The sequence below is a fragment of the Panthera uncia genome, chromosome X, assembly GCF_023721935.1.
Source record: "Panthera uncia isolate 11264 chromosome X, Puncia_PCG_1.0, whole genome shotgun sequence".
Classification (NCBI taxonomy): domain Eukaryota; kingdom Metazoa; phylum Chordata; class Mammalia; order Carnivora; family Felidae; genus Panthera; species Panthera uncia.
Window position 1 is genome coordinate 121,028,282 of NC_064817.1, and position 54,918 is coordinate 121,083,199.

At 59.9% G+C, this 54,918-nt stretch overlaps 3 protein-coding genes across 7 annotated transcripts; 1 reads left to right on the forward strand and 2 right to left on the reverse strand.

The window, feature by feature from the left end:
* Nucleotides 1-160: 160 nt before the first annotated feature.
* On the reverse strand, nucleotides 161-7,215 carry RENBP (renin binding protein). 2 transcript variants are annotated; one of them, XM_049644478.1, is made up of 11 exons: nucleotides 7,065-7,215; nucleotides 6,714-6,829; nucleotides 6,475-6,550; nucleotides 6,222-6,297; nucleotides 5,881-6,053; nucleotides 5,069-5,293; nucleotides 4,439-4,520; nucleotides 3,875-4,050; nucleotides 3,153-3,284; nucleotides 416-503; nucleotides 161-325 (listed from the first exon to the last, which is right to left on the reverse strand). In XM_049644478.1, exons 1-11 carry the CDS (start codon nucleotides 7,149-7,151, stop codon nucleotides 192-194), a joined length of 1,365 nt encoding a protein of 454 aa, XP_049500435.1. In that variant the 5' UTR covers nucleotides 7,152-7,215; the 3' UTR covers nucleotides 161-191. The 2 variants fall into 2 exon arrangements, with proteins under 2 accessions (XP_049500435.1, XP_049500436.1); XM_049644479.1 differs by having other exon boundaries at nucleotides 7,118-7,198.
* Nucleotides 7,216-10,693: 3,478 nt separating this feature from the next.
* HCFC1 (host cell factor C1) lies at nucleotides 10,694-34,367 on the reverse strand. 4 transcript variants are annotated; one of them, XM_049644483.1, is made up of 27 exons: nucleotides 32,949-34,366; nucleotides 26,698-26,846; nucleotides 26,360-26,520; nucleotides 25,544-25,752; nucleotides 24,552-24,636; nucleotides 23,941-24,047; nucleotides 22,609-22,788; nucleotides 22,446-22,504; nucleotides 22,145-22,238; nucleotides 21,704-21,864; nucleotides 20,974-21,171; nucleotides 20,439-20,663; nucleotides 20,186-20,290; nucleotides 19,473-19,692; nucleotides 19,032-19,174; nucleotides 18,746-18,884; nucleotides 18,342-18,562; nucleotides 16,208-17,693; nucleotides 15,760-15,923; nucleotides 14,684-15,128; nucleotides 13,965-14,285; nucleotides 13,731-13,849; nucleotides 13,508-13,645; nucleotides 12,941-13,126; nucleotides 11,974-12,274; nucleotides 11,353-11,416; nucleotides 10,694-11,103 (listed from the first exon to the last, which is right to left on the reverse strand). In XM_049644483.1, the coding sequence occupies exons 1-27, from the start codon at nucleotides 33,139-33,141 to the stop codon at nucleotides 11,064-11,066; spliced, it is 5,913 nt and encodes a 1,970-aa protein (XP_049500440.1). In that variant the 5' UTR covers nucleotides 33,142-34,366; the 3' UTR covers nucleotides 10,694-11,063. The 4 variants fall into 4 exon arrangements, with proteins under 4 accessions (XP_049500440.1, XP_049500438.1, XP_049500437.1 ...); XM_049644481.1 differs by having other exon boundaries at nucleotides 22,145-22,504; nucleotides 32,949-34,367; XM_049644480.1 differs by having other exon boundaries at nucleotides 14,684-15,260; nucleotides 22,145-22,504; nucleotides 32,949-34,367.
* Nucleotides 34,368-34,880: 513 nt separating this feature from the next.
* On the forward strand, nucleotides 34,881-39,880 carry TMEM187 (transmembrane protein 187). Its single transcript, XM_049644485.1, has 2 exons — nucleotides 34,881-35,159; nucleotides 38,775-39,880. The coding sequence occupies exon 2, from the start codon at nucleotides 38,916-38,918 to the stop codon at nucleotides 39,714-39,716; it is 801 nt and encodes a 266-aa protein (XP_049500442.1). The 5' UTR covers nucleotides 34,881-35,159; nucleotides 38,775-38,915; the 3' UTR covers nucleotides 39,717-39,880.
* The last annotated feature ends 15,038 nt before the right edge of the window (nucleotides 39,881-54,918 follow it).

The window sequence follows — 54,918 nt, forward strand, 5'->3', positions numbered from 1 at the left end:
GGGCGGGGCGGGGCGCGTCAAGGGCCCGGCGAGCCCCGGCGAGGGGCGGGCCGGTCGGCGGGGTGGGGCGGTCCCGCGCGCGCGGCGCCCCCGGGGCCGGGTCAGCCCGTGCCCTCCAGCAGGCTCGGAGGCCGCCCTCCTCCCGCGACCCCCACAGACGCGCGCACACGGGCACTGGAGCACGCTCGGTTTTATTTCGCGCCTTCGGGGCTGGGGGCGGCGGGAGTGCACTGCGTGCCGGGGCTCTGGGCCAGGGCGAGGCGGCTCAGCAGGGCGTCCAGCATCTCCTCGCACATGGCGAGGCACCTCGGCACGTGGAAGCAGCCTGCGGCGGAGAGGCACGACAGCGGGTCGGGAGGTGCAGGGGTGTCCGACTGCCCCGAGCCCCTGCGGCCCTGCCCTGTCCCCCACTCACCTTTGAAAGGACCCCCCTTGATGGTGAGAGCGACCTTCCCCTCTCGGTTCAGGTAGCCAAACCATTCACCGTACTCAGGATCGCGAAACTGGAATAACAAGACCGTGACAGCCAGCGCCTGCGGGGGTGTGGGGGGGTGGGGGCTCCCAGGTGCCACGGGGCCAGGGAAAGAGGGACCCACCGTCCCCACCGCACGGCAACCCGGGGGTCAGAGCCGGGGCGGGCCCCAGAATCAGTGTTTTTAAAGGTGAGATGGTGTCCAGCACACAGATGAAAACATGGGGCTTTTTCCTTTCTGCCTGGGGCTGGGAGTGGGCCGCGAGGTAACCCGCTGGGGGAAGGGGCTCCAGGCTGTGATCTGAAACGCTACAAGAAGGACTAAGAAGCACCCTGTTTGGGGACGACATAAATGTAATATATCGTGATAGTGCTGCTGGTCACAGAGTCGCGTGCGTTCTATAAATGATTGGAACACTTCAGATGGACATGTTTTACTGTGTATATATACATTGTACCTCAATACAACTGATACGAAAAAGCAAAAGTAACTTTGTAGCAAGTTACTTATTCGGAGCCTGTGTTCCAGTACATGACACTGTAGACACCCAGCACCGAGATCCCACTCTTGGCTGCCTCGCCATGGGTCCCAAATACATCTTCCCCTCCCTCAGAGCTACCTGAAGCCTGCCCCTGCCCAGCAGCTCCGTCGACCTGTTATTCTGTGTGCCTTCCTTCCCTCTGCCAGCATCACCATCAGGCACCTATCCCCTGCGGGCCTGTTAGTTCCACCCAGACTACCCAGGATGGACCTCAAAGCCCTGGCCTAGGCCCCTCTGCTTCCTACCCTCAGAGACACTTCGGCGGACCCCTTCTCGGAAGCATCATAGACGAAATCAGTGACATTGAAGTTCACTATCAAAATGTCTTTACACTGATGCCTCCGTGGGGTACGTGAGTGGCTCAGTCGGTTGAGCGACTGACTTCGGGGCAGGTTGTGATCACGAGGTTTGTGAGTTTGAGCCCCCGCATTGGGCTCTCTGCTGTCAGCTTCAGATCCCCCTCTCTCTGTCCCTCCCCCCTGCTCATGCACCTGCTCTCCCTCTAAAAAATAAATAAACACTTGGGGGGCCCTGGTTGAGCATCCAACTTTGGCTCAGGTCACGATCTCACGGTTTGTGAGTTCAAGCCCCACATCAGGCTCTGTGCTGACAGCTCAGAGCCCGGAGCCTGCTTCGGATTCTGTGTCTCCCTCTCTCTCTGCCCCTAACCCACTCATATTCTGTCTCTGTCTCTCTCAAAAATAAATAAACATTAAAAAAATTTTTTTACATAAATAAATGAGCACTAAAAAAAATAAATTCGGGCCTATGAGCTGTGTCTATTCATGTCATTTTCCTAGTGACTTTGTTTATGTCCTTCTTTATTTTTCCACTACTCGATCTGCCACAGGAAGAATGTACCTGTTTTCCTGTCCAGGTTTTCCATGGGTATCTGAATTTTTGCTTTAGGTATTCTGTTCTGTTGGATAGCGCATAATGATTTACCTGTTGGTGATAACCTTTGCAATTGCTCAATGCTATCACAAGCTCTTGAAAACGTATTCTTTAGACTTCGCTTTATGCAATTAACACTGCTGGCCTCTAACACATGTTGTTAATGAACGCATTCCGCGTTAATAGCCTCAGTTGTCCTGATGCCGTGCTTGGAAGCCGTGATGTGTGCGTGCAGTATTGGAGATGCCTCTCTACCTGCCGTGGGATGTGAACACATTGGGGATTTCTACCGGTGACAAAGTCGGGCACTGCTAATACCACTGTGGAGGCGAGTGCTGAATTCCAATCAGAGGTCAGCGCAAATGGGGATGTCATTTTCTCCCACGTTTCAAAGCCCACACACCCCAGAACGAGACCCCCTACAGTTCCTCCTGTGCTGGGGTTTACCAGTGGAGTGCATCATGGCCCGAGAAACACATCAGGAATCTTCACTCATCACCAGGCACAACAGCCAAGGTGTCCCCTGAGCGGCAGCTGGTACGTCACTCTGCTCACAGTGCTTGGCCTCTGAGGGACCCCTGGCTTCCTTCCTACCTCACAGCTGATTCATTCTTGCCACCTTGGCCGGGCCCTCATATTCCCTCTTTCCTCTCCTGTCTCAAAAGCTTACTTTGCCTCACGGCTCACAGTATCATCTATATTCTTATGACACCCAAGCGATCGTGGCCAGCCCAGACCTTGCCTGCTGGACCAGACTCTGACCCCTCTGCCCACTGCCGCTCGAACCCCAGGCCGGGCCCCTGTCCTCACCAGCCAGGATGGACAGCTACAGTCTCCCACCTCCCTGCTTTTGCACGCGGTCTGGAGTCTCCCTCCCAAAGCCCCCGGACCCAGTAATGCCTGAATCACGCAAGGTAACTCCTCCGTGCAGAACGACTCCTGCCTGTATTCTCTCCCACTCGCACTGCCCCCCCCACCAGACCGGTATTTCCTTGTTTATATTCTGCCCCTCCTCCCGTGGAAACACCAGCTCCAGAGGGGCCGCTTTGCTGACTGACTAGAGAGTCCGGACCTCTAGGAACCCAGACCAGCCGAGGGACTGTGTCCAGTGTGGGGGAGAAGAAGGGGGTGTGGGGTCAGCCTCCCCAGCCCAGCCCAGCGTCCTCCCACGGCCAGAAAGGCCCGGGGAGGAAGGGCTGCCCGCTGTTTCCTCCACAGCCATGCCGAACCGGGAGCCCACTCACCTGGCGGAAGGTGTAGTCGGCCACCCGGCAGAAGAGGTGCAGTAAGGCAGGGTCCCCGCTGTCACTGTAGCCCATGAGGAAGGCAATCATGGCTTCGCTGTGGGGCCACCAGAGCTTCATGGCCCACTCCAGCTGAAAGCACAGAGCAGTGGCGGGGTCTGAGGGCCCTGGGTCCCACGCTCTGCCACTTCTGTCAGCAGGAAAGTCACCCCCATTCTCCAGATCACGGCTCAGACCCATCCGGCCCAAGCACTTGGAGCTTCATCGTGGGATGGATGTCTCTGAGGGTCTGAACGGCCCCTCTGAATGGGACTAGCTTCCTGAATGGGATGCACCCCACGTAGCCCCTTCCGAAGGGCCAGGGTGGGGTGACCTCTCCTTTAACCCTAGAATCGAAACCCCGTCTTCTTGTCCGTCTGTCTAAAGCCTCTTGGACACTCGGCTCCTGCCGGTGGCAGGCTCAGTCACCCTCTGCAGGGGCAAGTCTGCCCCAGCTGCTGAGGCCGCAGAATCACCCAGAGCGCCTTTCAAGGACGAGGGGGACGTACGTGAGGTTGAGGGCCACCGGCCTAGAAGTCAAGAGTTTGTCACCAGGGTCACACGGGGCAAGTTCATCACTCTGAGACCCAGGTCCCCCTCTGAAATGGGTGATGACAGCACCCGCCTCCTGGCGAAGAAAGCCTTGAACAGGCTAGTACCGTTGGCCCCGGGCGCATTCCCACCTGGGTGGGGCAGAGGCCGTCTGCATCCTGGAAGTAGAAGAGGCCTCCGTGGTCAGCGTCCCACCCAGAGCGGAAAGGCAACAGCAGGAACTTGTCAATAACGTGGGCTCGAAGTTCGGGATCGCCCTTCCTGATGGCATGACGGAGCAGGAACCAGCCGGCCTCCAGCGCATGGCCTGACGAGGGTTCCAAGTGAGGCAGGCAGAAGAGCCTTCCCCAAGCAGGGGAAGGGGTGGGGGAGCTCAACCCCCCTGTGCTGCCTGCAGGCAGCTCCCTTTCTCCTTCACTAACAGCAGGAGTTGCCCTGAGCGGGCCCAACGGCCAACCCCCTTCCCCACCCCCCGCAGAAAGTTTGCCCTCACGGTCTGTCCTCGACTCCCTCTCCTGCTGCTGACACCCCAGCCTGGGAGGTCTGTCCCCGCCTCCCTGCCTGGTCCTCAGCGGCAGGTGGAGGGCACAGAGGGAGCCAGGCAGCCCCCAGGCGCTCCCCACATCTGAAGCCCAGAACCCAAGAGTGAGCGTTCCCTTCCTCCTGGGCCACCCCCAGCCCACCCTACTCCTCACCTGGGTTCTGATGTCGCCCCAGGCAACCAGAAAGTTCCTCACCATCCTCTGACACATTCTCCAGCACAGCCTGTCCATCCCTCTGTCTCGGGAGGAACAGGGAAGCTAAATGTGCCTTCAGCCCCTGCCATCCAACCAGAAAGATGCCCCCTCCCTCCCCTCTGTCACCTGCAGTCTTGGGCAGGCCGGGCTCACAGGGGAAATTTGAGAAGAGGCCCAAGGGCCTGGGTGCATTCTGACCCTTGCTTCGGGCTGGGCCCTGAGAGGTGGGAAGGGGGACACACTGAATGGGGGCCGAGACTGGGTGGCCTGGGCCTGCCCACAGAGGCCTGGAAGGACTTGGCTCTGGCCGGGTCTCCTGCTCCCTCTAACATGCCAGGGGCTCCAGCATCCTCCCTCCTGCCCTCGGCCCCTCCCTCCGGAGCTCCCCTGGGCCCTCCTCCTTCCCCAGGGTGTAGGGTCCTGCGCTTCCCCGGCCTCCGTGTCTCCCCATCCGTAAAGGGGACCATCGGCGCCCAGCTGGGGTGGCGGTGGTGGGGCGTGAGCCAAGGAGGTGCTGCAGGGGTGGGGAGCGGGGGACCCGTCCTGGCGGCCGGCGTCGGCCTCCCGTCCCCCGGACGCGTCCCCAACCTGGACATGCTGCAGGATCCTCTGGGCGCACCAGTCCCCCAGCTCCGCGTAGTTGCCCGCCAGCTCCTCGTCCGCCTCCCCCAGCTGGTCCACGAGGTTGAGCAGCATCATGGGCACCGCCACGGACTCGGAGGCCGGGGCCCCGGGGAGCCGGGGCCGGCCCAGCCCCGATGGGTCCTCCCGCACCCAGTACACGATCTGCTCCATCATCTCCACTGCTTCCCTCTGGGTGGGGAGAAGGGAGGCGAGGGGAAGGTCCGGGCTGAGGACGCATCCCGGTCCCTGAGGTCCTGCCTGGGGGTGGGGTCCTGACCGGGATGTGGGGTGGGGGGAGAGCCTCCTCCTCCCACCCACTCACGGGACGCCTTCACCGAGGGCTGACTCTGGGCCCAGCGTCGTGTCGGCTGCTGGGGGCCGGGGTGGATCTGCCCCACCCTGCCTCGGGGGTTCCCAGCGTGTGGGTGCAGGCCACTGCCAGGCATCCGGGTCAGGTCTGAAAGCACGGGGGGCTCCACGGAGGAGGGAGAGCTCCCTCCCGGCCAGGGCAGGGCAAGGATTGGTCCTTTTCTGCCTGGTGCCCAGTGTAGGGATTCAGAGGTAGAGACTTCTGGGAGGGGCCACGGTGACAATACAGCACCGCGAGGGGGGGGTGTGGCCAGCAGCCCCGGGGCCCCGGGATGGGGGGGCGAAGACAGGATTGACTTTGATAAGAGACCCGGCCTGCAGGCAGAGCCCGGGGCGGGAACGCTGGTACCCAGGACTGGAATGCATCAGGGAGACCCACGTGCTGGTGCTGCCTCCCTCCCACACACCTGGTAACGCGCTTCCCCCGTCACCCTCCACAGCTCGTTCATGGCCATGGTGTAGAAACACTCGCTGAAGATGGTTCGCTGCACCTTGACCGGGCGGCCGTCCCGAGTCAGCACAAAGGCACACTTCTTTCCAGGAGGTGCCACTCGGGCATAACGCAGCAAAAATTCGCCACCTGGTGGTTGAGAAGTCGGCCTGCTAGAACTCAGGTGAGGACACTGCCACCTTCCCCTTCCTTCCCACCCGTGAGCGTCCCCAGGCCCTTCGCTGCTTCTAGACCTCTCTAGGAACTAGAGTACACTTGGAGGTGCCTCTGGGGAGATGGCCGGAGGGGAGGGGACACCTGCTTTTGCCGCGTCCAGAAGTTGGGGGCTGCGGAAGCGCTCGAGTTTGCGGTACAGGCGACAATACATCCACACCTGTGGGGGAGCAGAGGGAATCTGGCTTCAGTGGGGAGCAGCGGGGTCCTCAGGGCTGGGACGAGCAGTGCTCAGGTGCCGCTGTCATGGGAGGAAGAACGTGGAGGGGACCGGTCTCGTGTGTGTGTGTGTGTGTGTGTGTGTGGACCGCGGACAGGCGGAGCTGATGTCCCCTACCTGCCTCCCCTGCAGCCACACATACTTGAGGTCATCATACACCTGCCCGTCTCGGCCAAGGCACGTGAAGAACCCCCTGTGGGAGGCACAGTATCAGCGAAGCGGGGGAGGGGCTGCACCCCCCCCCCCACCGCCCCACCGCCCTGCGGGGCTCGGCAGATCTGGGTCCGCGGAGAGCGAGGTGGGGGCTCAGGAGGGGCAAAGACCCCTGCTGAGGACACCACAAGGGGGAGACGCACCCATGCTCCTGGTCGTGGGAGTGCTCCACCCAGAAAGCCACCACGCGGTCCAACTCCTGCCCCACGCGCTCCTTCCAGGCCTGCAGAGCCTCCCGCTCCTGCTCCTTTTCCATGTCCTGAGGGGAACTCGGGACTTGGAGACCCAGCTGCCCAGCAGACGTCCCCAGCTTCCCAGGCCCCAACCTCCTAGACAGGTTCCTCTGTGTCCCAAGTCACCCCAGGCTCCTGTGGCCCCCAGGACCACCTGACCCACCCCCCTTAGGCCCCCAGGCCTCGGGACCCAGACCTCAGGGTCTCCCCGCACCCGTGCCGGAAGCTGCCCTCTGGCCCAGGACCGGCTCCAGGACTGACCCCACCGTCCCGGGAACCCTTCATGACAACGCCGTCCCCACTACGGGCCCCACCGCTGGGCTGCCGCACTCGGAGACCCCCGCTCATCCCTCCTTCTCCAGGAAGCCAGACGGAGCTGGTCGCCGTCCCGTGACTGTCATTCAGCTGACCCAGCGGCGCCCCACCCGACCCCTCCTCCGGGAGGTGCCGCAGAGCCTGGGGGCGGGGCTTGGCGGTCCGGTCGCACGACTCCGCCCCCCGTGCTCCGGCACCGCCCCCACGCTGGCCTGGCCCAGACCCCTCGGGCCCCGGAGTCGGAAAGGAGGCGGGCAGTGGCCGCTGCTGGGTGCCCTGGGCTCAAGATCCTCCTAGGGAGAAATGCTGGGTGAGCTGGCGGGACAGTCTGGGGCGGGGAACGCGGGGCCGAGTCCCTCACATGGGCTCCCAGCCACCTCTCACCACCCTTCGACTGAGTTGGGATGAGGGGCGAGTGGGGGAGGGGCTGGGCAGGGGCTAGGCAGCCCAGAGCGGTGGCCCCAGCTCGTGCTTAGGGGAGGTGCTGGCTTTGGGTCCAACGGGGCTTGTACCCCCCCCGCCCCGCTCACAGATGCGTGTTGTCAGTATTCATGGTATTTCCCTTCACGTCCAGCCTCTCCCCTGCCTTCCTTGCAGTCTGTCCGACCCCGTCATGCCTAGCCAAGGACAAGCCTTGGTATGTGGGAGGTTCCAAGGTTCCTGGCCTTGGGTCCAACGGACGGCGCCTTGGCCAGTCCTGAGGCAGAGAACTGGCCCCACTCCTCCCCGCACGCATGGGCCTCTCCCCAGAAGGCTGCAGAGTGCTGTGCTCAGATGTGAGCCGGCACCAAAGATGCTGTAGTGACACGGCCCCGAGTGCCTCGCCAGCCAAGGGATGGTGGAATGGCGGGTGGAAAGAACCCGGGTGGCTGTCCCCAGTGCAAGCATCCACAGAGCCGTCTGTCGCACGCCTGGCACGTCTGCACGGGCCCTCCTCCCCTTCTGGGGCCAGCCCCACGTGGACCCTTTGCACCCGCTGGTGTGCATCCTCCCACACAGGGGCATTGTTCCTGCTGCTCCAACCTGAGGGACACATGTCTGCCGTCTCCCTGGGTCCCTGCCCCCTGGAGACGCCTGGGCTCCAAACCAGATCAGAGCTGGTGCCGTGGGGAAGACGGAGCCATGGCTCCTGGTGTCAAGATGGACGGGACAGGACCCAACACAAGACACCGTGAACCCGGTGGAGGGAGCACTGGGGGGAGATTACCCTGGGAGGCTTCCCGAGAGAGGTGGCCATGAGCTGGCACCGCGTGGGTACACGCACGCGAGGGGAGAGAGGGAGTGACTAGATGAGAGGGTGACGAGGACGGCCTCTCCCACAGCCCTTGGGTCCCCGGCAAGAGCGACGGGATGCGGCACAGCCCCTCCTGGCTGGTTGGCGGGAAGTACCAACCCCGCCCGTTTAACCCCGGCACACCATCCACCCTGGCAATTGCGCCAGCAGCGGGGCTGCGAGGAGCTACTTCGAGACAGTTCCGTTCCTTCTCTTTCCGGGGCCTGGCCCACGTGCAGGACGGAGCCCGGGCAGGAGAGGATCCGCTCCGGCGGCACCTGCTGGGACTTGGACACGGGAACCACCCCGCAGGCGATACCCGTGCGTCCTGGGGAGCGGACACCGCGGGGGCCCCGAGCTCTCGGCGGAGAGAGCCCGGCTCAGTCCTCCCCAGCCATTCACGGAGGCCCGTGGCCGATGACCCGCTCTCTGGACAGGGAGTCGGGAGCGGCCGCCCAGGGCACCCCTCCCGTGTTCTAAACCCCGACTACCGTGGGACCTTCTGCGGGCAACCAGGCCCTGGCCCAGCTCAGTCCCAAGGGCCAGGGGCCTTGGCAGACCCTTGAAACTTGGGAAGCAGTCTTGGATGGAGAGGCGCCCAGGTGGGGCGGGCGGCCCTGGGGGAGGGTCACACCCCTGGCCTCGAAGTCCCATGAGCCCAGTCACAGTAAAACGGAAGGTGCTTATTTCAAAAAAAGTCTTTTAATTGTTCAAAATAGCACAAAACGACATCGCACTATGGTAATATTGAGTCACAGGGGTTACTCTACAATAGATGAACGGGTGTACTGTTCTCAGAAACAAGAGAAATCCAAGGGCGCTCAGGAGAGGGGACAGGGAAAACGACAGGACCAGGCGAGTGGGCTCCAAGGTGACGGACTAAACGTGACATTTTCCACAGCGAAATCTACTATAATACAACAAACCAGAGGCCCCAGAAGGTGCGGGCCAGCGGCAGGGCCGTGCGCAGGCCGGGCCCCTCACCGCGGCTGCGTCTCCAGGGCGGAGATGGGGAGCGGGGGTCCGGAGAGACTGGCTGCTCGCTCGAACTTGTCCCTCACAGCCTGCTCACGAGCCTGAAAAGCCTGGGTGCGGGGCAGAGAGCCGGACCGCCAGCCACACCGGGCAGAGCCCCGGGCCACCTGGGTTTGGCCCTGGGAGGACAGCCATGGCCCTGCAAATGCATACAACCGCTGGTGCCGATAGCCCGCCTCTTCCCCGGGCTCCCTCCCGGTGACGCCGCACACGTGCCCTCCCGGGCCGCCTCGGAGACCGAGCTCCCCTCCGTCCCCAGACCCCACCGCTCTGGACACCACTCTGCGTGGAGACGGCCGCTGCGGGAAGTGGCGGCCGAGGGCGGCAGACAGCCGAGCCGGTCATGCCAGGGAGGGGGCCCGGGGGGCGGAGGGCAAGGGGGGGCGGGCCAGGACCTGCTCCTCCTCTGGCAACTGTCAAGCTCAGTCCTACGAGTGTGGAGCAATCGCCCGAGGGGAGCGAGCTTCGAGCTTCGCCAGCTCCCTCCTCCTTTGTCCCAGAGGCCTGGGGACGGGCAAAGGGGCAAAGGGGCAGACGGCAGGGGCCAGCGAGAGGAAATCGGGCCAGGTGGCAAACATCACGCCTACAGGGGAGAGTCCACACCTCTCCTGCCTGGGCTGCCCCCAGCTTTTCTTCCAGAAAGATCCCTGCCAAGGCTTAGCCAAAGAGAAAAAAGTAAAAGTTAAAAAAAAAAAAAAAAAAAAGAAAGAAAAAGATACACGTTCTGTACACAACTAACAACAATGAAAAAGGGACAAAACCCCACACACTAAGGCTAAAATTACAATAAAAATGTTAACTTCATCAATTCCAACTTAAAAAAAAAAAATACAACAAATGCAGCAGTTGGTGGTGTGGCCCCTACCCCGACCCAGGGGCCAAAGCCGGGCTCGCTGGGGGCTGCCCTCCAACCCGCCGGGAGTCAGGAGATTTGCACAGAACACTGTTCAGGCCACCACCAGGGGCCGGTTCTTCCCCCTTCCTTTCGCTTTCTTCTTGCGTTCTAGCTCTCTACCCAGGAAAGAAGAGGGAAGGGGAGAGGGTCGGAGTACGAAGGCCGCTGAGAAATCGCCAGGCTGACAGGGCTGGACAAAGCTCAAGCACGGGCCGCCAGGTGGCGGAGATGCAAAGGTAACAGGTAAAACAGAAGCAGATGGGACATGTGGTGCGCGGGCGCCCGCCGGTCTTCTCGGGCCAGGGGAGGGGCCGGGGCTGGCTTCCTTCCGCTTCCTTGCCGCACCCCCTCCGCCCCGGGCCGCCCCCTCCCCCCCCAACCCCCCCCCCCCCCAACCAAGGTGAGAAGCTGCAAGAGGCACGCTCTCCGTTCTGTCTTCTTTGTCCAAAGTCTCTGTGTAGCGCCCGTCGAGGGCCCCGGCGTGGCTGGGGTCGGGGGCTCACTGCCACCGGACGTGCTCGCTGCTCTTCCAGATCTGGGTTCTGCTCCCACCCGCGGCAATGATAAAATGTGCTTTCTTGAGATTATTTTAAAAACAGAAAGGGAGAGAGAATGAGTGGCGGCCAGTGGCTCCTGAGGGTGAAGTTTGAGCGCCGGGTGGGTGGGGTGGGTGGGCCCTGGCAGGTGGCGTTCCTGAAGCAGAGGGGGTGTGGCGAAGAATCCAGGAGCAGGGAGCTGCCTCTCACTGACCATCTGCCTTAGATTTCTTTGGAGCGGATTTCCTTGGAAGAAGAAAAGAAAAGAGGAAAGACACTATCAGCAAGGGTCCCGGCAGTGCTGGGAAACCGCGGGAGGGACTTGAACCTCTGTGGTTGGGGCCTGGTAGGAGTTCATACCCAGTTAGCACTCTCCAATCCTTCTAGGGAAGAGAAGAGCCATACTATCGCCACTGCTCCTTCTTCCCAGTGGTTGAGCCCCCAGCCTTCTAACCCCCAGCCTTCGAAGGTTCCCGAAAGGGGCATCCTGCTTACATTTCCGGAGAGGACATGGGCCGCTTGCTGGCTGGCTTGGCGCCGGAGCTGTCTTTACTGGTTTCTGAAGGGAAAGACGGCACAGTAAGCAGCTCAGCGAGGCGGGCAGGCAGGACGGCCTCAGTCACACGGCAGCACACAGGCCGAGAGGGCAACCGTGGGGACAGTGTGGCCCCCACCCGCACGCTCCGGAGCCCGTCGGCCCGAGTCGGCAGCCGGCCACTCAGCCTGCGTGTGCCACCTCCCGCGGTCGCCCCCCGGGCTCAGGCTCCGAGGCCCTCCCTGTCCTCCCGTCATCAGCCTCAGGGGAACTGGCACAAAACCTGAGAGGGCATCCCGGGGCCTCCGCTCCCCCCCACCCCCCCGCCACCTGGGCTCGGGCCTCACCCTGTGCCTCCTACTTCAAGTTCTCGCCGTCCCTATCTCGCCTCAAACAACCCTGGACAGCATTCCCCGAGCCCACAGAGGCGGCAAGGTGCCCCTCCTGCCGCCCTCTGACTCCTCCCTAGCACCCGAGGCCACCTCCCTTGAGTCTGTAACAAAGCTCCAAAGTCCCGCTTGGGACCAGGTCAGCCCACCCCACCCGGGGCTCGGCCAAGGAGCCTGACGGACGACACCCACCTTGCAGCCACCTGACTTGGGTGGCAGGGCCGTAGCCCTTCTCGTTGCGGGCGGCAATGCGGAAGATGATGGCGGGCTTGGTGGTGTAGTCAATGTGGGCGTTGGAGAGGCTGGACGACTGCACCAAGCAGGAGGGGCTGGGCCCGCAGTACACCCGCATGAAGGCCAGCTGGGCTGGGGCGGAGCTCTTGGGCTCGCCACCGGCCTGTGAGCTCTGGATGGCCAGGTACACCGAGTACTCGATGATCTTGCCGGACGTCACGGACGGCGGCTCCCAGGTGAGGTGAGCACCATCTGGACTCTAGAAGCAAGGGGGCAGAGGTCAAGCCATGCCGTCTTTGGCCTTTATACCTCGATCTCCATCTGCCCGCCCAGGGACAGAGGAGTGAGAACACATCACAGCTTCCAGAACCCGCTGCTCAGACCCCGCCCCTCTTCCTGACACAACGGCCCCGTCTCACGGTAGACACAGCAGACACGAGGAGCTGGGAGAACGTGGCCTCGCCTGCCCCAACCTGGAAGGCGGCCCGGCGTAACGACAAAATAAAACGAGCGGGGACTGAAGACACAGCCTTCATCCACCTGCTCGGCCACCTAACGTGTGACTTGGCACTTAGCCTCTCGGTGCCTCAGTTTCCTCATCAGGTCCCAGACCTCCGAACGAGCCACAGGGAACGCGGCACGTAACAGACCCACACCGAACACGAGCTGCCGTGTCAGGGAGCAGGAGGACGACGGGCAGCCGGAAGGAATCTGCCCCCGTCACTCCAGCAACCGGTGACAGCCGGGACCAGAAGCTGCACTCCATGCCCGGCGGACCGTCCACGTCCTGGGGCCCCTGCTGAGTCACCCCCACGTGGCCCAGCACAGAAGGGAGCACCCCGTGTGCGGACTGAGGCTGGGCCCGCCCTGCCGCGGGCAGGTGGGGGACGAGCTGGGGATAGGCCCGCCCCGCGGCGAGACTCACTTTGCTGATTTTAATGGCACAGGGAGCCCCCGGGAAGCCGGGCAGACACGTCTTGAAAGCGGAGATCTCGCTGAAGGGCCCCCGGCCACAGGCGTTGACCCCAGCGACACGGAACTTGTAGGCCGTGCCCGGCTGCAGCTCCTGTTTCTTCAGCTGGCTGTAGTCGGGGACGGCGCCCGAGTCATCCTAGCACAAGAGGCCGGGAGAGCAGGGAGAGCAGGGAGAGAGGGAAGAGAGGCACGTAAACCCCGCTGCCGAGCCCGCAGTTCTGGGGTGGGGCTCTGGGGCCAGCAGAGCAGCGTCCTATCCCGGGGAAGATGCGGACCCGTGTGGGAGAGGGAGACGGGGAAAGGGCCGGCAGCGGCGGGAGGGGGCCAAGCCTGCGCTCCTCTGCTGCTTCGAGGGGCGCAGGAAAAGCGCGTGGAGAAGGCTCTACGCCTGGCTGTGCTCGGGGCCGGCCCCGAGACAGGCACCCCTGGGAAGCTTCCGAGGTTCCCACGAGCCTGGATACCTGCCTCACGGCCAGGATCCACCCCGCCAAGGGCATCGGCTCCCAGGAAAACTTACGTCGGACGGGACGGCATCGTCTGGTGGCAGGAAATAGTGTGTCACCATTACGTTGGTACCCTTAATGACGCCCACGTCGAACCACTGGTTCTCCTTCTTCACGGGGGCTTTGCTGGGCGGGGGCGGTAAGTCTGGCTTCTGGAAGAGGAGAAGGAGGGCTCACACCCTCAGCCTCTGGGGCGCAAAGGCAGCACCCCCCGAAGCCCCGTCGTACAAGACTCACCACGCCCAGGGACTCGATGCCATTGGCCACTTCAGTCAGGGTCGCCGCGGCCTGTAGTTTGGCGGGGCTGGCTACCACGACCGGCTGGGGGGCCACAAACGTGTTGGACGGAGCCAGGCCTGCGAGGAAAGAAGACGTCAGCGGGCACGGCCCCAGACACCCGGCTGCCACGGCGGGGGGGAGGGGGCTGCCCTCGGGCCACACCACACGCGTCGGCTGGCCGGCCCCGCTTACTCTCAGTGGCCGTGGAGGGCAGCAGGGCCACGGTGCTGGGGACGGCGGCGGCCAGCTCGTTGAGGCAGTTGCTCTCGATGGCCGGGTCGTTGAGGCTGTCGGCAGGCGCCAGGGCCTCGGTGGGCAGGTGGTGGTGCTGCTGGGCCTGTGCCTCCTGCAGCTGCTGCTGCTGCTGCACCAGAGCGGCCAGCTCCTGCTGCGTCAGCACGATGGGGATGGTGGTGGCCTGGCCCTCCTGGCCCTCGGCGGACAGGTGGCCCAGCTCGGCCTGCGTCACGGCCGCCGCCGCCTCAGACGTGTCCATGGGCTCCCCGGTGCCTGCTCCGGGGGGGCGGGGGGGGGAGAGAGACGCTACTCAAGAGGAGCGCCGGCCAGGGCAACCCATCGCCGGCCGCAGGCCTGCAGACCTTGTTTCCGGGCCCTCCCCGGCCCAAGGGACCCTGCCTAACTTTTTGGGTGCCATCCATGCCCAGCCCGGCCGAGCCGCCACGCTGGTCCCCCACCCTGCCGCCGTCACATCTGACTCAGGCTGCCTGCTGTGGACTGAGCCACCTCTCCTCAGGCCGCCCATCACTGCGGCCATCCGGCCAGAGCTGTCAGCAGGGAGGCTCCAGAACCCCGTGTCTTTGCTCCGCTCGAGGGCCCCATCTCCCCGTTGGGTCTCCCATATGGCCTCGACGAAGACAGAGTGGCGAGCTGCCCCCCCACGCAACACCTACCCATGACGGCCTGCTGCGCAGCCTGGAGCACCGCCTGGATGGCCAGGGCCTGGGCCTCCTCGGTGGCTGCAGCCTGGGCGGCTGCTTCAGCGGCAGCGGTGACCGCCAGCTCCTCGGGGGTGAGCCCCGTCACCATGAGGGTGGTGGTGCCTGCCTGGGCCTCGGCCATCAGCTCTTGAGGAAGCGACAGCTGGTCTACTTCAGACTGTGTAGGTGGGGGCGGCTGGACCACCACAGTGGCCACCACGGCGGAGCTGGCGGGCTCCTGGCCCGAAGAGGGGTCCCCTGTACCGCTCAGATCCACGGCGGCTTGGAGCTCAGGGGTCTGGGAGGCTGACAGGACCTCGGCGGACTCCCCCATCAGGGGCGTGGAGGCGGGTTGCAGGAGCTGCCGTGGCGGAAGCTGCTGGCGGGGCCCTGGTGAGGCCTGGAGTTCCTCTGGGGGCTGCAGGATGTCAACAGCAGAGAAGGGCATGTCAGAAGTTTCTGTGTTGGCTATGGTCACTGTTATCGTGGCTGGGATGGGGACTTCGGTGGTCAGAGCCCCTGGGGTAGCCTCAGTCATTGATGAGATCTTCTAGAAAGGGAGAGAAGCCCCCGTCAGCGGGGAGGAGGGAGCGGCCAGAAGCAGGCAGCCTTCATCCTTCCCTGTAGGCCTCGACTTTCACTCTCCGTGGGCCAGCAAAACCCCATTCAACGGGGAGGGGCAGCAGGTGACTGAGAGCGAGCGAGTGCAGCAAGAAGAGAGAGACCCTTGGGACCTGCTGGCTGATTTTCACCCATCCTCAGAGAGGCTTCCTGGTTTAGCCAAAGGGGCACCCAGGCTCCCGCCGTGTCCCTCTTACAGGTTACTGCCAAACGACAAGCCGTGGGAAACAGCGAAGGAAACAGAAGCGTCTGTAAGACGCTAGGCCTGGGTGCCCCAGGCAGCCCTTTTATGGTCAGCAAGAGGGCCGAGGCGCGGCAGTGTGCTCGGTGCAAGAGCGACACCTGGTGTCCAACTCGGGAACGGTACAGGCCACGGGTGCCGTGAGCAGCAGAGAGGAGGTACGAGGGGATCCTCCCGGGGCTCTTACCGGTACCGAGGGGCCCGGGACCGGGGTGGACTGTGTCACAGTGGTCACAGCCCGCGTCAGTGTGGAGGACACGGTTGTCGTAACGGCACTGGAGCTGGTGATGTTCACGCTGTCGCCCTGGGTGCTCTCCACGTCTCCCTGGTCACTGGCGGCTGGTGGGGGATCTGCAGAGGAGGGGGGCAAGCAGAGAGAAGGGTGACAAGCACTAGGCCAGTAGGGGCCTGTGGGGGTGGGGAGGCAGGTCAGCAGGAGCCCGAGGGCCTCCAGCTGGCTTTGCCCCCAGGGGACACAGTCACCTGGAGAACTCTACCCTCTGCTGGGAAACCGAGCCCCAAGAAATCTAAGTACCGGCCTGTGGCTAAGGGGACCTCTCGGTCTCCACCTCCCTCAGCCCCCAAGCCCCGGGCTCGGGGAGACGACGAACGCCGGGCTGGCGGCCTTCGCTCACCTTGGTTTGAGCTCATGTTCGAGGTGACGGTGGTGGCTGTGTGCGTGGTGCCCGTCTCGTGCGTCTCACAAGGGGGGTTGGAGCACACCCTCTGCGTCGGGAAAGGAGCCAGCAACGAAGCAGCAGCCTGGGGGGCGATGGAGGGCGGCGCCGCCACCTCCAAGCCGGACTCCACGGGGAGCAAGGCGCCCACGCCGACCGACATGGTGGTACCGGTGGACGTGGTCTGGTGTGTCTCGCAGGGGCGGCCGGCGGGGGGCTGCTGCCCGCCCTCAGGCTGGCCCGCACCCCCGTTGGACGTGGCCGTGGTGGGCGTGTGGGTGGTGCCCGTCTCGTGGGTCTCGCAGGGTGGGTTGGAGCAGACCCGCTGGGCGCTGCCGGCATTCGAGGTAGTGGCGGTGTGGGTGGTGCCCGTGTCGTGGGTCTCGCACGGCGGGTCGGAGCAGACTTGGCTCGAGGTGGCCGAGGGGCACAGCAGCGCCTCCAGGGCCGTCACAGTCACGGCGCCGCTGGCCGAGCTCTCGTACACGGGTGTGGGGGTCCCCCGTGCCTCGCCGGGCTCTCCGGCACCCATGGCGGAGCGGACCGTGGTGGGGGTGTTGGTCGTGTGGGTGTGATGAGCCTCCGGCTGGCGTCCCACGGACGCCAGCTGACTCAAGGCGGCCACGGGGCCGCTGGGTCTGACCTGGCCACTCACGGCGGCCAGCTGCACGAAGGTGGCGCCGCGGCCGCCGGCCTCCACCGCCAGGGCCGGCCCAAGGAGCGGGCCGGCCGAGCACGGGGCCCCGGTGGCCAGCACAGTCATGGCGGTACCGGTCACGCCGGTCTGGCGGGTTTGGCACGAGGACTTGACGGAGCCCTGGGCTCCCTCCGACACCCCGGCGGCCACGCCGACCCGGACCACGGCAGGAGCGGTGCCGGCCATGCAGGCACGGCGGAGGTCTCGCTGCTGGCCGGCGCCAATGCTCGACACGGCGGTGGTGGCGGTGCTGGTGGTGCCGGTCTCGTGGGTCTCGCACGGCGGGTTGGAGCAGCCGTGCTGCCCGGCCATGTTGGACGTGGCGGTGGTGGCCGTGTGGGTGGTGCCCGTCTCGTGGGTCTCGCACGGCGGGTTGGAGCAGACGCGAACCACGCTGCCGTTCTGCTGCCCCACCGTCGAGGCCACGAGAGAAGCGGCTGCCTCCTGTCTGTCACAGACGAACTGCACTTGGGTGGGCTGCGGCTGCCCCCCGAGGTTAGCCACGACGGTGGTGGTGGCTGTGTTGGTGGTACCCGTCTCGTGGGTCTCGCAGGGCGGGTTGGAGCAGACCAGCGTCACGGTGCCCGGCTGCACCTCACCCTGGCCTGAATCGGCGATGGTGACCGTGGCCGTGGGCTGTTCTGTGGTGGGCGAGGCCAGAATGGACACAGGAAGGTCATGCACGGGCTGGGCCTCGACTCCACTGGGCGCCGTGATGAGCGTCACCTGGGTAGGCTGGGAGACAGGCTGCGGGAGACGCCAGATGGGAAGTCAGCTTGGGAACTTCCCGTCTGCCCGTCCCTCCCACCATCCTGTAGCGCCACCCGTGCTGCCGGGACCACGTGGGCTCCTAAAGGAACAGCCTCCTTGGTCAATCCAGAACCCACTTGCCCTCTGACCCCCAGACGGTGGCTTGCTCAGGGACCGGGGAAGAGACACGATCCCCACCTCAAAGGCCACAGGCACTGGGGAGCGGCTGTGGGGTCAGGGAGGGAACCCCGCTAACCCAGCACCACACAAAGGCCAGCAACAGAGGCTTTGCCGCTTCTACGGACTCAGCTGGAAGACGGACGATAGGAAGAAAAGTGCCATGTTGCACGTGAAGGGGATCTGTCGCGTGCTCTAGATCGCGAGTCGAACAGCCCAGTGTTCAACCACTGGAAAGGCCTCGCGTCTGAGGTCTCAATACGACGGACGGTTAGACAGTGACTGAGAATCACGTGGCACGACAGGGACGCGGGCCCCGGGTGCCACGTGGGGGAGGAAAAGAGGACGTGGCACAGGGCCCCAAGACAAAGCCCGGAAGCCTTGAGCTGGGGCTCAGACATGCCCGCCTGGGGTCACAGACATGTGCCCCCCCACGCCCCTTAGCACCGTGCTCTCCGGCCGCCCTACCTGCATGGTGATGGTGGGGGTGGTGAGCCCGCCGGCCGCTGTCAGTGTGGTCTGCGCAGCCGACACGGTGATGGCGGTGGGGTTGATCACTTGGCTCGAGAGAGTGGCGATGGTGCCCAACGTGGTGATGGGCGTGGCCAGGGAGGCGCTGGTACTGTGGCCCCCAGCTCCGGCAAGGCTGGTGGAGACAGTGCCTGTCACTGTGCCCAGGGTCGTGACGCCTAAGAGCAGGAAGGGGGCGGTAAGGCCGGTGGACGCACCTCCTCCCTTCCGGCAGCTCTCCTCCGGCACACCCCAAGGGAACGGGGGGGGGGGGGGGGGGGGGGGGGGGGGCGGGGGGAGGGCGCCGGCGCCCCCCGCCAGCCCTCCTGTGGGGAAGCGGGCCCAGCCTACAGGCTACACACCTGTGGTGCCCTTCACAACCAACGTGGTGACTGCTGGCTTGACGGCAGAGACGGTGACGGGGGTGACCAGGCGGACACCCCCCATGGGCACGGTGCGGAGGATGGTGCCCGGCTGTCCGGGGGCCCCCTTTAGCACCACCTGGAATGCCAGAGGAAATCGCCCCTGCGTCACTCTCAGCTTGCCTAGAGCCTGGGCTGCCCCCCTCCCAGGCCCCTCAGGACACGTGTGGCCTGCTGGGGTCCTGGCCTGGACACTGGGGTGAGGGGAGGGCCCGGCACGCCTCACCTGGGTCACTCCTTGCTGCCCGTGGCCAGTGGCGATTTTAGGGACAGCTGTGATGATTTTGGCAGGCGCTCCGGTTCCTGAAGTCATCACCTTGGTGGTGATGATGGTGATGGGGGACTTGATGCCCGGACTGCTGGTCACACCTGGATGGGAGAAGGGCGGCTTGGCCTCTGGAGCTCCTCTTCTCCGGCGCCCATTCCCTACTTCCCTCGGGCCCTCTTCCAAGCAGTCCCTCCCACTGCCCCTCACTGCAAACAGAGTGCCAGGTACAGCCGCAGCCCCGCCACCTCCCTATGAACGTGCGACAAGAGGCAAGGAGAGAGAGAGGAGAGAGAAAAAGGAGAACAAAAGCAAAAGCACGCCGCAGCCCAGCCCCCGTCTGCCCATCTGGCGTCCGCCTCCTGGAGCGGCCCCTCGCCAGCGCACCGCGGAGGCCCCTACCTGTGGCGCCGGCCTGCGTGATGATGGCCGACATGGGGATGGTCTTGATGATGGTGGTCGTGCCCGGCTTGGTGGTGCTCGGGGACACGCTGCTGATGCCCAGGATGGTGGGCTTAGTCCCGGCCCCGCTGGCCTGCGTGGTAGTGATGATGGTGGTGGGCTTGCCGTCCGCGGAGGTTACCAGCTTCAGGATGGTCCCGGCCGGCAGGGGCCCTTTGGTCTGCGACAGAAAAACACGTGGAAGCCTACTCAACAACAACAACGTCGACGACAACGTCTAGATGCAAAGAGTGGCTCAGCCGACTAAGGGTCCGACTCTTGATCTCAGCTCAGGTCTTGACCTCAGGGTTGGGAGTTCAAGCCCGGCACTGGGCTCTGTGCTCGTGTGCTGGGCACAAAGCTTACTTAACTTTCAAAAAAAAAGGCCAAACAAAAAGTACGTCTCGAAAAGGAAAACAGCCGGAGGAGAACAAGGTGAACGGACACCACCGACTACCACGATGCAAACGGTGGCAGAAGGTCTGCTCCGGCTACTCTCTACCGGTGGCCCGAGCGGCTTAGGGGATGTTCTGAAGACTGAGAGCGACCGCACCAAGCAGCAGGACTTTCTGCACCACACGTGCTCGAGGGATCTTCTCCGGGAGGGGACACAACTCCTTCCTGTGGCCCGGAGCCCCCTCGTGGGTGTCAGAGTCTGGGTCCCACAAGCTCACCTGGATGATCTGAGTCACCGGGCCCGTAGATGCCTGGCCTGTGACCGCTGAAGTCTGAACCGGTTTGGTCTGAACCACTGACATCACCTTGCCCAGGTTGGAAATCTGAAACAGAAAGGACGGAGCAAGGAGTGATCCGGAAACCAATTACGAGCACGGCTTGGGTCTGGCCTCTCCTGACCCGGGCCCAGGCCCGGGGTAGCGCCACAGGCCGGTCGCGGCCCCATGCAGCAGGGTGGCACCCGTCACTCACCAGAGCACTGCCTCCTGGGACAGAGATTGGGCTCTTCACCAGGGTGATGGTCTTGGTGACTCCACCCACCACCGTGGTCACCACCTGGGCTTGCTGGGCCACTGTCACAGTTCCCGACTTATGCACTGTGATGATGGGGCGGGTGGATGTGTTGGCAGCAGAGGAGACAGACGTCCCCACCTGAGCGGCCGCAGTCTTCAGCATCCGAGTGGCCGGGTTGCTCACCTTGAAGGGGTGGTGACGAGCCATGAGTGGGGCAGGGTGGAGAGGCCCAGCTTCCGCCCAGAGGGGCCCGAAGCAGCTTGCCGGGCTTTGCCTTTCCCGCACGGACGGAGAGCAAGGCCAGCCTCAGGCTGCCACGTCCCGAAAAGTACCCACTCGTTCCAGAGCCCGTGGCAAGCGGCAATTACGGGCCGGTGGCCCCATGGGGGCAGGTCCAAAGCCCAGAGGGAATGACTGCTGTCTTAACACGGCGCTCAGAAGCCCCCGGCCCCAAGGCTCCCCCGGCTCAGAACCCGGCACAAGGAATGCTCACCATGACCGGCGAGGAGGCCACCTTTACCGTAGCCGGGAGGGTGGTGGTGCCTGGCGTCACAGCCACGGTTTTGACGATGGTCGTGCCTGCTGGGACACTCAGCACCGTGGGCGCTGACGAGGGCGGGATCTTCTGGGTGGCGGCAGCTGCAGCTGCCAGCGCGGCCATGCCGCTCATCTGCGGGCTGCTGCCAATCACCTGCGGTGGGCACAGGGGGCGTGAGTCCACACTCGGCACCAGGACCGAGGCTGCCTCGCCCCCTGCTCCAGACGCTTCAGCAGAACCCATCGAGAGGCCTGGCCCTGCCCGGAGAGCCTCCGTCCCGCCCGGCGTCCCTCCCAGCAGCACCTGTCGGCCCCACCTTGGCCCCTGCCGCTGACCGGGTGCAGTGGCCCAGCAACAGGATTTTGCCAGAAGCTCTAGATACTTTCTAAAGACCACAGAATTAGACACAGCTCTCTCCTCCTGGCCCTGGGTCAAACGCCAGGTGCCTAGGTCCTCCCTGCAGGGTTCCAAACAAGGAAGTTCACGTTTAAGATGCCCTTGTCTGAATCAGATTCAGACAGCAGGGAAGTCCTTCCGAGGCATCAACTTATTAACTCGTATTAACTGAGTGAGGACAATTTGCCTCACCGGTACATTCCTGGCCCAGAAAAGCCCAGGCTGAACGGCACTAAGGCTGGGTGCCACCAACCACCAGGAAATCCCACCCCACCCACCAGCTCCTCACCGTGCCCTGGGCACTCTGCGTCGGCACAACCATTCGCACGCCTGCAGGAAGGGAGGTCACGGTGACGGGGGCTTTCCCAGCCTGGCTGGCAGGTCGCATGGTGACCAGCGGGGTTCCTGTCGTAGCCTGAGGACCGGTGACTTTGAGAACAGCGGGGACGCCTGGCGAGGGAAGGAGGTGGCCATCAGCAGAGGCCCGGGCCTCTGTCACACCCGGTGCGAACGCGAACTGCTTCTGGGACCTGCTGGCGCTTCACACCTGGTCCTTCCAGACACCCTCAGCCACTGTCCCCGCGAGCGGGCCCGAGCTTTCTCCCGGCCCCAGCACTCGGCCACAAGCCAGTGCCACCGACGGCCGGGTGTGCTATCTTCAGCGGCCCTCTCGGGCACACGGCCTCCCGGCAAGTAGCCCCTACCCTCTGAAGTGCGAGGCCCCGCTCACCTTGAGTCCTGGCCGCCGTGGGCACGGAGATTGAGCTGCCGGGTACCGTCGGCAAGACCTGGATGGCGGTGGTGGTCGGGGGCGCGGCAGCAGCCTGGGGCAGGAGCGTGATGCCTACCTGGGTCAGCGGCTGCACGGCAGGTGCGGCTGCTGCCGGGGCGGGGCTCTTGGGAGGGTTGGCGGGCACAGACGGGACTGGATTGGGCGTGGGGGAGGCGGCAGTAGCGGCCGTGGCGGGAATGTCATATTTCTGGAGCTGCAGAAGGTAACTGTCGGCTGTCGCCACGGCCCCCCAGCTCACCTCCAGGGAATTGGTGTTGGCTCGTACCAGCTGTACCCGGGCCGGGGGTGGTGGCTTTTCTGCAAGAGGGCACGGCCGGTGAGAAGGGGTCGCGCCGGGAGGCCCCGCGCTGTGGCTCCACTGCGCCGCGGCAGGCCCGCAGGCCCCCGTGCAGCCGCCTCACCTGTCTCCAGGTACCACAGGTCCTTGCAGCAGACCTGGTTGTTCCAGGCCTTTCGGTAGCCGTCGCGCCCACTCCAAATGTACAGGCGGGTGTTGATGGCTACGGCACAGTGGCCGGCTCGGGCCCGGGGAATATTGTCCTCCAGCGTGTCCATCAGGATGGTCTCCCAGGCCATGGTATCTGGGGACGGTGGGGTTGGAGGTCAGTGAGGACGGCAAGCGAACCCACAACCCCCAGTGGCCCTCTGGCCTTTCGCTGTCAGGGATGGGGAATCCAAACCAGGAAGTCATTAAAGAGTACTAAATTAAAAACAAACAAATGAACGAACGAAAGATAACTCGGTATGGCAAAAAGACCGTAAAAGATATAATTATAAACCACAAACTGGGAAAACTATTTGAAACGCACAGCCAGAGGTCTCACTTCTCGCACATCAAACAACACAAGAGCCTAGGTAGAAAAGAGACGGGCAAAGAGGAACGCAAGTTACGGAAAAGGCGACAGGAGGATCTAGGGGAAAATACATACCCTCGCTCAAAATAAGCGAAACGCAAACTTAAACCATAAGGTGCCTGGCAATTTGATTCCCGTGCCTGTGGTAGCCGGGGTTCAAGGTGAGCCAGGGGTGCTGGGGGGCCGGCCCGTGGGGAGAGTCAATCACCTATTGAACTTGGCAAAGAGCTGTTTGACGGTCGCCACGCCGGCACTGCCGGGGGCATCTACGCGGGCACAGCCTCTGTGCAGGATGGCTTGGTGACATCCTTCGACAGTGATCCTACCTCTAGGCTTTTACCCTTCAAATACACTTGCACGGAGGTGAGGACAGTGCAAGGATACTCACGGAGTAGCGTCTGTGCAAGTTTCAACACCTCGATAGCAATTCAAAAGAATGAGGCCGCTCGCCGTGCGGGGATGGGACGGGACGGTCTCCGAGACAGAGTAAAGCGAAAAGCCAGGCGTGGCGCGGCGCCGAGAGCAGGCTGCCGTCGTGTTTGTTTATAAAGGAACCTACAGACGACGCTTGGACATGTAGAAAAGTCCCTGCAGTGGGGAGGAGAAGCCACCAGCGCGGCTGCCTCTGCAGGATAGGAGGCGGGAGGGAGGCTGCGCACGGTTAAGCGTCCGTGCTTTCGACGGCGGGCCACGTGTAGGAAAAGAGCCTACTCAAAAATGAAAGCAGGGAGCGCCCTCAGAGTGCTCGCACCAGTGGCTGCCTCTCGTGGACTCGAGGGGCACGGGCCTTAGAAGCACACCCCACACAGCTCTCGGGACCGAGGAGGGCCAGCCTCCCGCAGCCCTCCACAGGCTACTCCGAGCCCGAGGAGGCCATACCCAGGTTGAGACAAGCCAGTGTGTTGGTACACTTCCACTCCTTCTCGTGTGTGGCCACTTTGACGTCATCCATGACGAGAGGCACCCAGCCACCAAACACGTACATTCTGGGACGAAGGAGGGAAGAGTAGGAGAGGGTTGTAGAGGAGGTGCCGAGCTAGAGGCCACCTCTTCCATCCAGAAAGTTCTAAACACGCTTGGTCCTCCAGCTCTCCCCGGGAGAGGCCCCCAGGACGCATGAAAGCTCTCGATGCCACCCTGTCCTTCTCGGTGGCTCAGCCCTCACAAGACCTGCGTCACCTCCACCACGTGGAGCCGTTACTCGAGCTCATCTAAAGCTCACCTCAGTCCCCGTCATTCTCATATTCGCTTTGGGACCTTGGCACTGACAAAGACACCCGGCTGCTCGTGGAGAGTATCTAGGACAGTCTGCGCCCCTCTACCCCGAGTCTGTCTCGGTCTCCCAGGGCCGTAATGTAAAGACAGGGCTGCGGAAGGCCAGCCCAGCCGGAAAGGGGCCTCGGCAGGCCTTAGGAATTGCAGGAACAAAACCGAGAGCCCTGTGGGGGTGGGGGCGGGCCGGGAAGACAAGAGCCGTGGCCGCTACTCACTTGTTTCCTATGGTCGTGGCTGAGTGAAGACTCCGGGGAAGAGGCGCCACCCCACTGAGACTGGGCTTGTTCCACGTCAGAGTCTCTGTGCAGAGCAAGGGAGGGAGGGAGGGTCACCTACGCCATGCCAGACACGGGCCCTCCGACCCAGAGGACGCTGCCCAGAAGCAGGGAAGGCTCTGGAAGGTGGGTGCCTGCGCGCACCGTAAGAATTCCGGGCCTGCGCTCCCTCCAGCCCGCGACAGGCCCTCTGGCCGGCAGGTGCCAGCACTTCCCGAGCCGCGTTCACCATCCTGGCGGCTGCGCCCCTCCCACGCTTCCTGAGCACCTGCTAGGAGGCAGCTGCGTCCCTCGGGGCTGGGGCGCGTCCCCCACAGGCGCTGCACTCCACGCCCCCCCCTCTGCTAGCGCACCGGCCCCCACCCCACCGTCCACAGGCCAGGCGCCAGGAATCTCACTCGCGATCACCGGTTTCCTCTGAGTGCCGGCGCTGACCTACCGGACAGGTGCCGCCGGCCAGCTTCTCCCTCAGCCTGCCTTCAGGTCGAACACCCAAGCTGCCTCCTACCACTCCTCACACCCACCCTGCTTACCGGCCCAAGGAGCCCCTCGAGGTCTTATGGTCTCTCAACATCCCACCTGACCGTGACACACCAGGGCATGCCACTCCTGTTAGAGTCCACCACGGATGAACGCTACCTCATCTAGATAATTCCATCCTAGAAAGATCTTCGCTTCTCTCCCCTTATCCTCCTATAGGACGGCAGACCAACTCAGCCAACCGAGCCTCGCTCTTTCTTAAGAGCAGTGCCACAAGCTCGGGGCAAAGGTGACTGACGCACACAGGGGCCCCCCGCCCCAGAGGACGAGGGGCAGAGCAGTACACTCGCTCCCTGGGCCGTCAGCCCCGTCTCACCACCCTACGCCGGTGGCCCAGCCCAGTCTGCTAACTTTGCTCCGAGGCTCCCGGAACAGCCGTAGCCATGTCTTACCGATATCCAAGGTCCAAAGGTCCCCCAGCCTGCAGCCGCTCATCCCTCCATAGATCACCAGCTTGGACTTCTTGTTGTCTTTCTCAGTATAGACCACAGCAGTGTGGGACTCCCGGGGTGGAGGCAGAACGCCGTAAGTGATGGGGATGTCCCAGGCCACCACTCCGGAGCCCGGCCGCAATTCCAGGATGTATAAGTCATTCAGGTACCTGCAGAAGAAAGGTCAGTTCTGGCAAGCGCTGACTCCACGCACCAGAGGCCTCGGCAGCTTCTAGGGGTGAACGGCAGACTCCCTGGGAGACAGAGGGGGCCAAATCTACGTTGAACTCCAAGTTCCTCTACCCTCAGCCCGGAGGAGGGGCTGCCAGAAGCTCCCAAGGATAAGTGTGAGTCCGAGGGGAGCGGCAGGCTGCCTCGCACACAAAGCCAGGCACTGTACGTGGGCCCCCGGGGGAAGAGGGGTGCTGGCTTGGGACTACCTTCAGACTTCACGAAGGCACTCAGCCACCAGCCTTGGAAAATATCACCACTAAGTCTGCAGGTAGCAAGGGCTAGGAAGGAGAGCGCCAGCCCCAAGGTGGCCTGAGGAGCAGAGACCGGCCCAAGGCAAGGTGGGTTGCTGACCCCTGGGCCCAGCCCTCCTGCCATGCCACCTCCTCTTGGTTAGAGACCTCGGAGCCAGAAACTCCTTCGAGGGCATCTAGCGTCATCCTCTCACATCACAGAAGGAAGGAACCCCGCACGGTGCCATTGGCTGGCATGTGGCGAAGCGCACCCACCCTCATGGGCTTGCACGCGGAGAGGACGAGGCCTCACCTCGGAATGTTGTTCTTGGGGTCCTCGCTATCGTTGGCCAGGCCCCCAAACAGGTAGCACTTGTTGCCCACGAGGGAGAAGCTGTGCCCGAGCCGAGGACACGGAGGGGGTCCATTTTTGGGCGTCTTTGCTTTGAGTCTCTTCCATTCCCACCGGCTTGCCTGCAAAATCAAGACTCAGGGATTTAATCAGGAACGAGCCGGCCACCATCGGGGCCTGGGCCATTTGTTGTGGAGGGAGGACCCGGTAGGGGTGAGGGAGGCACGGGACCATGGGAGGCCTCCTGGGCAGCCTCCCCACCCCCACCCCCACACGGGGAGCACGCTGGGGGCCGTTACCTGGAGCTCATAGAGGTCATTGCTGTATTTCCCATACTCCACCATCCCACCAAACACCAGCAGGCGAGTGCCGTCACACACGAAGCCATACGCGGCACACCCAGGGGGGATGTCCCCTCTCACGGCTGGGATGAACCACTGGTTAGTCGCTGGGGAACGAAAGGAAGAGGAAGAAGTCAGAATACCTTGGGGACTCCTAAGAACCAGAGCCCCCACTCCTCCCACTCCCCAAATCCAGCAGCCCACGAAACATGGCCTGACAAAGGAGGAGCCAAGGCAGCGCCTCCTTGTCCCAGGGTGTGGGGCCTTCTCATTTCAGTACCCAGTCCCAGCACCCTATCCGAGCCATCTTTTAAGTCCCTTGCCTCAGAAGCCACCTTGCGACAGCCTGCAACCACCTGGCTTCTCATCAAGGTCGTCTTAATAAGCGGGAAGTCACTAATTCATTAGCTTCTGGGAACGTGGGCTCTGACTTCCTTCCCCAACTGCTCAGTGGATCATTGGAAAGAAAGGCCTAACACCCAAGACACCCTCTCGGTGGCCCCATGCACCTCTTCCTGGGGGCACGGGGGCCACACCTCCAAGTGGTTCACAGAGTGACCATGACCAGCCAGTGCCCTCCCTCCCTGCAGGTGCCGGTGGCAGGAGGCGAGCAGGTGAGGGTGGCCAATCAAAGAAGTCCAGTCTGCTGGCTGAGGAGAGCCAGGGAGGGGGGCAAGACTCCATCTCGGCTGGCGTTTCCTAGGTGATGTTCCACACCACCCCTCCCCTCATGCCACACCCACACCAATCTAGAACATTCTTGAAATCCAGAAGCGGTGGCAGTAGCATCAGCTTCTGAGGCAGCCTCCACAGCCTCTGCTGGCTGCAAAAGCATCCCCCGAAATCCATCCCCTGTAACCGGGGCTGGGGTGGGGAGACCACCAGAACCATCCAGCACCCCGCTCCTTCCCTCACTTAAGGCTTGTGTCCTATGTTCAGCTCCCCAGACGCTTGCCAAGCCAGGGCCTCCCAGAAGAGTCACGGGGCACACATCCTCCTCTTCTGAGGGGTCCTTCTCATTACACATTATTTAAAGGACTCTCCCTAAACGGCACGCCACACTCTCCAAAAACCTCAAACCGGGCGCCAGATGCAAATCTGATTCGGTGCCCCTAAACCGGTATTGGTCAAACGTCAGTGACTTGAGACGGAGGCACCGGAGCGTGAAAGGGGCAGCCCTGGAGTCCAAATGAGGGTCAGGATAGTCCCACGGGGAGGGCCTTGGGGGGCCCCGGCCGCTCGACTCCTTCTCAACCTCTGTCCTTCTCAACCTCTGCACAGGCACGTACTTGGTTATGCATACATCCTTCCTGCGTACTAGGTAACAAGTCCTTTGTTGTCACCCGGGGGCCTCATGTGCGCATTGGCCCAAAGGCCTGTCCTCATCTAAAAGCACACCCATAACCCCCAGGACAGTTACAGCCTTTCCTGAGGTGAAAGCGTTCCTGTCACTCCCCACTCCCCACCTCTCCAGCTTTGCTGTGGAACAGGCTGTTGACCCCCTCCCCCCTTCAATGGTTCGGTGGGGTCACTGGGACTCCAGCACGTCCAGCACCACTGTCCCCCTCTGCCGTCGTCCTGGTGCAGGTGTGAGGCTGCACTGCCTGCTGCACACGCGTGCGCCCAGACCCCAGGTCCCGGCTCCCTCCCTCACTGTCATTCCTGGGGCAAAAACAAACCAAGAAAAGCAGCAGCTTTCTGTGCCGAGGCAAACCACCCATGCACAAATTGGAAGTTTCATCCAACTTACCAGGATAAAAAGCTGAAAGAAACCTGGGAGACTGCCTAGGCCGAGCTCCCTCAATTGATAAAGGAACGGAACCCAAGAGAGGAGGTGACTTACCTGAGGTTATAGAGCAAAACAGACAGACGCAGGCAAGAACCTTGTCACCAGCTTAAAAGCGACCGCTAGGTGCCCACCAACGGCCCCATGTACAGGGAGGAATCGGCTATCCTCGCTCACCTGAGCGCCCTCTGGGCTGCTGCACGCAGCTACGGGGCCACCATGGGGCCAGCGGTCAGGCCTGGGACAAAGCTACAGGGCAAACAGGACCGACCCGCCGCTTTCCTATCCCGCTCTCATCGCTGATGCGGCCGGCCAGGCTGGAAGTGACCTGTGACACCCCTCATTTCAGAGGCGCTGGTCTTGTTCTAGAACACAGGGCAGGGGCCCTACACCGCCATCAAGAGCGGTCCGTCGGGCACTTGGTGGCATGAAGCCACAGCCCCAGTGCTGCCCTCCAGATGGCACCGCTGCCTCAAACACACCGGCTGCTCTCAGCTGCCCCTCAATCACGTTATCTGTAGTTCATCCAGCGGGGAGTCTCGTAACCCCGCCTCCGGTCCCTTGTTCTCCATTCACTCCAGCCGGGTCAATGCTCGCAGCTGGGGGCGTGGTCTGAGGAGAGGAGGCCACCTGCACACAGGACCCTCCGTGGGCTGGTCAGAAACCTGACTCCACCTTGTCTCTCCTCAGCAAGCCTGACACCCGCAGTTTCCGTGTTTCACCAGCCGCTCCCACCCCTTTCCACACTTGCCAAACCCACCTGTAGTTGCTCCCGTCAACCTCTATGCACCCTCCCCTAGAGACCCGCACCCTCACAGTTGGCACAGTTGGGTAGACCGACCGACCGGTAGCCCTTCTGTTTGCTCGGTCATAACACGGCGCTTCCTGTGTGGCAGACACAACACCAAGTGCGGGGAGGCACAGAGTAGACCGCTCCCATCCTCAAGCTTCCAATGTAGTAGGAAGGCTGCCACGCCCTCCCCCCCCATGATGGGAAAAGCAGCCCGGGGCGGGGGGGGGGGGGGGGGGGGGGGGAGTCTGCACCAAGGTCAAGTCTGGGGAGCACAGAACAGGGCAATTTGGCAGGGGGGCTTCTCAGAAAAGGTGACTGTGGAGCCAGGCCTTGAAGGGTGAACAGGATTTCCTGACAAATGAAACTAACAGGGCCAATCAGGAAGTGACTGCAAAAGCCAAGTGAGAAGAGGGGAGGTCTCATAATGGAGGGGGAACGGATCTGAGACAAGCTCAACTTAGTGACCAATGAGCTACAGGGACAGGGGAGCAGCGAGGTGTTTCCAAGGGGGTGGCCTGTGCCTGTTAACTTAAGAAGAGAGCCCAACTATGTCCAGGAAGAGCTGGACTCCAGGCACTCCCGCGTGACCCTACCACCAGCTGGCAGGGTGACCCTAGACCTGTCACTTCCCCTCTCAGACCCCAATTTCCTCATGTGCAAAAACAAGGAAGCTCCGCTAGATGCTTTGCAATGCTCCTTCCAGCTGTTAACAGTCAATGGACGTTAAAGAACCACGGACGCAGACCAGCCTTGGGCAGCTGATGTGGTGACTGGCCACAGTCTCCCCTTGGTACCAGGTCCTCCATAATCCGCTTTGCTACCCTGAAATACAACTCCCCAAGGCCAAGGACAGTAGCTACCCTAAGAACTCCCAAAGGTTGGGGCGCCTGGGTGGCTCAGTGGATTGAGCATCCGACTTCAGCTCAGGTCATGATCTCGCAGTCCATGAGTTCGAGCCCCACGTCAGGCCCTGTGCTGACAGTTCAGAGCCTTGAGCCTGGTTCTGATTCCGTGTCTTCCTCTCTCTCTGCCCCTCCCCTGCTCATGCTCTGCCTCTATCACTCTCAAAAATGAATAAATGTTAAAAAAAATTAAAAAAAAAAAAAAAAAAAAAAGAACTCCCAAAGGCCAATCAAGTATCCCACAGCCGCCGTGGTAACCACCGCTGAAGAGGAAGGACACACTTTCTCACACACACCTGCTGGCCCCCAGCTCGTCACCCCCAGACCACCGAGCTAACCAAGACGGCAAAGTGCTCACAAGCGCCCCAAACGCGCCCACCGAGCTCAACAACAAGGAATGGGTCTCCCGTCCCGCAGAAGGAAGAGGGCGAGAGAAGAGGGAAGAGGCGCGAGGATCTGCCCTGCCCTGACTTAAACCAAAATGCCGGCAAGCGGAAAGGCAGCCAGGCAGCCGTGCCGCCACTGGCGGCAGGAGGGCAACACCAAGCCCCATCTGTCCCGAGGGGAGCCCAAGAACCCTGCAGCTACCAGAAGCGCGGACACACAGCGAAAGCCGGCCAAGTTCCTGCGCCCTTCAGATAACGGGCAACACTTGGTGAGGACCCGGGAGTTGGGTCTGCTGGTGACTCTCCTGAGAAATCGCCTAAGGAGTTGATAAGGGCAGTTTCCAAATTGCTAACTGGAGGAATCCGGGGCTGCGGCCCTTCGGAAGGCGGACTACCCTCTACTACACGACCCACACTTGCAGATGGGGAATGAATTAATGCCAAAGTGGCCCGATTCATTTTCATAAACTAATGAATATGCAGAAGTCCCTGGAAGCAGTGGACTTCAGAGCTGATGGTAATTAGGCCCCTGTCCTACTTTCTAAAATTGTATTTCCCTGTTAAGGAGCCTGCTCCGGGCCTTGTGAGAATAAAGACAGTCCAAGGAGTTTAGAAGGTTCTGCTCAGGGCGACGGCCTCTCTAAAAACAGCCCTGCCCCTCAGCCTCACCTTCCCCGGCTGACTGCGGCCATCGCAGCTGTCTACGCCGGCAGGGAGCACCGCCAACCAGCCCGGCCTCGCTGGAGGCAACAGGTGCCGAGAGCCGGAATGCAAAGGGTCGCCAGCGACCCATCAGCCTTTGAAAGTCAACTCGGTAGGGGCAGCCAGCTACAAGGTGCGGAGAAAATTGCACTCTGCCTCCAGGGAGGGGGAGGGGAGCACCCAGCCCTCACTGCTCTAACCACTTTCTCCCTTGGGCGCCAACTCCCAACCCCAGAGCACCCTCACAGGTGGGAGGTGGGGCCCAGACTCAAGGAGCTGGTATTGCCAGAGCCCTGGGAGAGAACAGACCTGGAGAAATGGAGTCTGCTAGATGTGATGCCTGGGGGCAGAGCTGGAAAACAGCTCCCAGCCACCGACCCCAACGCGTCCCCCCCCCCAACCCCCCACAGAGGGGAACTTCCTGAAAGACCACTGACAGGCGTGTGGGTGTGCAGGGCGCGCTGTGAGACTGCTCTCCCCCCTCCGGGGGGGGGCGTCTTAGGCTCTCTCCCGCTCTCCCCCCCAGAACACAGCGCACACAGGCCCGCTGGCCTCAGGGAGAGTGCCCAGCCCCTCCTTCTGAGCAAGGCGAGGCGCCATGAGCCAACGTCCCTTCCACAGGCAACGGCTCCGTGTGCAAACCAGGCCAAGGGGCCGCCACGGGCAAGAGGCTGCAGGAGGCTGCGGCCCAGTCCGAGACCTGGCAAGGACGCCAGGCAAGGGGCACGCACCGCAGCTTTGTGTGTCCCGAGGAATCCCGTTCCTCCCGATTAACAGCGCCCTGGGATTGGGGGAGGTATGGACGGGGGCACGGCAACCTCGGCCTCACAGAAAGAGGAGAGGTAAGGGTCCACCTAGCCCACCATGGGGTCACTGGAATTCACCTCCTACACCGGAGGGCCCCCGATCCAAAAAAGAAGCAATTTGGAGCAAACACCGCAGAACTAAATGGCAAAAGGGGGAGCAGCAGCAACGCCGCCCTATCTGTGGGTGCACAAACCCTGAGACGGTCACCCAGCGGGGCACACAACCCCCCAGGTCGGAATCAGGGGCTCAACTCTGCCCCTAATCCGTCATCTAGAAGCTGTCATTTCTCCCGAAAAAGCATCAAAGAGGAAGAAGAGCTGAGCAGGCGCAGAAGGAGGGAAGAAGGGGGTGGGACTTTGCCTGCGCCAAAGGGACGCATCCGCCAGCCCGCCCGCCCGGCGGGGTAACGGTGTCTGTCTCGAGTCAACGCCGGCGACGCCCCCGCCCCCTCACCAACCGGACTGGATTTCTGTCGGATAATGAAAAGCACCCCTCAAACGCGGGGGGGGGGGGGGGGCGGGCAGAGGAAGAACGGGGAGAGAGCAGGATAAGGCACAGAAGCCGGGCCGACCAAAGGGTCTCGGAAGAGAGAGAGCAGATCAGTGCGGAGGGAGAGGGAGGAACGGGAGGGAGAGGGAGGAACGGGAGGGAGAGGAGGCAGGAGGGAAGGGGAAGAGAAAGGAGGGGAGGGAGGGCGGAGAGGAGGGAGGGGAGGAGGGAAAGAGGGGGAGGAGGGGAGGGAGGGAAGACGAGGGAGAGGGAGGAGAGGGAGGAGAGGGAGGGAGGGAGGGAGGGAGGGAAAGATCCCAGGACCCAGCGGGCTTTGCACTCACCCGTGTTGTACACGTGCAGTTCGTCCACTATCCCCTCGTTGCCGCCGCCAAACACCACGATGAGTTCCTTGATGGCCACGGCTCGGTGGCCGTGGCGGGGCCGGGGCACTGGACCCGACCAGCCCACCACTCGCTTCCAGCGGGGCTGCAGAAGCACCGCTGGAGAGTTGGCGGGCGACACGGCCGAAGCCATAGTTACGGGGAAGGCCGCGGTGGGGGAAAAGTCACCAAGCGGGAAGGGAGCCCCCCCAATTCCTCTCACACACACCCCCTTTCGTCTAAGGTAGCTCTCACGGAGAAGCGGTTCCTCACACAGCGGTGGACGGTTCCATGGAGGCCGCCATCTTAACTACCCTCCTTCCCTTCGGCTCTTCCCCTTCTTCTAGCTCACCCCGTCTCTTCAAGAGCCTCCCGAAACTTTCGAGCGCCTAGCCCCGAGAAGCCGGAGGCCGCCGAGTCCCGCCGCCCTGACAACTCGCTCGGGCGCTCCCGCTTACAAGCTCGGGCGGGAGGCCCTGGGAGCCGCCATCTTGAGCCGTCCCTCTCTCCTCCCTTCCTCAGTCGTAGCCCTCCCCCGCCGGAAATGGCGGAGCCCCGGCCCGGTTCCCACACCCCCCAAGTCCCCTGCACTGGCCGGCTTCCGGGGCGGGTGGAAAGGAGCCACAAGCGCCGCGGTTGTCCCAGCCCCGCCGGCGCTCACACCACAATTGTGGGAGCCGCCATCTTGAGACCGTCCCGCTTCCCCGCCCAGCGCTTAGTGCAGCCGCCGCTCCCGAAACAGCCTCGACACTCGTAAAGGACAAAGGCGCGCCGGAGGCCAGTGGAACGAACTCGAATTCTCGGGGGCTGGTCGGAGACTCGCGCCGTACAGCTTGTGAGGTCTCGAACCTCTCCCCTGAGTCCGCTTCTGCTGCTCAGGCTGCGCCTGCCGCCCTGGGAGCCGCCATCTTGAGACTAACTCCCCCTTCCCCCCTATTCTCTTCCTCCTGGGTCAGTTCTTCCACTGCAAACCAAACGCAAGGCAGCGTCCGATCCTCGCTTCCCTCTTTATGACTCCTTCCCACAGGAGCCGCTCCAAAGAGCCAGAGTTAGGCCCCGGAGTGGCAACTGTACGGCAGGAGGAGCGGTAACGGCAGGGCGCTCATGCCTCCTCCCTGGGAGCCGCCATCTTGTGTGAAGAAGTAACAACTAAACATGGCGGCAACGGCGGTCGGGCGAGGGGGCGGAGTCGGACTACGTCACTGTTTCCCCCCCACCCCCCGCCCTCGCACGGCTTCTCAGAGCCAAGGCCTCTTAAAGGACCCCCGCGCTGCCCCGGGGCGAGGGCCCAGGTCCACCGCGCGCCTAGCTAGGGCTCAGGCCGCTCTCGGGTCAGGCGCAGGCGCGCCCAGCCCCGCGGCCCACCCCCTCCCCCCCCATTGCGCCCTCACGCCTCCGCCCTGGGAGCCGCCATCTTGCCACTTCCCTTCGCCCGGCCGTCCACGGGCGTCAATAGCGACTTTCAGCACAAAACAAAGATGGCGGTTGAGGCCTCTGGTGAATGCCCGGATGAGGATGCCTCAAACGAGCTCGGCCCCGCCCCCCCTGGGAACATTCCCCCGGGTCGCTTAAGGAACACACGCCCGAGGAGTTGCCTCTAACTAGCAGTGGACACAGGGCATAGGCTGCTGGGGACGGCCGACGGGAAACGTTAGAGCTGCAGCTTGGGCCGGAGAGTGGACATGTTTCCGCTCCCCACACCCAGGGGCCGCGGGAGAAGCGGCCCAAGACACGCCACGGGGGGAGTCGGAGGCGGGGCGAGTGGGCGGTGACGTAGCCGGCTCCCAGGCTCGCCGGCCCCGCCCCCGAGCGCCGGCGCCACCGCCCGCGCTCTAACGAAAGGAGACGCGCCGCGCGCCCGGGCCCGCTCCCCGTCCCCCGCCCCGCCGGCTGCAGGGCGGGCGGCCAGGCCGGCGGTACCCGAACCGAGCGGGCGGGCGCGGGAGAGCTCCGTGTCGCCCCGCGTCACCTCGCGTCACCCCGCGTCACCCCGCTCCGCCTGCTTCCCAGAGCCCGGCGCCCCGCCCCGCGCGCAGGCGCCGGGCCGCTTCTCGGGTCCGCCCTTTCCCGAGATTTGAATTTTCCCCAGCCAAGATAGAGAGGCAAATACCCGGATGGTGATCGCTGGTCTTTTCGCGCCAATACTGTAAGTTCTCGCGGCAACCTTAAGAGGTGGGTACTGGCATCGCCCCCATGTGCCAAATCTTGCAGGAGGCCGGCCGGTGGCTGCACGGTCATCTGCACTGGCAGACTCAGGCTGTAGTGCAGGGGCCCTGAGCTGGTGTCTGTGAGCTTGAGGCAACCACAGAGGATTTTTCCACTTTCTCTCAGCTTTATTTCATTTTTATTTTCACCAACCCCGAGTTGAAATTTGGCGTTTCCCGCAACTACGAATATAGGCCACAGAGCACACACAGAGTGTTAGCCTGGTGGCTTTGTCACCAATGGAAGTGACACCATTTCAGATCACTTAGCTTTTGTTGTAGTCATCTTGAAATGAACTCAAGTACGAGACCTGCCCGTACGTCCTGTAATTTACTTTACTTACCAGTAAAGAAGCACATATATTACCATATCACACATTTTCCAAAATATTTTCATACCATCTCTCGACCTGTAAAGTTTATGTTGTAACTCTGTTTCTATGTATTTGGAAGCATTTGTTTGGGAAAGGCCACAGAGACCTGTGGCGGCCAGAGGACAAGAGCCCTGGCCTGTATATGGGTGTGCCGCCAATTGCCCTAAATGACCTTGGGTATTCACCTCCCCTCTATGGCCCCGAGTCCTTCCCCGTAACATAAGGAAGGTGAGCTGCTGGTTTCCAAAGACCTTGACTGAATTCAGCAGTTCTCTCCCTGGAGTTCAGGAGTCACTGGAGTTGTTCGAGGCTTCTTGGGTATCCAGGTGTCCCAGAGTGACCTCACCTGCAAGGGATGTCCCACATTACAGCCCTCAAGCTGGCACCCCCTTATCTGCAGAAAGGCAGCAAGGGTGGTCGGGACAGTCAGGGACACGACAAGCGGTGGTCATAAATGCTACAGGGAAGAAGCCAGCACTGTGACAGGTGATAGTGGCTCCTGCATAAATGCATATAGCCGCGGGAAGCAGGGGAGAGTGAGGAACATGTGTTAACCCCTTAGCCAGGATATCGTCCTGCTTTGCAGAACTTCTCCAAGAGACTCCACAACTGTGGGCCAGTGCCTTTGGCCTTTGTGTGCCAGGTGCTGGGGGAATCTGTAAAGAACTTTGAGGGTCATGTCACAAGGGTCATGGCAGTTCAGGTGTATGGAGGAGCTAGGCCATAAAGTACCCAGCCTGGTCTCCTTGGTGGACTTGGGAAATTGGTTGGATGACATGTCACTTTCAGCTTGCACAAGGGCTCGGGTGGACTCTGCCCAGCAGCCAGAGAGAGGAGTCACTCTCCACGCCCTTCCTGGACCTTCTCTATCAAGCTGACGGTGTTTTGCTCCTGTCCCCGGCTCTTACCCGTGCTTGCTGGCAGATGGGAGGGTCAGGCTAGCGCAGGTCCCAAAGGCCTGGCACTTCATGCCACAGAGCCGGGCCCCAGATAGGTGCAGGTGAGCTGTCCCGGCTGGAGTCAGCAGCTGAGTGGGAAAGCCGCTGCAAGAGAATGGCAGCCGAGTGGAAAGTGTCAGCAGACGTGAGGCAGGAGGGAAGGCGGCCTGCAGAATCTCACTCTGGGCAGGACAGACCGGGCCTAGGGAGCTTTCAGGACTCCAGCGGGAGGGCACTTGGACGTGTGGCCGAGAGACTGGGACGTGATCACTCGTGGAGTAGAGAGCCAGCCACCAAAAGGTGTTAAGCGGGACTGGCACGATCCATTCCAGGGGCGCTCTTGCGGAACGTGCTGGGCGGGGGGGGAGGCTGTCGTGCACAGACCACATTAGCAGTGGGCAGCCTGGGAACGGGAACCCCGGGACAGACCTAGCCCCCTGGACCCAGAGGCTCTTAGGGAAAGAGCTGGGGCGGGTGTGGACCGCAAGCTGAGGCGGAGGCTCACGCTCAATGAGGAGCTGTAGAGTCAGTATGAGGGCTCTGGTTCACTGGGGGAAATGCTGGGCCCCGTGGTCCTCCTTAACAACGGACCCCCGAGGCAGGACGGGAGCAGGAAAGGCCAGCAGCACCGTCCCCAGAAAATAGAGGTGGCTGCCCAGGGCCACGTGAAAAGCGAAATGGTAATGTGCCAGTGAAAGCATAGGAAGGACGGAGACGTGTGGGCTTTGTGCTTGAATGGCCGTGAATTGAAATTGAGCAGGTATTCACAGAGCTTGGGAAGGAGAGCAGGGAATCAGACCCTGCCCTGCCCTGCCCTTTCAGGGCCTGCGTTGCAGGGGGAAATGGAGCTGTGCCTCAAAAACAAAGGGTGCTGGGGTGCCTGGGTGGCTCAGTCGGTTAAGCGTCCGACTTCAGCTCAGGTCACGATCTCGCGGTCCGTGAGTTCGAGCCCCGCGTCGGGCTCTGGGCTGATGGCTCAGAGCCTGGAGCCTGCTTCAGATTCTGTGTCTCCCTCTCTCTCTGCCCCTCCCCCATTCATGCTCTGTCTCTCTCTGTCTCAAAAATAAATAAACGTTAAAAAAAAAAAAAAAAAACCACAAAGGGTGCTAAGTGGTCTCCGCCTGTAAGAACTTAGTCCACACGAGGACTGCTCCTGGAGGTACTGGAGGCATCGCCATTCTACACGTATGCAAACTGGGGCCCAGACCGGTGAAGGCCCAAGGTCACACAATTAGCAGGTGTGGGGAGCCGGAGTTTGAACACAGGCAGTCCCTCTCTTCCCCACCTGCCTGCCGCTTTGGCTTTGAGTCATTTGCAGAGCGCGGATCCTTTTCTCTGTTCCATGGCAACATGCTTCCAGGCTACTGGGCCAAGTCACAGCGCAGCTGGCCCCAGAGCAGTTGACAGTCATGATAACTGCATGTTCTTTTTAAACTGTCTGCTTCTCCAACTGCAGGAAATGGAAGGTTTATTGTGGGCCAAGGGAAGCAGGGGATTTGGGATGGTGCGGTGCTTCGGGGCAGGGCAGGAAGGCCCACCTGGCAGATGCTCTTCCTCCTCCCGCTGTGCTCTCCCCCCTCCCTTCCCCTCCTCCTGCCCCCTCCCCTCCTCCTCCTCTCGCACCACCCCATCCCTTGCCTTGGATTCTAGAACTTGGACCACAGGGAATGGTGTCAAACTGGGTATTTGGTGAAAAGGGCTTGGGGCCAGCTGGAAACTTCAACATTTATGACACCACTGAGGCAGGGAAGCCCATTCTGAATTGTAACAACAGTCCTAGGAAAGGTTGAAGTGTGTAAATGCAGCAGCTCTAAGGGAAGTAGGGCAGTGAGCCGGGTGTTACAGTACACAGATGAAGGACTGAAGGACGGAGCGCATGGGTGTCGGGAGAGAAAGGCGTGAAACCTCTAGGGGAGATCTAGATGATTCTAGAAGCCATGATTCTGGAAGCCATGAGTAAGAAGGTGAACATGCTGTGGGTAGCGCTTCACTTTTATTTCTGGTTGGTTTTCTTTCTTTCATTTTTTAATTTTTTAAGTTTTTTTATTTTTTGAGAGAGCAGGTGAGCAGAGGAGGGGCAGCGGGGGGGGGGGGGGGGGGGAGAGGGAGAGGGAATCCAAGCAGGCTCCGCACCGTCGGCACAGACTTGGGGCTCGAAGTCAGGAACAGCGAGATCATGACCTGAGCCGGGGTCGGTGGCTTAACCCACTGAGCCCCCCAGGCGCCCCCTGGATGGTTTTCTTTCTAACCACCCTCTTTTTGTAACCACAGAGGAAAAAGGCAGAACGCCCTTCCACTTCTGCTCCCCAGTCGGCGGAGCCACGGCTGGCCCAGCGAGGGGGGCCGGGGCGCGTTGCTTGGCGGAAGCCGTGTGTGTGAGTTCTGACCTGCCAGTCACACCTGCGGTTCCGCATGCAGCCCGAGTCCACGCGGGCGCTGTGCCACGTGGCTGTGGCCAGCTGCTTCTGCCTGGCCGTCGTCTACGCGGGGGTTTTCGACGGCGTCTCCATTCAAGTGGGCTACGAACACTACGCTGAAGCCCCGGTCGCCGGCCTCCCCGTCTTCCTCGCCATGCCCTTCAACTCACTCGTTAACACGGCCTACGTGCTCCTGGGGGTGTACTGGCTGCGGAGGAAGGCGGTTCCCCTGGGGCACCCCGTGCACGTGCGGAGGGTTCGCTACCTGAAGGACGTGTTCGCCGCCATGGCCCTGGTGTACGGCCCGGTGCAGTGGCTGCGGGTCGCCACGCAGACGCACCGTGCCGCCGTGCTGGACCAGTGGCTCACCTTGCCCATCTTCGCGTGGCCCGCGGCCTGGTGCCTCTCCCTCGACAGGGGCTGGAGGCCCGGCCTGTTCCTGGCCATCGAGGGCCTCTCCCTCGGCAGCTACGGCCTCGCCTGGCTGCACCCCTGCGGCTTTGAGGCCGCGCTGGGCGCACACATCGCGGTGGCCGTGGGCCGGGCCCTGCACGCTCACAGGCGCCACGGCGGCGCCTCCTCGGGAAGGCGCTTGGCGCTGGGCGTGCTGTCCTGCGCGGGCTTCGTGGTCCTCAAGCTGTGTGACCACCAGCTTGCTCGGTGGCGTCTCTTCCAGCGGCTCACGGGCCACTTCTGGTCCAAAGTGTGTGATGTGCTCCAGTTCCACTGCGCCTTCTTGTTTCTGACCGGTTTAAACACCGGCTGGAGACTTCCTCCGGATGGGAAGGCGCATTAAAGCGCGGAGAGAAGCCGCTTCCAGCCACCGATCGCCGCCGTGTCGCCGGTGTGAAATTTCCTTCCCGGGTGCGATAGATGCGAGGGCTCTGCGGAGGGCCGTCCCTTCCTCCGAAGCCACGGGCTTCAGTATTTAGGGGTGAGATGTTATGCTGTGTGCCACTTACTTTCAAAGAGATAAAGCAAATAGCTAAGTGCAGGGGGTTCAGGGACTCATTGTCCTGTTCTTGTAGCTCTTCTGTACTTTGAAATTCTTTCCAAATAAAACGTGGGGGTAAAATGAGCCCGAGAAATCCATCACTCTCACGGTGGCAGGGGAACGTTTGTCTGCAATGGCTTCGCGGTTCAGGTCACGTCCGTGGGCTGCTGATGGGGAGACTGAGTCACAAACCCATGCTGAGCAGACCGATGTGGCATCAGTGACGGCCGTGCTGACAGCAGGTCACACGGAAGGAGCCACGTCACCGCAGACCCTTCACGGAACAAGACAGGGCCGTCCGGATGAAGAAACACAGATGTCAAAAGTTGAATTCTCAACGCAACGTTGCCCTCAGAGCCAGGGTGTGGCTCATATGTCCTCCGCAGCAGTGGTTACTGAAGTGTCACGTGTCTGTTTCCATGGAGAGACCCAGAGCATGGCATGAGCCAGCCCCGCACCCCTGCCGTCCCAGGCCCTCAGGAACCACGGTTTCCTGATGGCGTGTCAGGCAGGGCCCGGGAGTGGGCATCTTGAACCCCCCCCCCCATGCTTCTCGTGCAGACAACAGTGTCCGAAGCAGCGAGCCCAGGGGTGACACTGTGGCCGAAGAGAGGCTGAGGGTTTCTGCCCTCTTCGGACCCTTGAAGGCCATGCTGTTCGTGTTCTTTCTTCCACTTGTTAATGTGCTCTTTTTTTTTTTTCCATTTTTTTAATGTGCTCTTTAGACGCCTGTTTTATCCCCCGCTGTCTGAGAGGCGTTCAGTCCGTAGAAACAGAGGTGAAGACAGCGTTCGAGAGGACACTGTGTTCCTTCCAAATGGCCTCTCGGGACGGGCTGCCCACACGCACCCACTCAGTGTCCCCCCAGGCCCCTCTTCCTGGAGCCTGTGGGTTGCCATGTGGACCATTGCTGTGGAAACCGGGTCCCCGTACTGGATGTTCTGTCCCAGCTGGGCACCCCTCGAGTGGGTGGGGGGTCCTGACCAGGCCACCGCCCGAAGAACCCCACAGGTGGGGGCCCACGAGCGTTGCCTCTGCTTGGGCAGCGGCCAGCCGAGCTCTGCCCCTCCCGCAAGGCCTGGGCGGATGGTGTGGCCTGGCCCGGGGTCTGGGGCCCAGAGGCGGGACGCGCCAGTGCGTGAGGAACAGGCTGGCATTTGCTTGGGGAAACAGCTTTGTTCCATGGCAGTGTGTTAAAGGCTCCGGATGCCTTAGAAGGGGAACAGCGCTCTGGGGGTCACCAGGACGGCCACCCTTCCCTCAGGCCAGAGGGAGGAAGGACCGGGAGATGTGCGTCCTGAGTCCTGCGTCCTGTCCTGTGGGGGCCCAGTGAGAGGTGAGGATGGGTGGGTGGAGGGAGAGGGGACCAGGGTCTCATATGGGGTGGGTTGCTCTCGGCAGCTGTTTCTGTCACCAACGGGGTGGGTCCCCTGAGAAGTGTCAGGGTTCTGCATAGCTGTGTTCATCCCACACCTTTGAGCAGTAACTTTTCATTTTGTTTCATTTCGTTTTTACCAATACTTATTTAATAAGTAAGCCTGAGAACCTTCTGGTTTTCATTCCACTCCTGTGTCAGGCTGGGTCCCCACAGGAAACAGGTGGCAGGCTCAGATTAGGGTGATTCAGGACAGTTTCATGGAGAACTGTGCACACCGCTGGGGGGCCCGGGGGGCCCTGGCGCGGGGGGGGGGGGAGGGCTGCACCCAAGGGGACACGGGAGGGTGCGGGGACCTCCAGAAACCTGAACCCCTCTATCCTGCTGGTCTCTGTCCAAGGTTATCTGATAAAACGCAGCAGCACAAATGATGTTTCAATGCCAGCCTGTCCCAAATACCACATGCTTGTAGTAAGAAAATTGTTTCATTATTTATCCTAAATTCACATTTAACTGGGTATCTTGTCTTTTTATTTGCTAAGTCAGCTGATCCAAGCAAAGCCAGAGGGCGGGAAACTTCTGTTCCTCAGCCCAACCCCTGGGTTGGGGCCCCTGGAGGAAGAAGGCAGGTGGCTGTGCCCCTGCCCGCCCTCCCCCTGCCCCTGCCCACTGAGCTCTGCCGCCCTTCCCTCTTCTCCTTGGCCCTGTTGCAGTGTGGCGTCCCTCTTCCCGCTGAGAAGCTGGTGGTCACTAGAGGGGCCCTCTCCCTGCTTTGGGCCTAAACGGTTCAGAGGTCCCAAAGCTGGGAGGGATCTCGGAAACCGTCTGCCCCAACTCCCTCACTTCACAGAAACTGAAAGTCTACAGGTCCAACTTGGCTGACGGTTGCATCAGAAATGCAGGCATCCCACCTCCGTGCCCAAAGTCCCACCCATGGCGCTGCTCTGCCTGTCCCCGGAAAGGGCGATGGTGGGGTTTCAGCCTGGTCTCCTCCTTGCTTTCCTGTACCACAGCCTGGGAATCCGCACCACCCCCCACCGCCCCGGTGAAAATAGCTGTATTGGCTTTGCTGCCCATGGATGGGATACAGGCTCGTGGGGGTGGGGGATGGACCACGAGTCAATGGAGAGGACTGGCGGGATTCTGGGGGCCCTGCCACCGGACACGCAGGCGTGTGCAGTTGCGTGACAGGTGCAGACACTGCCCGAGGGCCCCTTGCGCTTTAGTGACGTGCCCATGGCTGTGGCTAATCGTGGGCTTCTTCACCCTGTCCTCATCTGGTGCTCTGACTCCTTCCCAGCTTTCGTTGCCTGCAAGAGTCCCCCGCTTCCACGCCCTGGAACGAGCCGCCTTTATCTGGGTCCGTCTCAGGAGTGTCATCGAAGGGCATGTGGGTTTGAAAACCCTGGGCTGCTTTTCCACCTGACGCTCATGATTCACGTTTCTACCAGTGACATGGAGGCCACCCCCGGCCGCCCCGTACCAGAGAGGTGTGAGCGCACGTTTTCACTTTGTGCCAATCTGATGGTGGCAAAGCGAGATCTTATCTCGACTTTAATTCCTGCCACCCCCTCCGTACACTGGCACACACGCGCACACGCACGTGTGCAACTAGTGCTCAGGGGCTCGTCTGTGGCAAGTTTGGATTTGTCTGTCAGTTGCTTGTTGATATCCTTCCCTCCTTCTGCAACTGTCTTTTCTTAATTTGTAGGAGCTCTTTTTTATATTATAGACATTAATCACTCATCTGTCATACAGAGACAGAGTGTGAGCAGGGGAGGGGCAGAGAGAGAGCGAGACCCAGAATCGGAAGCAGGCTCCAGGCTCTGAGCTGTCAGCACAGAGCCTGATGCGGGGCTCGAACTCACGAACTGCGAGATCATGACCTGAGCCGAAGTCGGACGCTCAAGTGACTGAGCCACCCAGGCGCCCCATGCAACTGTCTTTTCTTAATTTGTAGGCGCTCTTTTTTATAGTGTAGATCTTAACCAATCATCTGTCATACAGATGGTAAGTACGTTTTCTTTATCTATCGTTTGTGTTTTGACTCTGTGGATATTTTAAAGTAACACGGTTGAAGATTTACGGAGTCCTGTGTGTCTAGATGTCTGTCTTTTTCTACATAGTTTTTGGGTTTCAGGTCTTGCTGAAAACATTTTTCTGGGTGCGTAGATTATACTTGTCAAACCTTAACATCTCCTATGGCTGCTTCAGATCTCTTTCATTATAAAATTTTAATTATTCAAAATTATTCAAAGATTATTCAAAACAGGGGTACCTGGCTGGCTCAGTCGGTGGAGCCTGCGACTCTTTACCTAGGGATCGGGAGTTCGAGCCCCACGTCGGGTGTTAAAGATTTAAAAAATTAGTAAAAACCGTAATTGTAAAAACAGTTAGAATCTACGTGTAGAAATAAAACAGAGCGGCTGTTATTGTCAACATGACAGTTTGCCAAACCAGAGTTAGCCGGTGCTCTGGGACAACAGCTCCCTCTCACCTGGGAAGATCTCCGTAAGTTGAAATTTTTTTTAAATTATTTTATTTAGTTAACACACAGGGCAATATTGGTCTCAGGAGTGGAGTTCAGTGATTCATCACTTGCATACAAGACCCAGTGCTTATCACAAGTGCCCTCCTCAATGCCCCTCACCCATCTAGCCCGTCCCCCACCCACCTCCCTCCGTCAACCGTCAGTTTGTTCTTTATTGCTAAGAGTCTCTTATGGTGTGTTTCCATGTCTCCTCTTTTGAAATCTTTGCATGAGGATAAACTGGGTGATTTATGTCCTCCGCTGAGCCCCCAGATACCCATGTGATTAGGGAGCAACTCTTCCCCTTCTGAGTGGAGGCTTGTATCCCGGGTCCTTTCCGTGGTCGCCGTGCCCATCGCCAAGACGAGCGCTGCGTGCACTGGGCCTGCGGCTCGCTGATTTCCGGGGCCTGGTCCCTGGGGGTCTGGCGAGCCGCCCAAGCCCGCTTGCCGTCTGCAGCCTGGGCCCCAGGAGCACGGCAGGTGCTTCCAACCGTGGTCGTGTTTTTCTAGTCTTTTTTCCATTTCCTGCCCTTCGCTTTGATCTTCGCCCTCTGTGTCTCTTCAGAATCGCTGACTTCTGGTTCGACTTCTGCCTCTTCTTTCTCAGCCCTGCCTCACTTCCACCCGGGCCTCTGCCGGGCTGTACACGCTGCCGCCATCTCGCCGGCTCAGGTCTCTTCCGTTGAAAGACGGGAAACCCGATGGATTAAATTGGAGCCCCGTCCCTGCCTTCCTGCCCCAGAGGAACGCACCGTGCGGAGATGGGGACACCCTTGCCCCACATGCTCTCATACCTTTCCCACGGGTGAGAAGTCCTAGGGCGTGCGTTGTGACTTTCCGTAACTGCGCCACATGGTCCAGACCTTGTATGTGCGCCCTTCACGAGGGTATCTGCCCGTGCGCCCCTGCACCTGTGAACCCACAGCCATTTCAGCAACCTCTTCCCTGAGCCATTTGGCAACTTGTAGCCAGGTGCAGGGGCGCACGGGGTACCGGATACCGTCGGAGGATTCCCCAGCCGCTGACCTAACACGGTCTTGAAAGGGAAGAAGATGGGGCGCCTGGGTGGCTCGGTTGGTTGAGTGTCTGACTGCGGCTCAGGTCATGATCTCACGGCTCAGCCCGTGAGTTCGAGCTCCGTGTCAGGCTCTGTGCTGACAGCTCGGAGCCTGGAGCCTGCTTCGGATTCTGTCTCTGCCCCTCCCCTGCTTATCCTCACTCTCTGTCTCTTAAACATAAGTAAACATTAAAAAAGAAAGAAAGGGAAGGGGAGGCAGACACCTGCTCCCGCATCGATGAACCTCGGACACACGGCTGAGTGAGTGAGAGAGGCCAGACACGAAAGGACAGATACCGGAGGACTCCGCTCCTATGGGCTGCCCAGAGCAGTTGGATTCAGAGAGACAGGAAGCAGGGTGCTGGGTGCGGGGCGGGGCCGGGGGGGGGGGGGGGGGGAGGGGGAGCGGGAGTTGGCGTCCACCGGGGACGGACTTTCACTTTGGGACGGTTGTTCTTTATGCCACAGAGCCGAACGCTTACAAATGGTTCAAATGATACATTTTATTTCTGCACTTAACCACATTAGAAAACACTCGGTGTCGACCTTTGCCTTTCACCAGCGGGGTGTGCTCTGGAAGTTCTGTCTCCTGCCGAGGGGAGGGTGCTGGTGAGCAGCTCAGCGGGGGTCCGTGGGGAGGGGGCCCCGGCTCCCCACAGCCGGCTGGCCTTGGAGACGGGGAAACGCGCATCACACTGCCAGATGCTAACAGTTCTCCACGGCTTACCGTCTAGGAAAGTGAGTTTAGAGAAGTTGAATGACCTTCAAGTTCAAGGAGGTAGGAAGTAATCAAGGTGGGGTTTACCCCGGGGCTTTAGACTTCCCTCCCTTGGCTGTTGGCTGTTACTTTCTTGTTTGTGACTGAAGCCCTCACTACCGTGACTTGGGATCCAAATCTCATTTTGAAAATACGCTTTTATTTTTTTAATTTTTTAAGTGTTTATTTTTCAAATGCTTATTTATTGCTTTTTGAGAGACAGAGTGCAAGCGGGGCAGGGGCAGAGAGAGAGGGAGACACAGAATCCGAAGCGGGCTCCGGGCTCCGAGCCGTCAGCACAGACAGAGCCCGACGGGGGTGGTGAGGGCGAACCCAAGAACTGTGAGGTCATGACCTCAGGCGAAGTCAGAGACTCAACCGACTGAGCCTCCCAGGTGCCCTGAAAATACACTTTTAAACTGAGATCTACATCACACCCCATGCCATTCGTTCTTTTAATGGGTACAAATCAGTGGTGTTTTGGTATATGCTCAGGGTCGTGCAACCATCACTCCTGTCTCATTGCAGAACGTTTCCATCATCCTGAAAAGAGCCCCTGGACCCATGAGCAGTCACTCGTCAGTCCCTCTCCCCCCGTCCACCACCCGGCCACTGACACCCACTCGTCTGCCTCCATGGATTGCATGTTATGGACATGTCATAGCAATGGAATCACTCAGTATGTGTCTTTTGTGTGCGGCTCCTTTCGGTCAGCGTGTTTCCCGGGTTCATCCATTTTGTGGGGGTGTCTCTCTTCCTCGGAAGGGCCCCAGAGTATTCCGTCGTGCGCACGCACAACCGTCACTTATCCGTTCGTCCTGCCGCTTCCACCTTTTGGTCCCTGTGGGTTACGCCATGGCGTGCACGGATGTTTTCCTTTCTCCTGGGAGCACAGCTGGGGTGGCAGGACCGGGCCATACGCTAATTCCACGTGTGATTGTCGAAGCCGCCACACCGTTTCCCACGGGGGCAGCCCGTTTCTCGCACGCCCACCAGCCAGGCAGAAGGGTCCAATTTCTCCACAGCCCCGCCGGCTTTTGTTATTGGTGTTTGATCGTGATTGATTTTCACGTGGCAGGATGCGTGGTGGGCCAGGTGCGGACAAGGCAGGCCCGACAGATGTCACCTCTGAGGGGACTTCAGATGGGGGCGCGGTGAGAGATTGTCATGGCATATCAAAACCACAACATGCAGGCATGCGCTGCTTACTAGAGGCACGCCTAACACATGACTGCAGAAGATTACGTGTGAAAGGATGAGGAAAAAGATAGCGTTGGGCACCTGCTAGCCCAGGGAACTGGAGAGGTGTGGGACAGAGTCGACTCTGGCACAAAACAACATTTTAGGAATAATGTTAAAATAGTTTCAAAATACATAAAGCAACAATCGACAGAACTCCAGGGAGAAATAGACAAATCTAACATCGTGGAGGTTTCTGTGGGCTTCCCTGGAAGGTATCGGGAGTCAAACAGAAAACAGTCTGTGATGCTGCAGAAAATGTGAACCAGCCTGTGACTCGGGGTGCTCTGAGAGGCTGCTGTCCCCCCATGTCCGTGAGCGGCGTCCGAAGCCAATGAGAGCATTGTAGCCACAGAGCATTCTTGGAGCCCAGCACAATTAGGTCAGGAGTAGTAGCACGCGCGAGCGCGCGCGCGCGCGCGCGCACACACACACACAATCGCCATACGTTGCAAAGTTTTCAAGATCATGATGAGAATTTAAAAATACTTAGAACTACATTAATAAAAGTAAAGTTTTTCCACTGAGCCAAAGCATATTAACTGTGCGACCTGACCTTTCCCTGCGTGGACAGCGGAGGCTCCGTGAAACCAACCCCCAAGGGTAAACACCCTTGTGGCCTCTATCCCTACACATTGCTTTTGCATGTTTGACAACTTCGCCTAAATGGAAGCATATGACCTGTGACATTTGTACACATAACAGGACATCTATTCCTTTCTAGAAGTGAGTGGCGTCCCAGAATACTGACACAGGGAAACTAGAGGGACCCTGTGAAAAACTGCTTTATTTTTCCCCTGCTTTTCCTGCTTCTGTTCAAGAGCTAATGCTTTCTTTGGAGTCTTCCAGGACAGCAGGTGACATCTAAGGAGTCACGGGCGGGGTTGTCACAAGGGCTTTCCAAGCCCACGGACTCAAGACCCCTGGCACCAGGGCGCCGGTGACTTCTCGAGGACACGTCGACCCTCGCCCTTGTTCCTGAATTACGGAGAAGACGTGCACCGGGCCGCTGTCCTCAGTAACAAGGCCAGGCCCCAGGCAAAGATGAGACGCCTCCCCCTCTCCTTTCTGAGCATCCCCGATGCTCCGTCTGTATGTACATTCTCTCTCAATCAACCCCGCTCTCATTTCCTCTGCCTCGCATTTCATTTCTATCCTGTACGAAACCAACGACCGCCTGGGCTGCTCCCGCGGGACCCCCTCTGAGTCCACGGACCCAGCCAGCCTGCGTCAGTGCGGATTCACCAGTTTTGTCCATCTGTTCATTTTGCTAACGGGCATTCGGTTTCTTTGCAGCTGCTACAGACAGTCACCCACACGTCTTTGTGGGGACAGACGCATTCATGTGTTTTTGGTAGAACCTAGCAGTGGAATTGCTTAGGGTAGGTGAAGTTCAAGTCCGTAAGAACTTCTTTCATAAGGTATCCACAGTGGCTGTCCCAGCTCACAGCCCACCCTCCCCACCCCCCGCCCCGGGTCCATATCCTCACCGACACTTGGTATGACCAGTCCCTCTAGCGTCAGGCATTCGTCGGTATGTGTGAACTGTCTTCTGGTTTTCTCTTGCACTTCCCCTTGACTCAGGAGGTGGACCTTCTCTTCCTCTCGGTCCGCCAGAGTGGGCAGAGCCAGAGACAAGGGCGGCAGACAGACCGGGAGAAGAGGGGTTTCGGGAAGGAGAGGGCAGGAAGGCCGGGGGAGGGGCAGAGACCAGCTGAGAGAAGCACTGCCCCCCCCCCCCAGGGGCCAGGCTCCGGGCTCCTCACTCTCTCCTGGGCTCTGGGCACAGGCTTCCTTGTGCCTTTGCTCCAGGCTTCCTGGCTCCAGACGGAGGGGCCCCGATGCCCCCGTGGGCCGGGGCAGGGGCCTCGGGGTTTTAAGGCACATTCCCGCAAGGGACGGCTAGGGAGGCGAGGAAACGGACATTGCCAACATGGGCCCCAGAATAAAGAGAACAGCCGAGCGGAGAAGAAAATGGGGAGAGACGTCAGTCTCAGACCTTTCAGAAGCAAGTAGTTCTGGTGTGTGGAAGAAAAGAAAGAAAAGCTTCCAAATGTGTTTTATGAAAGCGGAAGGACCTCTCCTCCCAGGAGAACATTAGCGCCACAGATGCCCCGTCTGTGGGTTCGTTCCAAGAGTCCGGGCTGACAAATGGATGCAACTGGTGTCCAGACTTGACAAAAACAACAACGAGGAAGACTGCGGATCACTATCACTGATAAATAGTAACGCACATTTTGAAAATAAAAATATTGGCTGATATAATTTCCAAAGCAGATTAAGAAGTAAATATACTTTGCAGTACAGTCACGAATGAGACGGGTCTGGTTTGGGCTCCCCTGGGGCCCCTGATCTAATAGAGGACACGAACTTATTTATTTTTTTTATTTTAGAGAGAGAGAGGGAGGGCACAAGCAGGAGAGAAGGACAGAGGGAAAGAGAGAGAATCCCAAGCAGGCTTCACCCTGGGTGTGGACCTGGGGCTCGATCTCATGACCCTGGGATCACGACCCAAGCTGAAATCAAGAGTCAGCCACTCCACTGACTGAGCCACCCAGGTTCCCCGAGGAGAGGGATTTAATAAAAAAATAATTTAGCCCCCCCCCCCAAATATGTAGTCAGAAAGTGTGACATTTGTATTTGGGGTGGGGGTACAAGGACTATTTCCAGGCACAAGAAATAGCACTCGGCCTGCTCTGCACCTGTGTTTTAACAGACAAATTCTAGCCGTGTGACCTTGAGGAGGTCAGCTAACCTCTCTGAACCTTCCCCCTTTAATCTATACAATAGAAATGATAACTGTTGCTTCACTGTATTGAACTGTGCCCATATAATTTATCTATAAAACAACGATTTCAAGAGTAATGGGGAGGGGCATGTGGGTGGCTCAGTCAGTTAAGCGTCTGACTCTTCATTTCGGCTCAGGTCATGATCTCACGGTTTGTGGGATCGAGCCCCGCGTCGGGCTCTGCGCTGACAGCCAGGAGCCTGCTTGGGATTCTCTCTCTCCCTCTCTCTCTGCTTCTCTCCCGCTCATGCTGTCTCTCAAAATAAGTACATAAACATTAAAAAAGAATAATAAAAGGGTACTGTTGCAAGAAAAAAAGGAGAGAGAGGAAGGAAGGAGAGTGAATCAAGTGAAGTTCATGTCGAAAGTGCACAGATGATTCAATTAGGAATTATGTTACTATAATTAGTAATATGAATGTATCAGAGGGCAAAAACATGACATCAGTAGATGTCTAAAAGATATTTGAAGCAATTCCACTTCTGGGCGTAAACTCAAATGAATCGCAAGTCGGGACTGGAACAGATATTTGTACCCCAAGCAGCCAATAATGAATGAATAAACAAAATGTCATATGGATAAACAAAATGTGACAAGAGACATACAATGAAACGTTCTTCAGCCTTCAAAAGGAACAAAATTCTATGTCTTTAAGATTTTATTTTCTGGGGGGTGGGAGGGAGGGGAAAGTGGGTGACAGGCATCGAGGAGGGCACCTGTTGGGATGAGCACTGGGTGTTGTATGGAAACCAATTTGACAATAAATTTCATATTTAAATAAAAAAGATTTTATTTTCAAGTAATCTCTACACCCAGCGTGGGGCTCAACCTCACAATCTCGAGGTCAAGACTCGCATGGTCCACGGACCGAACCACCGGGCACCCCAAAAAGGGATAAAATTCTTTTTTTTTAAATTTTTTTAACGTTTATTTATTTTTGAGACAGAGAGAGACAGAGCATGAATGGGGGAGGGTCAGAGAGAGGGAGACACAGAATCCGAAACAGGCTCCAGGCTCTGAGCTGTCAGCACAGAGCCCGGCGTGGGGCTCGAACTCACGGAGTGCGAAATCATGATCTGAGCCGAAGTCGGCCGCCTAACCGAATGAGCCACCCAGGCGCCCCAAAAAGGGATAAAATTCTGATAAACGTTTCAACACGGGTGAACCTGGAAAGCCTGCTAAGTGATATAAGCTGAGACAGCAAAGGATGCATAGAGTACGATTCCATTCTATGAGATCTCTGAGGTAGGCAAACAGAGAGACAGAGTAGGGTGGCGGGCATGGTGTGGGGGCACGGGGTGGGTGCTGGGGAGCGGGTCTCTGCGGGGACAGAGTTCAGTCGGGGAAGATGGCGACGTTCAGGGAATGGACGGTGGGGGTGAACGATCTGGACTTAAATGCCACTGAACTGTGAACGGCACAGCTAAAATAGTCGAAATGGTAAATATTTTTTTGAGAGAAAGAGAGAGCGTGCCTGAGAGCAAGCAGGAGAAGGGCAGAGTCCGACGCTTAACCGACTGAACCACCCAGGCGCGCCGAAACGGTAAATTTTACGTGCCTATTTTGCCACGATGCGAAATATAAGAAGAAAGGTTGGTGCCAGACGTCAGCTGGGAGCGAAGCATAGTGTTCGGTTCCAAGGGAGGGCATCCCACGAGAGGGATCGGCCTCGGAGGTCACTAGTTCCCCTTCTCCCAGACCCCATCTGGTCAAGGCACAGACAGGGCCACCCAGGGTCAAGGACACTCCACCTCTCGATGGGGTAGTGGAAATGTTCTGGAAGAGCAAGTGGGATGGGAAGTATTATTCCAGCCACATTTTGTTTATATATTTATATATATATGTATCAAGCCACAAGGCAGAAGGCAAGTCAGATGACTGTACGGCCGAGAATTCCAAGAGAATCAAGTGCCAAAGAATTCCAGGAAAGAAGCGAACGCCGTCAGAATTAATCCCCAAACAGAGTGGTTTCTACGCAGAGTCAAGTTACAGGATGCCGTGGGGAACCCTGTTCGGTACCCAATTCCTGCAGCGACACCACCACCCGCAAAAAGTGTCGTTTGCCGAGATGTCAGTCGCCGTTTCTCTTGATGACCAGGCCCCACCCCTGTCGAGGGCTGGTCCCCGGCCCCAGCTCTGACTGGCGGGAGACGGCGCAGTGGCGGCGAGCCCAGCGGGCGCCTTTACCAGTCGGGGAAGGGTCCTGGGGTCCCGTCCGCCGGAGCAGCCTGGCCAGTCCCCCTTTCTCTTGGGGCTCGTCCGGTTGGAGCATCGGGTTCACCCCTTGAACCAGTCTCGGGAGTGGCCTCAATGCCATGGAAACAGACACACGTAGTCCCCCTTAAGCTGTCAGAAGCCAAGTGCATCGTTTTCCAGGACTCCTGTAGGTACTGTCATTCTGGTTCTTACGATGATGTCCATCTTCAAGCATGACCCTTGTACCCGATTCGAAGCGCTCCCCGGCGCGAGGACTCCCGAGTCGCCCCTCAGCCCTACCTACCGCGCAGTCCTTGCTGCCAGCGGCCCTTTCAGTAGGACATGCTTGTGGGTAGAGCCAGTGAGACAAGCCACCGGAAACCCCCGTCTCCTGGCTGTGCCGAATGGTGGCCAGCGGGCTGTCCGTGGCTGGGCCCTCCCTGGCTACTCGTCGCGCCAGCCCTGCCCGCCGGGACCTCCACCACTTCTAGATGAGACAGGGTGACCCAAGCAGGGGACGAGACCCCCATGCCTTCCCGTCAAATGTCACACCAGCCGGGGCCCCTTGTTGCCAGGGCATGAGTGTGACAGCGGGAGGTCTTGGGAGGGCCAGTTCTGCTCGGTTACGCCTCCCGGCAAGCTCCACGGAGCAGTGGTTTCCCCCACATGCGGCAGGTTTTGACCTCAGAATGTGAGCAGCTCAGCAGAGAACTGAAACCAAAGACAGTCACCCGGCTTCTGGTGTCCCAGCACTCACATGCCTTTACTATGCCAGGAAATTCTTGTCTAGGAAGAGGAAGTTGCAAATAACTTGATTATTTCAGGAACTTCCCCCAAATCCATTTATCCAGACATGAAATTTAAATTAGCCAATTAGTCAGCCAGCCCTCACCAGGGTCAGAGCCCCCACCTGAGATCGCTAGCGCGCCCGGTGCGTTGTTCAGGGGGTCGTTTATTCTCGGACCTTCCCTCCAAAGCCTGTGCTTTGAGGCAGCCACTGATCTTAAACAACTTCACTCAACCCCCATCAGATGCTGTCCTTGAGAGTCCTGCCTTAAACCAGACTCGACAAACCTACTTGAAAACACCCCGCCGTTGACCTCACACTTCCAAGAAGCTTGATTTCGCTTGACTTTTGGGGGAGTGGGAGCCACCACGGGCGTAGGGGTCCTGGCTGGGAAATGTGAAACCAACATCCTTTCCTAGCCCCGTGTTAAACCACACTGGCGGCAGACATGACTTCCTGTCCCCCTTCCACCGTCAAACTGGGTGAGGCCAAAGTAAATGAACTTCTGGCTCCAGAACATACCCGCTCCTGGAAGGTAAGACCCAACGCTTCCTGGAGCCTCATCTGGGCTCTTCCCGAGTCACGCCCCTAGGCTGTGTGCACCAATCCAAGGTGACGATGTCATAGCCTCGGCCTGGCCTCCGGTTCCTACCCTGAAATCGCCGCAGGCTCTGAGGCTCCGAGGCTCTGTGTGTCTGTTTCTACTGCACTGACCCCAGTAGACTCAGCTTTGTTTGCTCAACGGGGTTTTCCGGTGGTCGTTTTGGGGGACCCGCCACCAATAGCTACAACTGGGAAACGGGGGGGACCCCCTTTGTTACCTCTGACGGGCTTGGTGGCTTTGGCGGCTGCGCACAAGGTGGAAAGAAACCACAAACGTGTTCGGTTCCCGAGTGAATCAGCCCAAAAGGCAGAAAAGTGTCGGAAGCCAGACGGGTGCCCCGATCCCCTGCACGCCTCACCTGTGCGCAGGGCCTGCGAGCATTCTTTCCGGGCTCGCCACCTTGCGTGACTGCCTGTCTGAAAGGCAAGGACGGTTCACTTACCACGAGCGTAGACTGTGCCTCCGGACCTTTGGAGGCTGTGGCTGCATGTGTCACTTTTGTCCTATTGAGTTTTTGACTTCTTTTGGAGACAGTTTTGGAGATCTCTCTTTTGCAAAGAAAGTTGTTCATCTAAAAGGTACTGGCATAGTTATCATTAGTAGTTAGTAGTTTTTGTTTGAATTTCTTCCCCAACCTGAACTGTATTTAGAAGAGTGTTTTAAAATATCCACTTGGCTTAGCCGGTAGTTTTTGGAATGTTTTGTACACGTTGGAAAAGTGCGTATCCTGTTTGTGGGGTCTTTTGAATAAAACATTTACACGTTAAAAGATAAAGTCATAAGAGAGGAAACATGAGCAACCTTTCAAAATGATCACGAAGTGGGAAAAGCCATTTAAAGCCTGATGGTGCAAAGCAGAAGCCATGAAGAAAAACATTAGTAAATTTTTGCATGGAAACCGCCACAAACAAAGTCAAAGATGCATCGTCAACCTAGATGGAATATTCGCCACACGTGCGTGGGTAAGTCACAGCTATGATCCCGACTATGCAAGGAACTCTCCTAACCAACAAGAAAAAGTTGTGAGGGGCGCCTGGGTGGCTCAGACGGTCAGTTAAGCGTCACGACTCTCGATTTCCACTCAGGTCACGATGTCAAGGTTCGTGGTTCAAGCCTGGCGTCGGGCTCCGAGCTGACAGTGTGGAGCCTGCCTGGGGTTCCCTCTGTCCCCTCCCCGTTCTCTGCCCCTTCCTGTTCGTGCTCTCTCTCTCAAAATAAACTTAAAAAAAGAGAAAACGTTGTGGAACTCTTGGCACAGATAGGACTAGATGGTACGCAGAAAAGAAGTTCAGAGGCTGATGAACATAATGAAGAAACTGCGAATGAAAAGCGAGCTCAGCTTTTTCACTGACATTTGCGAAGGTGAAACTTCTGGCCAAAGCCGGTGTTTTGCAGGCCGCTTGGGCGACATCTGGCAAAATGATGTAGCAATCCGGCTGCTAGAAGTCTCCGCTGAACATAGCCTGGCCTAAGTGTGCAAAAACACACGCGCAAGGACTCCGGATTGTTCACGACAGACAGAAAATCTGGGAACAGCCTGGGTGACCTCCCAGAGAGTCCCGGCGCAGTGCATGTGTCGTCAGCCCACACGGTGTCTGCTCTGGGGTCACCGGAGGAACGGAGTGCGGTCCTTCTGTGCCACAGGGAACAGCCTTTATGGACGGTGGCG

What these genes read in the sequence shown, in the direction of transcription:
- RENBP (XM_049644478.1), bottom strand. Translation starts at nt 7,151, where the DNA reads ATGAGCGGGGGTCTCCGAGTGCGGCAGCCCAGCGGTGGGGCCCGTAGT. An exon ending in TGTGGCTGCAGGGGAGGCAG is followed by an intron (nt 6,298 to 6,474) that starts GTAGGGGACATC and finishes GCTCCCCCACAG; the next exon opens with GTGTGGATGTATTGTCGCCT. An exon ending in GGGGCGACATCAGAACCCAG is followed by an intron (nt 4,051 to 4,438) that starts GTGAGGAGTAGG and finishes AACCCTCGTCAG; the next exon opens with GCCATGCGCTGGAGGCCGGC.
- HCFC1 (XM_049644480.1), bottom strand. Translation starts at nt 33,141, where the DNA reads ATGGCTTCGGCCGTGTCGCCCGCCAACTCTCCAGCGGTGCTTCTGCAG. An exon ending in ACTGGCTTGTCTCAACCTGG is followed by an intron (nt 22,789 to 23,940) that starts GTATGGCCTCCT and finishes CACCGTCCCCAG; the next exon opens with ATACCATGGCCTGGGAGACC. An exon ending in GAACATGAGCTCAAACCAAG is followed by an intron (nt 15,924 to 16,207) that starts GTGAGCGAAGGC and finishes CCTCCTCTGCAG; the next exon opens with ATCCCCCACCAGCCGCCAGT.
- TMEM187 (XM_049644485.1), top strand. Translation starts at nt 38,916, where the DNA reads ATGCAGCCCGAGTCCACGCGGGCGCTGTGCCACGTGGCTGTGGCCAGC.